Genomic DNA, 70,930 nt, shown 5'->3' with positions numbered 1-70,930 from the left:
ATAGGATATTCCTCAAGAGAGGTCACATACAGGGCCACAAAGTGGACCAAAATAAAAATGATACCATACATAAAGGAACCACTTATGATGATAGAGGCCCTGGTGCACCCATTCTCTATCTGCTTTTCTCTCTCTCTCTCTCTCTCTCTTTCTATTTCTCTCTAATAAATAAGTATATAAAGAGATTTATTTATTTATTTTGGTTTTTGAGGTAGGGTCTCTATCCCAGGCTGACCTGGAATTCATTATGTAGTCTCAGGGTGGCCTTGAACTCATGGCGATCCTCCTACCTCTGCTTCCCAGGTGCTGGGATTAAAGGCATGCACCACCACGCCTGGCTTATAAAGATATTTTTTTAAATAAATAAAAATAAAAACATAACTGGTAGTGGTGGCATACTCCTATAATTCTAGCATTTAGGAAGCTAAGCCAGGAGAATTGCTGTGAGTCTAAGGACAGCTTAGGTTACATGGTGAGACCCAATCTTAAAAAGATAAAAAAGAAAGGAAGGAAGGAAAGAAAATGGGGAAAAAAGAAAGAAGAAAGGAGGGAAAGAAGACAGTATGTTAAAATGAATGGGATGCAATGAAAACAGTGCTAATGGGGTTATTTATAGCTGATGAGGGTTAGATTAAAAAGAAAGTTCTCACATTAATAATGTCATTTACTGCTGGATGTGGTGGCTCACACCTTTAATCCCAGCACTTAGAAGGCTGAGGTAGGAGGATTGCCATGTGTTCAAGGCCATCCTGGGCTACAGAGTGAGTTCCAGGTCAGCCTAAGCTAGAGTGAGACCCTGCCTCTAAAATACAAAAAAAAAAAGTATGGGTCTTCTTTTGTTACTGGAGTCCTAGTACAGGGGAATCCTGACTTCCGGGAATCTCACCTGACCACCCCAACCCCCCAAAATCAACAAAAAACCAAGCATGGTGGTACACAGCAGTAAATATCTGCACTTTGGAAGTAGAGGCGATAGGATCAGGAATTCAAGTGCATCCTTGGGCTGCACAGAGCATTCAAGGTCAGTCTTGAGACCGTACATGAAACTCTATCTCAAAAAACAAGCCAACGAAAATCAAACAGAAGGAGCTGGAGAGATGGCTCAGCAGTTAAAGGCACTTGCTTGTAAAGTCTAATGGCCCAAGTTTGATTCCCCATTAGCTACATAAAGCCATATGCACAAAGCGGTACATGAATCTGGAATTCATTTGCAGTGGCAGGAGGCCCTTGTGTGACCATTCTCATTCTCTCTCTCACTCCCTCCTTGCAAATAAATATTTTAGAAAATCAAACAGAAAAGGTAATGGTAAGAAGCTTGCTGCTGCCTCAAGGAGGGGGAGAGAAATTTCCATTTTTGTCACATATCTTTACCCATTAGAACTGTCCCTGGAATCCAGGGTGACTTCGGGAAAGAATGACAAGTCAGAAAGGTCCACTGGGGTCAGCTCCTTCAGGTTTAGGGCAGCGACTAGACTTTTGGGTGCCTTTCTGGGTCTCGAAGAGGATGCAAAAGCTGGTGTGTGACAATATGCTGATTATCATGTTCCCATGTGTTAGTCAACTTCTTTTTGCTGGGACAAAATACCTGGAAAAAATCAGTTTAAGGGAGGAAGTGTTTATTTCAACATACAGCTCTGGGCTATAATCCACTGCGATGGGGAGGGCACTGCACCAGGAACATGAGGCAGCTGGTGACATTAAGCACAGTGAGGAAGCAGAGAGCAAGAATGCACTGCTCAGGGATGGAGAGATGGCTTAGCGGTTAAGCGCTTGCCTGTGAAGCCTAAGGACCCCGGTTTGAGGCTCGGTTCCCCAGGTCCCACGTTAGCCAGATGCACAAGGGGGCGCACGCGTCTGGAGTTCGTTTGCAGAGGCTGGAAGCCCTGGCGCACCCATTCTCTCTCTCTCCCTCTATCTGTCTTTCTCTCTGTGTCTCTCGCTCTCAAATAAAATAAATTAAAAAAAAATTAAAAAAAAAAAAGAATGCACTGCTCAGACATCTCTCCTCTGTCTATAGTCTAGGATCTCAGCTCATGGAATGGTACCAGAAGGTCATGGAATGGTGAATGTGGCAGTTTGATTCAGGTGTCCTTCATAAACTTATGTGTTGTGACTGGTTGATCCTCCAGCTGGTGGCAAGTTGGCATTGGGCCTTGTTGGAGGTGTGTTGCTGGTAGTGGGCTTATGGATGTGATAGCTGCCAGTTTCCCGTTGCCAGTGTTTGGCACACTCTCCTGCTGCTGTTGTCCAATTGCTGTTGGCCAGGAGGTGATGTCCAGCCTCAGCTCATGCCATGTTTTCCCTGCCATCATGGAGCTTCCCCTTGAGTCTGTAAGCCAAAATAAACCTTTTCCTCCCACAAGCTGCTTTTGGTTGGTAGCTTTCTACCAGCAACTTGAAGCTGATTGCAACAGTAAAATTGGTACTGAAAAGTGGGGTTGTTACTGCTGGAAACCTGATTCTGTGGCTTTGACCTTTTGGAATTGATTTGCAGGAGGACTGTGGATGAACACATTCATCCACAGACTAACAGACTCCTTTTGCAGTGCTGTAAGTAAAGCTTAATGGACCATTCTGGTCAGTGTTGAAAGACCTGAATGCAATAAGAACTATAGACACAGAGGTTTGGGTTATGAAGGTGAGATAGAACTTTGTAGGCACTGGGCTAGAAGCAGTTTGTGCGAGAGGCTTGCTGTGTTCTGATTGCCTGTGTCCTGAGAACTTGTGCAGGGTGGCACTGCATAGAAATGTACTGGTGTGAGCAGAGGGCTATGGCACAGAAAGAAGTGAAATCACTGGGCTGAAGCAGCTGCCCATCCATCTGCAGTTGTTTGAGGGATTACCACCATTGAGATTGAGCCAGGTGGGACAAGAAGAATGAAGACTCTTTTGAAGGGGTGGAACTTCATGAAAATTAATGCCTTCAAACAGCCAAAAGGACAGCTAGCCATAGAAAGAGCTAAACAAGTGGAAGAATTCCTGCAGAGGGAATGAGAAGCCATGCAGAATAAAGCACACGCCCAAGGACTTGTGGCTCCCTCTTTTGACAGTAGCTCCATCATCTTGTTCTCAAGGGCAGAATGAACATTATTACCAAGCCTTTGTTTGTTTGTTTGTGTATTTGTTTTTCAAGGTAAGGTCTCACTGTAGTCCAGGCTGACCTGGAATTCACTATGTCGTGTCAGGGTGGCCTCAAACTCACAGCAATCCTCCTACCTCTGCCTCCAGAGTGCTTGAACTAGAGGCGTGCACCACTGTGCCTAACTTACCATGTCACTTTTGATCAAATGCAAGTGGCTGAGAGCAGAAGATAATGAGGCAAAGTGGAAAGGAGAACTGCATGGGCGAGGGCTTCCAGACAGGTAGGTGGAATTGATATGACACAGAGAAGTAGAGAAGCACTGATTACAGTCCAGTACAAAAGCTGTGTAAGGGGTGGAACTGAAACTCCAGAGATTTGTCACTGGCTAGAATTATTGGACTTGAAGGCTTTTTACTGGTTAGAGCTGTTGGACTTGGACTTGGAGCTACAGAGTTTGGTGTCTGCCCTGTTTTTTTTTTTTTAATTAATTAATTTGCAAGCAGAAAGAAACAGAGAGAAAAGAGGCACACAGACAGAATAGGTAAGCCAAGGCCTCCAGCTGCTGCAGAGGTATGCACCACTTTGTTCATCTGGCTTTACGTGGGTAGTGGGAAATCAAACCCAGCTGGTAACCTAGCATTCAGAACACCCGTTTATAGGGGACACCTGAATCAAACCACCACATTCAGTCCCTGGCCCCCATAAACTGACAACCATACATGATGTAAAATGCAATGCATTCAGTCCAACTTTAAAAGTCCCCATAGTTTTTAATCAATCCTAATGTTGTTCAAACACCTCCATAGTCCAAAGTCTCTTAACTAAGCCATAATACCCCCCCCAAAAAAAAACCCCACAAAATCCATACTGGCACAGAGTAAACATTCATACTGCAAAAGATGGCATTGGGCATAGCAAAGAAATATTCAACCATTACAAGATTTAAACAGGGCAAACATCAATCTCTGTAGCTCCAAGTTCAACAACTTTAATCAATGACAAATCTCCAAGTCCAATAATTTTAACCAGTAACAAGTCTCTGGAATTCCAATTCCACCCCTCCAGCTAGGCTATTCACAGTCCTATAAAACTTCATCTGGGTCAGCAGCTCTCCTTAGCAGCTGTCTTATGGTCCCGGCATCTCCACTGGGTCTCCACTGCAACTCACAGCCCAACCTCATGGCTTGATCATGTCTCCATGCAGGCATCCAGCAAATCTGCTTCATACTGCCCATGGCACTTTCCAAAATACAAGACTGTGTTGCAAATTCAATGACCCTCTCTTTCCTGCATTTCGTATACTCCATAATACCAGGTGGGGTGCCAATTTGTTAATCCAGGGAGGAATTAAGCAGACTTTGAAGAACAGGACACTCCTTGAGCGTCCAGGCTCCTTTAAAAGACCACATTCTTCCTGTTGCCCCAGTACAGGTCACCTGGCCCAATCCCAATGGTTGCAATATCTCATACAGCTGAAGAGGCAGAAGTTTCAGCCCAAAGATTTCTTTCTGTGCCATATCCCTCTGCTCACACCAGTCCATTTCCATACAAAGCAATCCTGCACAAGTTCTCAGGACATGGGCATAACAGCAAGCCTCTCACAAAAACTGCTTCTAGTCCAGTCCAGGCAAAGCTCTTTCTCACCCTCATAAGCCAAACCTCATAGTCCATAGTTCTTACTGCATTCGGCTCTTTCAACTCTGACCAGAATAGTCCATCAAGCTATATTTACAGCACTGTAAGACATCTGTTAGGCCAAGGTTTCAAATCCCCTTGAAAACTCAGCTCTAAAAGGCCAAAGCCACACAGTCAGGTGTCCAGCAGCCGTCCCACCCCACGTCTGATACCAACTTTACTGTTGCAGTCAGGTTCACATTGCTGGCAGAAATCACCTGGCCAATTTCCACTTGTGGGGAAGAAAGGGGGTTAATTTGGTTTACAGACTTGAGGGGATGCTCCATCATGGCAGGAGAAAATGATGGCATGAGCAGAGAGTGGACATCACCCCCTGGCCAACATAAGGTGGACAACAGAAACAGAAGTGTGGCAAACACTGGCAAGGGGAAACTGGATATAACACCCATAAGCCCATCCTCAACAATACACTGCCTCCAGGAGGCTTTAATTCCCAAATCTCCATCAGCTGGGAATTTAGCATTCAGAACACCTAAGTTTATGGGGGGTACACCTGATCAAACCACCACAGCTGGGAACCAAATATTTAAGCACATAAGTCTATGGGGGTCATTCTACATTCAAACCACAAAACAAACAAACAAGCAAACAAACAAAAAAACATTTTATTGGAAATCCTATCCCTAGCTCCCTAGCTATAGACAAGAAACAAAAACAGCAAAACCCCTATGAGTTGTAGAAAAAAAGAGGTTAAACTATCTCTATTTGCAGACAATGTGGATCTCTATACAGAAAACTCACAGAATCCATAAGAAAGATATTTAAGCTTAAAAAGTGACTACTAGGAAAAGCTGGGTGTGGTGGCGCATGCCTTTAATCCCAGCATTTGGGAGGCAGAGGTAGGAGGATCGCCACGAATTCAAGGCCAGCCTGAGATTACATAGTGAAACCCAGGTTAGCCTGAGCTAGAGTGAGACCCTACCTCAAAAAAAGTGATTACTAGGGTTGGAGAGACTGCTCAAAAGTTAATGAACTTGCCTGCAAAGCATAAAGACAAGGGTTTGATTCCCCAGTACTCATGTAAAGCCTGATGCACAAGGTGTCTGGATATCGTTTGCAGTATCTAGAGGCCCTACTGTGCCCATTCTTTCCTTCTTGAACCTGCCTCTTTCACTCTCTCTCTCTGTCTCTCTCACATAAATAAATTAATAAAATATATATTTAAAGTGATTACTAGAGCTAATAAATAAATTCAAGGTCAACATAAAAATCAGTTGCATTCCTGTACATTAGCACTGAAAAATCTAATCAGGGCTGGAGAGATGGGATAGTAGTTAAGATGATTGCCAGCAAAGCCTAAGTATCCAGGTTTAATCCCCCCCCCCCCGCCCTCTCTCTCTTTCTCTCTCTCTCTCTGTTTCTCTCTTTCTCAAATAAAGAAAAGGAAATATCTAAAGCCGGTCGTGGTGGCACATGCCTTTAATCCCAACACTTGCGAGGCAGAAGTAGGAGGATTGCTGTGAGTTTGAGGTCACCCTGAGACTACAAAGTAAATTCCAAGTCAGCCTGAACTTCAGTGAAACCCTGAAGCCAAGAAGAAAAAAAAAAATCTAATCAAGAAATTAATTCCATTTATAGCAGCCTCTAAAAGATTTAAATAATTAGGCTGGGTGTACTGGCACAGCCCTTTAATCCCTGCACTAAGGAAGCTAAAGTAGGAGAAATGCTGAAAGTTTAAGTCCAGCCTGAGACTACATGGTAAATTCCAGATCAGCCTGGGCTATAGCAAGAGGGAGACCCTACCTCAAAAAAAATAATAATAATAATAATAAGGGATGAAGAGATAGCTTAGCAGTTAAGGCACTTGCCTGCAAAGCTTAAGGACCTAGGTTTAACTCTCCAGGTCCCACATAAGCCAGAGGCACATGGTGGCACATGCATCTAGAGTTCGTTTGCAGTGGCTAGAGGCCCTGGCATGCCCATTCTCTCTTTCTGTCTCTAATAACTAAATAAAAATAAATTTTAGGGCTGGATAGATGGCTTAGCAGTTAAGCACTTGCCTGTGAAGCCTAAGGACCTTGGTTCGAGGCTCGATTCCCCAGGACCCACGTTAGCCAGATGTACAAGGGGGTGCACGCATCTGGAGTTCATTTGCAGTGGCTGGAGGCCCTGGCATGCCCATTCTCTCCCTCTCCCTCTCTCTCTCTCTCTCCCTCTCTCTCTCTCTCTCTCTCTCTCTCTCTCTCTCTCTCTCTCTCTCTCTCTCTCACTCTCTTCCTCTCTCTGTATCTTTCTTTCTGTGTCTGTCACTCTCAAATAAATAAATACAAAAAATGAACAAAAATAAATAAATAAATAAATTTTAAAAAGGAATCAAATGATTAGGAATTAATTCAATCAAATAGGTGAGAGACCCAACTATAAGAGTGTTAACAGAAACTAAAATGGAAAGACATCCCATATTCATGGACAGAAAGATGTGCTCTCGCTAAGATCACAATGCTAAAACCTGCAGGTTTCACATGGGCCCATCAGAATCACAGCAGCCTCTTAAGTGAAAGCAGCCACTCAAATTTATGTAGAATTGCAAGGGATGTCATCAGCTAAAAATACCAGGAATTTAAGATATTTTAAACAGAAATATTTGAGATTATCACTAAGTGTCCTCAGAACATCTGGAAATGGAACATTCCAGAGATGCCTAGCATTTATCTGTCTCCAAAGTGTGAGCCTTCCAAATGAGAAGGGAGGTGACCCTTTTTTTCTTACAGTCATTATTGTTAAATTATGTCTGGTCAACATGATAAGACATGCCCAAAAGGCAACTCCATTTAGAATTCTGTGTATACATCATGGAAGCTATTCCTTCATTATGAAGGACATAGTGCAACATCTGGCGGCAGGAGACCTAAAGCAGATCTGCAGGGCCCCATGAACAGCCAAACCCCTTGTGCATAAAATGACAACACATTGAACTGTGTACTGGTTACTACCAAGATTGTTTACATAAAGGAGTTATTTGTTCTGAGAAAATGAAGGGAAATATACACAGAAACACTGACACTAAAATGATCAAAGAGCAGAGGAAAGGATACAAACACCAGTAGTTATGGACTTGGTCTCTTTGGCAAGCATTAGCCCTCCCTCTGCCCACAGTGCCTCCATGAGGACCCACTTAAGGCTCCACTTTCCTCCCTCCCTCCCTCTCTCCATCCAACATCCCTCCCTCCCTCTTCCCCCTCTCTCTTTCCTTCCTGCCTTCTCCCCTCCCTCCCTCCTTCCCTTCTTCTTCACTCTCCTTCCTAAGAAAGACAGACAGATATAGAGTGTAAGGGCACACCAGGGCCTCTTGGAAAAGAACTCCAGATGCACGTACAATTTTGTGCATCTGGCCTTACATGGATTCTGGGGAATTGAACCTCATCTGGAAAGCTTTCCAAGCAAGCACTTTTTTTGTTTGTTTGTTTTCTGAGGTGGGGTATCACTCTAGCCCAGGCTGACCTAGAATTCACTAGTCTCAGGGTGGCCTTGAACTCCAGTGATCCTCCTAACTGTCTCCTAAGTGCTGGGATTAAAGGCATGTGCCACTATGCCTGGCCACAAGCAAGCACCTTTAATGACTGAGCATCTTTCCAGGCCAGGCTCCGCTTTTCAAGGGATTACAAGGATTTGTGGGCTTTTTTTCTTTAAATTTTTTGTTTGTTGTTTTGTTTTTTATTTTTCTGGGTAGGGTCTCACTCTGGCCCAGGCTGACCTGGAATTAACTATGTTTAACTATGAACTCTGGCATTCCTCCTACCTCTGCCTCCCAAGTGCTGGGATTAAAGGTATGCACCACCACGCCTGACTTTCTTTTTCTTTTACAAAATGATCTTACTATAAAAGCTTATTGAGAGCTGGATGTATTGGCATACATCTTTAATACTAGCACTTGGGCGCCAGAGGTAGGAGGATCACTGTGAGTTCAAGGCCAGCCTGAGTGCAGGTCAGCCTGGGCTAGAGTGAGACCCTACCTCAAAAAGTAAACAAAAAGTCAATTGAATCTCTACCTCATACAACTTGTGTTGGTTAGCTTTGAACAGAATGCCTGATACAAATAACTTGAAGGAAGGAAGGAAGGAAGGAAGGAAGGAAGGAAGGAAGGAAGGAAGGGAGGAAGGGAGGAAGGGAGGAAGGGAGGAAGGGAGGAAGGGAGGAAGGGAGGAAGGGAGGAAGGGAGGAAGGGAGGAAGGGAGGAAGGGAGGAAGGGAGGAAGGGAGGAAGGGAGGAAGGAAGAAAGGGGTTTATTTTGCTCACAGTTTCAGAGGTATCAGCTCATCCTGGCAGGGGAGCAGAGCAGCGCAGCTCATGGCAACCATGAAGGGAAAAGGAAAGAGGAGTAAGAGGAGAGAAAGAGAGTTGGAGAGATGGCCTAGCAGTTAAGGCACTTGCCCGCAAAGCCAAAGGACCCTGGTTTGATTCCCCAGGACCCAAGCAGGCCAGATGCATAAGGTGGGGCATGCGTCTGGAGTTCATTTGCAGTGGCTAGAGGCCATTCTCTCTTTTTCTCTCTCTCTCCCCTGTGTATTTTTCTCTCTCAAATAAATAAATAAAAATAAAATATTTTTTCAAAAAAGAGGAGAGTAGGGCTGGAGAGATGGCTAAGCGGTTAAGCACTTGCCTGTGAAGCCTAAGGACCCCGGTTCGAGGCTCAATTCCCCAGGTCCCACGTTAGCCAGATGCACAAGGGGGCGCACACATCTGGAGTTCATTTGCAGAGGCTAGAAGCCCTGGCACGTCCATTCTCTCTCTGTCCCTCTATCTGTCTTTCTCTCTTTGTCTGTTGCTCTCAAATAAATAAATAAAAAATTTAAAAAAAAACAAAACAAACAAACAAAAAAACCCTAAAGTTTTTTTTTTTTTTAAAGAGCAGAGTAGGAGAAAGGGAGAAAGAGAAGGGCTGGCACACTAGATGGCTCCTTTCCTCCTTTATTTCATCTGGGCACCCAGCCTATGGTGATGGTACCACTCACATTCAGGGTGGGTCTTCTTCTTCCTTAGTTAATCTTCCCAGAAGTACCCTCACATATGTGCTTACATGGTGTGCTGCACTAACCTCCTAAATCCTCTCAATCTAATCTAATCAATCTAACCTGCCAATAAAGGTTGACCATAACAATTGCAAGTGAGCAGTGTTATGTTTTGAATATTTTGTAGTAATTTTTTGTTTTGTTTTTGTCTGTCGAGGTAGGGTCTTGCTGTAGCCCAGGCTGACCTGGAATCCACTATGTAGTCTCAGGCTGGCCTCAAACTCACAGTGATCCTCCTACCTCTGCCCTCCTGAGTGCTGGGATTAAAGGCATGTGCCACCATGTCGAGCCGTAGTTATGTTTTAAAATTTTTATTATATGTTAGCAAATTATAGCTGTGGACATGGGAAAGTTCAGGGACAAGAGGCAGCAGGCAGGGCACTGATGATGTACAGCTTTCCATGAAGCACTGAAGGACCTGGGTGGGACAGTGAGGCTTCAAGTCCCGTAGGGCCACACCATGGGTCCACGATAGCTGGCCACTTTGGCCTAGGGGGAACCCTTGTGTGGTCTGGGTGAGCCACCACACTCATTGCTGCTGCAGCTGTAAGCAACAACGTCCCAGGACCAGTACCCCATGTCCTGCAGTCTCTGGCCATGTCAAGTCCCTGTCATGACAATGCCCACCTCTCTGTCCAGCTGAGGCTGCTGGCTCAGGAGCTCCATGAATATTCAGGCTGGTTTTGTCTCAGGATCAGGAATTATTAAAGAATCAAATTTAGCAATGGAAAACAGACTGATACACCTCTAGACATTGAGCATGTGTATGAGGATGTTTCATACACCCTAAAACTCTGAGCATGTGCATGAGGGTGGTCCCATAGACCCCTAGACACTGAGCATGTGTGTGAGGGTGTTTCATACACCCTTAAATTCTAAGCATATGTATGAGGGTGTTTCCATACACACTTAGACTCTGACCATGTGTGTGAGGGTGTTTCCATAGACACTTAGACTATGAGCATGGTTGTGAGGGTATTTCCATAGACTCCTAGACCCTGACCATGTGTGTGAAGGAGGTCTCATTGATGCTTAGACTCAGACCATGTGTGTGAGGGTGTTTCCATAGACTTCTAGACTTTGAGCATATGTGTGAAGGTGTTTCCATAGACCTCTAGACTCTGACCATGTGTATGGGGGTGTTTCCATAGACCTCAACCTTCTGATCATGTGTGCAAGGATGTTTCCATAGACTCTGAGCATGTGTGTGAGGGTGTTTCCATAGACCCCTACACTCTGTCCATGTGTGTGAGAGTGGTTTCATAGACCCTTAGACACAGAGCATGTGTATGAGGGTGCTTCCATTGACCCCTAGACTCTGACCATGTGTGTAAGGGTGGTTTCATAGGCACTTAGACTCAGAGAATGTGAGTGAGAGTGTTCCCATAGACCTCTAGACTCTGATCATGTGTGTATTGGTGTTTCCATTGACCCCTAGACTCTGAGCATGTGTGTAAGGGGTTTCCACAGACCCATAGACTCAGAGCATGTTTGTGAGGGTGTTTCCATGGACCTCTAGACTCTGAGCATGTGTGTGAGGGTGTTTACATAGAACTCAAGATCCTGAGCAAGTGTGTGAGGGTGTTTATATAGACCCCTAGACTCTGAACATGTGTGTGTCAGTGTTTCCATAGACCCATAGACTATGACCATGTGTGTGAGGGTGTTTCCATAGACCCCTACACCCTGACTATGCGTGTGAGGAAGGTTTCATAGACCCTTAGATAAAAAGCATGTGTGTGAGGGTGTTTCATAGACCTCTAGACTCTGAGCATGTGAGTGAGTGTGTTTCATAAACCCTAGAATCTGAGCATGTTTGTGAGAGTGTTTGCATAGACACCTAGACTCTGAGCATGTGTGTAGGATGTTTCCATAGACCACTATAATCTGAGCATGTGTGTGAGGGTTTTTCCATAGACCTGGAGAGTCTGAGCATGTGTGTGATTCCCTAAACCCCTAGAGTCTGAGGTTGTGTGTGAGGGTGTTTCCATAGACCCCTAGGCTCAGACCATGTGTATGAGGGTGTTTCCATAGACCTCAAGATTCTGAGTGTGTGTGTAATGGTGTTTCCATAGACCCCTAGACTCTGAGCATGTGTGAGAGTGTATTTCCACAGACCTCTAGACTCTTAGCATGTGTGTGAGGGCATTTCCATAGTCTGCTATACTCTGACCATGTGTGTGAGGATGTTTCCATAGATACCTAGTCTCTGAGCATGTGCATGAGGGTGTTTCCATAGACCCCTAGACTGTGAGCACATGTGGGAGGGTGTATCCATACACCTCAATATTCTGAGCATGTTTGTGAGGTGTTCCCATAGACCTGTACACTCAGAGCATGTATGTGAGGGTATTTCCATGGACCTCTTGTCTCTGACCATGTGTGAGTGGCAGTTTCCATTGACCCCTAGACTCTCAGCATGTGTCTTGGGGTGTTTCCATTCACCTCTAACTCTCTGCATGTGTGTGAAGGTGTTTCCATATACCCATAGACTCTGACCATGTGTGTGAGTGTGTTTCCAGAGATCTCTAGACTCTCAGCATGTTGTGAGGGTGTTTCCATATACCCCTACACCCTGATCATGTGTGTGAGGAAGGTTTCATAGACCCTTACACTCAGAGCATGTGTCTGATGGTGTTTCCATAGACCACGAGCCTCTGTCCATGTGTGTATGGGTGTTTCCATTGACCCCTAGACTCTGAGCATGTGTGTGAGGATGTTTCTTTCCATAGACCTCTAGACACTGACCATGTGTGTAAGGGTGTTTCCATAGACCTCTAGGCTCTGAGCATATGTTTGAGGGTATTTCCATAGACCTCTAGGCTCTAGACATGTGGGTGAGTGTGTTTACATAGACCCCTAGACTCTGAGCATGTATATGAAGGTATTTCCATAGACCCCTATACCCTGACCATGTGTGTGAGGCAGGTTTCATATACCCTTAGACTCAGAGCATGTGTGTGAGGGTGTTTCCATAGACCCCTAGACTCTGAGCATGTGGGTAAGAGTGTTTCAATAGACCCCTAGATTCTGAGCATGTGTGTGAGGGTGTTTAATAGACCTCCAGACTCCAGACTCTCTAGACATTGAGCATATGTGTGAGGATGTTTGCATAGACCTCTAGACTCTGAGCATGTGAATGAGGGTGTTTCATAAACCCATAGTCTCTGAGCATGTGTGTGAGAGTGTTTCCATAGACCCCTAGATTCTGAGCATGTGTGAGAGAGTGTTTTCATAGTCAGCTAGACTCTCTGCATGTGTGTTTGGGTGTTTCCATTGACCCCTATACTATGAGAATGGGGGGGGATTTCTATACACACCTAGACTCTGACCATGTGTGTGAGGGTGGTTTCATAGACCCTTAGATACCGAGCATGTGTGTGAGGGTGTTTGATAGACCTCTAGACTCCAGACCCTCTAGACATTGAGCATATGTGTGAGGATATTTGCATAGACCTTTATATTCTGACCATAGGTGCGAGGGAGGTTTCATAGACCCTTAGACTCAGAGCATGTGTGTGAAGGTGTTTCCATAGACTCCTAGACTCTGAGCATGTGTGAGAGGGTGTTTCCATAGACCCCTAGACTCTGAGCATGTGTGTAGTTGTTTCTTTTGACCCCTAGACTCTGAGTCTGTGTGTGAGCATGTTTCCATAGACCTCTAGACTCTGAGCATATATGTGAGGGAGGTTTCATAGATCCTTAGACTCAGAGCATTGTATGAGGGTGTTTCCAGTGACCTCTAGACTCTGAGCATGTGTGTGAGGGTGTTTTTCTAGACCCCTGGACTCTGAGCTTGTGTGTGAGGGTGTTTCCATAGACCTCTATACTCTGAGCATATGTGTGAGTGTGTTTCCATAGACTCCTAGACTCTGAGCATGTGTGTGAGGGTGTTTCTATCAACCCCTCGGCTTTCAGCATATGTGTGAGGGTGTTTCCATAGACATCTTGACTCTGACCTTGTGTGAGGATGTTTCTGCAGACCCCTAGACTGTGAGCATGTGTGTGAGGGTGCTTCATAGACCCCCAGACTCTGACCATGTGTATGATTGTGTTTTCTTAGAACCCCAGACTCTGACCATGTGTGTTTGGGAGATTTCATACCCCCTTACACTCTGCGCATGTGTGTGAGGGGGTTTCCATAGACCCGTAGACTCTAAGCATGTGTGTGAGGGGGTTTCCATGGACCTCTAGACTCCGATCATATGTGTGAGGGTGTTTCCATAGATCCCTAGGCTTTTAGCTGTGTGTGAGGGTATTTCCATCGACCCCTAGACTGTGAGCATGTGTGTGAGGGTGCTTCCATAGACCTTTTGACTCTGACCATGTTTGTGAGGATGCTTCCATAGACGTCTAGTGTCTGAGCATATGTGTGAGGGTGGTTTCATAGACCTTTAGCCTCAGAGCATGTATGTGTGAGGGTGTTTCCATAGACCCTTAGACTCTGAGCATGTGTGTGAGGGTGTTTCCATAGACCCCTAGACTCTGAGCATGTGTGTATGGGTGTTTCCATTGACCTGTAGACGCTGAGCATGTGTGGGTGGTTGTTTCCATAGAGCCTTAGACTCAGAGCATGTGTGAGAGGGTGTTTCCATAAACCCCTAGACCTTGAGCATGTTTGTGTGCTTGTTTCCATTGACCCCTATACTCTCAGCTTTTTAGTGAGGGTGTTTCCATAGACCTCTAAAGTCTGTGTTTATGTGTGAGGGTGGTTTCATAGACCCCTAGACTCTGAGCATGGGTTTCAGTGTGTTTCCATTGACCACCTAGACTCTGAGCATGTGTATGAGGGTTGTCTCATAGACCCTTAGACTGAGAGTATGTGTGTGAGGGTGTTTCCCTAGGCCCTTCGAATCTGAACATGTCTGTGAGGGAGTTTTCATAGGCTCTTAGATGTCAAGGCTTCTGATTTAATGAATGGTTTAGTCTATTGATGGATTAATAATCTGAATAAAGCATTAAGGGGTTGTAGAAATATGGAGGTCAGGACCTGTCTGGAGGAAGCCAGGCACTATTGCTATGACTCAGAAGAGCTTGTTTAGTATTGGCCTGCCAACAAGCAAGCAAAGAAAATAAACACACAGAAAACTAGATAGAAAAGGGCAAAATGAACCTTAAACATGCACAGGGATATAAAAAAGGAACAAACATTAATATAATCAAGACAATAACCAATAAAACAGTAATCAATGAATTGATGGACATCTAACAAAAATGATGAAGGAAAGACACAAAATCAGCAGATCTAGAGAATATCAAGTATCAAATCTGGAGAGATAATATTGTAGACTTTGTATACAGCCAAAAAATAAGTAAATAATCATTAAAATATTAGATGTTAAGAAATGTGTATGAGTTCCATAATGGAATTTACATAGGCCTGACCAAAGATCTAAATAAATAGAGAGGTATACTATATTCATGGATTGGAAGACTCAGCATAGTAATGATGTCAATACAATTCCAATCAAAATCTGAGCAAGGTTTTAGTTTATGGACATAGACAAGAATAGTTGGAAGTTGTATAAAAATCTAAAGGAACAGGACAGCTAAAGTTTCTTTATTTATTTGTGTGTGTGTGTGTGTGTGTGTGTGTGTGTGTATGTGTGTGACGAGATGTGTGGTATATTCATATGCAGATGCACACACCTGATGCACCTATATGTGGAGGCCTGAGGTGCCCTTCTTTGTCACTCAATTGATTATTTCCTTGAGATGGGTTCTCTCTTTCGGCCCAGTACTGCTGTCTGTTAGCAAGCTCCAATGATTGATTGGTTTCTGTTTGTCTATGACTAGGGTTGTAGACATGCATGGCCACACCCAGCTTTTTTGTGGGTTCTGAGGAGCCCAGACTGGGAGGCCCACATGTTTAAGTGGTAAGTGCTGTTACCCATGGAGTCATCTCCCCAGCTCCATTTGATGGTTTCTAAAAAGCTCAACATATACTTACTGTATGGCCCAGCAATCACCGCTGTACATCTATCCCACAGGACTGGAACCCATCATCGCACAAAGACCTGCACTCAGATGTGCACAGCAGATTTATTTGAAAGAATAAATAAAAAATAAACCAGAAACCAGCAAAATGTCTCTCAAACTGTCAACAAATCCAACAAGAGTGATAGCCCTAGGGTCCAGCTATGAGAGGTGTAAGGCATCACATGGTGTCTACACTGTCTTCAGACCTTTACCCTCATCTATCCTCAAACTACATTCTCTTGTCTTTATTCCACATGCACTATGACAGTGTGTATTTTATTGCTGGGTGTGCATTATCTGCACTTAGCTCTAGGCTGCTTCTTTCTGAAGGCTGAGATACCTAGAGCCTTTCCCCAACCACTGCCTTCGTGGCAGGGCTTAAATCTACTTGGACCCTGTCCCTCCTGCTCAGCTCCTGCATGTTTCCTAACTTCCCTGGAAGTTATGCTTCCAGCCCAGCTTTCTCTATGAGAGCTTGCCTCAATTGCCACACTCCTTTGCCTCTTGTAGCTTTCTCCACCTGCTCCACCTATTGCTCCCCATCCAGACCCAGGCTGTTTTCCAAGGGCACATCTGTGTCTCTTGGCTCTGGTCTTGTCCCTCATATTTGCTGATCACTGGCCTAGGCCACCTAGGAACATTGACCAGTACATACAGCCATGACCATGTGGTGTCCAGACCTGAGGGAGAAATGGAGTCCACAAGAAGGGGTCTTAAGTGGGCAGAGTTCTGAGCCATTGTCTCTTCATGTTGGCTGGGAGGTCAAAGTGGTAGGTGCTCTGTTTCTGTTCACCTTCCTACTGGAATGGCTTCATTTTAGCAGCCCAGTGAATGGGTGTGCTGGAGCCTCCTGCTATTGTAACAAACTCCAGACATGTGTGCCACTTTGTGCATCTGGCTGTATATGGCTTTTGGGGGAATTGAACCCTGGTTGTCATGCTTTGCAAGCAGTACCTTTTAACTACTGAGCTATCTCTTCAGCCCCCCTTTTATATTTTATATTTATATTTTATATTTATATTAGAGCAGCACCAGGCACAGAGAGATTGAACCTGTCTATGACATGTTCCAACCAACAGCCACATGTTCAGTGTTGGTTCTCTGCACTCAACCAGGAGACAAGCTCTTAGTGTCATGGAGATTCCTACTTTGTGGCACTGTGGAGTGTCACATCAGACAACTTCATGTCAAGACTCATTCAGTCAGCAAGTGAGACAACCCAGACCACCTGTAAACAGGTTCTGGGGGAGGGTGACTATGTGATGTTGGGAGATGTAGCAGTCAATGTGAAACCATGATGAATGAGGTAAGGAAAAGTCTCTAAAGGGGCTGAAGATATGCTCAGTGGTTAGGGCGCTTGCCTGCAAAGCCTAACCACCTGGGTTTGATTCCCACATAAAGCCAAATGCACAAAGAGGCACATGCATCTGGAGTTCATTTGCAGCAGCTGGAGGCCCTGCCACACCCATTCTGCCTCTCTAGTTCTCTCTGTTTGCAAATAAATAAATAAATAATATTTAAAAACAGAAAAGTCCCTAGAAGCTATGTAAAGGCCTGTCTTTATCAACAGACATTATCAACTGCCTCTATTTTCTCAACCCCACTCTCCATAAGAGGAAAGCATTGTACTAGTTTCTCTCTTCAGTCTTCCACCAACCAACAGAGAGTATATCATATTTGCGTTTCCACCAAAGCACTTTGTTCCCTCTAGCCACCCAAAAGGCTTCATTTCCTATATCCCACTTGGCCTACCAATAGCCATGGGAAGATGTTTCATATTCTCCATTTCCTGTTGACTCAGCCTCTCCATGTTCTCCTACCACCTCATTCAGGCCTCCTACCCTCCTAATAGGTCCTTGTCCCTCAGCCTACCCGTACTTGGGAATGTCTAATCCCAGCTACCTGTCAGCCCATTCATTCTGCCTGCATACCCAAGAGTCCTCCACAGACCCATGCCATGCTTCCCCCACAGTGGGGCTAGTGTCATGTCCTTGTCGTCCATCAACCTGCTTGTCTCTGAAGATGGTGTCATAATCTCCTTTCTCCATCAACTGGTTTCACTTGCTAGCTGCCCACAAGGAAAGACCTGCCTTTTCAATTAAAAAAATTATTTAGCATGCATGAGACCAAGCATCCCATGCTGCTACATAGCAGACAGGTATCGTTAAAAAGACAAAGCCAGGGCTGGAGAGATGGATTAATGGTTAAGGTGCTTGCCTGTGAAGACTAAGGACCAAGGTTCTCTTCCCCAGTACCAACATAAGCCAGATACACATGGTGGTGTGTGCATCATTTGCACTGGCTACAGGCCCTGGGCGCCCATTCTTTCTCTCTCTCTCAAATAAGTAAATAAATTAATATATATGTATATATGTCTGTGTATGTACGTATGTGTACACACACACACACACACACACACAACTTTTCAAGGTAGGGTCTCACTAGCTCAGGTTGACCTGGAATTCACCACGTAGTCTCAGGGTGACCTTGAACTCATGGCGATCTTCCTACCTCTGCCTCCCAAGTGCTGGGATTAAAGGTGTGTGCCACCACACTCGGCAGTAAAAACATCAAAAATAAAATAAAGCTAGGAGCAGTGGCACATGCCTTTAATGCAGCACTCAGGAGGCAGAGGTAAGGGGATCATTTGTGAGTTCAAGGCCAGCCTGGAACTACAGAGTGAGTTCTCGGTCAGCCTGGACTAGAGTGAGACTCTACCTCAAACAAACAAACCAAGATTGTTTTGAGCAGGGGGAATGTCAATGCAGCATTTAACAGCTGTAATGTAGTTAAATCCACTTTATCTTTTTTTTTTTTTTTTTTTTGAGGTAGGCTCTTACTCTAGCTCATGCTGACCTGGAATTCACTGTGGAGACTCAGGGTAGCCTCGAACTCACAACAATCCTCCTACCTTTGCCTCTCGAGTGCTGGGATTAAAGGCGTGTGTCACCATGCTAGGCTCTGCTTTATCTTATTTAAATCAACCCATCTGGTCATCTTGAGGCCCATGGTCCACTGTCCTTCTGCTCTCATTTCTCCACCAGCCACAATGGGGAAGGCATATCCTGCCCTCTATTTCCACATAGATGAGATCTTTACCAGAGTGTTGTGCGAAGTTTTTCTGAGATGAACAAATGCCTACTCACCCCAAATAAGGAACCAATGACAAAGAAATGACTCCACTCAAGTATAGTTGGTAAGCCAATAAGGTTAACTGGTTTTACTCACAGGAGCACAGGCAACCGATGGGTGCTACATCACTGAAGAAAAAAAAAATCTCCCAGCAACAAGTAACCATTTATAGAGCCTCAGAGAATGTCATGGCTTCATGTGCACCTCCTTTCTCCATGATGGATTGTTGAAGGACCCAATCTGGTGCAGGTCTCATGCAGATAATCATAGCTGCTGACAGTTCAAGAAGACAAGGGCCACGTCATGCATGGAGGACTGCATTCCACAACACACAGGCACCTAGTGGGCTCATGAAGGGCTCAGAATCAGGCCCAGCACCCTGCCTGAGGGCCCATCCACATCTTCTAATGGCAGAAGAGCTCCTAGGAGGGTGGATGAAGATGGCCTGCAAACAATAGCTAAGAACAATCTGGGGGCAAAGGAGAAATTATCCAGGAATAGTAGAGACAGGCTGAAACAATTTTGGGGACCTCACATCAAAGCAAGACACAAGAACAGGATGCCTTCAGGGGTTCCACTGGACATGAGGGGTCTTGTGCATGGACTTGCTGTGTGTTGAAAGTGACTATCAGAGCCTGATATCCTCATGACATCAAGACACCCAATAGAAGAGCCTTGCCCCACTACTGGCTGGTGAGACAGGCTAGTGTAATCACTAGAAGGAAAGACACTCTCTCAGAGCAGTTAGTAGGTACCTCTGGGCACTCAGAATGGCTCCCACAGGACAGTGTGTCCCTTTCCACATCTCTGTCCAACAGTTTCCTACATCAAATACACAGGGACAGACATCCTCCTGCAGGAAGACAGTTCAAGCAGGATGCAACAGGTTCAGGAGTGAGCAGTCCATGGGAAGAAAGAGGCAGCAAACATCAGGGTGACAGGTGGGAAATAGAGCAAATGGCAGTGATCCAAACCAGTGTGACTGAGAAGCCTGGATTTCATCATGTAATGGGAGGCACAAGGCATTTGGAACAAGACCTGCTACAATCTGATGCATGTTCTAGGTCCCTCACAAGGATGGAGTGACGCCGGTGCTGCTTGTCATACTGTGCCTTGGGGCAGGCTGAGGGAGCCAGGTCAGGACTGCTTTGGGCCTCCCCCCTGGAGCTGACATACTGGGATGCAGGGACTTGGAGGAGATGTGGGTGACCCAGGAGGTCATCTGCAGCCTGGGAACTGGAGCTGCTGTGCATAGATCCGCTCCCTTGCCACCCTTTATTGGTTCTGCCCACAATTCGCAAAGATTTGATTTTCAAAAACGCATAGGATACAAGATGGACGTCAGCATCCTCTACTCTCTGTACCGTTTTCATGATTTATTATTTTTTAAAAATAGGTAAGAGGGCAGGTACTCGCCAGGGCCACCTGCCAGCCCTAGTAACAGACCACCTCCCGCTCAGTGTGTGCAGAGGTTCTATCCCAGTCCGTAAGCTTATGGTTCAGGGCACAAGCCTTCCTCCCGGACTGGGACTTTGGGGCCGGGCACTCAGGCCCAGCGCGGCCCTCCCGCCGTCTGCTCGGAGCTGTAGACTAGCCCTGGCAGCGTCCCACGCCAGCAGGCAGCTCCACCGCGGCACCCACGCGGACCTGGCTGGAATGCAGGGCGTGCAGCCCGGTGGAGCGTAGACTGGGAAAGTGTAAGCCCAACGGATGTGGCCGGGGGCGTGGCAGGGGAGGGGGTATGGCGCGGGAGGCCGGAGTGCGGCAGGCGGGCGGCGCGGTCCCAGAGCCGCCCGAGTGCGTCCAGCGCGCCGCCTCGCTAGCAAACAGCAGATCAACCGAGGCCCCGCCCGCGCGCGCGCCGCGTGTCCCCGCCCGCTCGTCGGTCGGAGCGCGGCTGGCGGCGCGGTGGCGGCTCGGCGCGGCGGCGGCCGGGCGCAGGCGGCCGGGCGGAGCAGCGGACGGCGCCGAAGCCGCCTCAAACGCGGGCCTTGCGGCGGCGGAGAGCGCCAGACTCATTGGAGCCCGCGGCTCCCCGCGCCTTTCAATGGGCAGTTCGCACTTGCTCAACAAGGGCCTGCCGCTTGGTAAGGCCGCGAGCGCGCATTTCCGGCCGCGGGCGGGGGCGGGGGCGGGGCGGCCGGGCGCGCGCGGCGCCGGCTTTGTGTGCGAGTGCGCGTGCGCGCTAGTGGTGCGCGCCGTCCGTGCCGGATGTGCGCATGCGCGAGGTGCTGCGTGCGAATGCGCGTGCGTGTGCGCATCCTTATTTTCCCTAGCCCGCCCGCAACCCGCGCAGGTGACAAAGGAGCCCGCTGTCCTGGGGCCACCTCTCCCATCCCCCGACCCCGGCTTTGGCCACTCCGGACCGGCCACGAGTTCAGCTGAGTTCCATCCACCGCGGAGCTGGGCCGGCCTTCCTGGCGCGCGGTCCCGCGAGGCTCCTTCCCGTGGACACTTGGGGCGGCGCCTGGTTGTTTCTGGAGCTTGAAGCTAGGGGAGCCGGCCTGGGCCTCGGGTCGCCGAGTTCCGTGAGCCCCTCGGGCGGGCTCTGTAGGTGGCACCGAGGGATCAGGGGTGACTGCACGTCTTCACCTATCTTCACGCCTCCCAGGCGGCTTTGGTGGTGCTGTTTAGCCGTTGGCCTGTGTCCATTCGAATTTTTTTACTCAATTGTGAAAGTGCAAATCACAGGGGTCCGGTCGGCCGCTGGCAGCCCTTCCCCAGTGGCCTCGGCGCTCGCGCAGCGGGTTGGTCCCATGTTCGGGCTGGCGGGCGCAAAGCCTGGAGGAGCCGGTGCCACCATAACCTCCCTGCTCAGTGTCTTTCCCTTTGGCTGTTCCACCTTAATAATTCAGGGGCCTAGGTCCAGCTCTGCTCTTACAAGGGCACTGCCTTTCTCCTCTTGGCTTGAAAGTGGCAGAGGCAGCATCCTTGCAGTGTGCGCTACTGCCATGAAATGTGGAGCTGTGGGCAGAGAGGTAGGGAGGCGCCTTGTGGTGGTCTGCTGCGCCTCTTTATGACCCACGTCGTTTTTCAGTTCCTGGCAGCCTGTTGCAGGGTGTGGTGGGGTAGGCCCTCTAGGACTGCACTCTGCCGTGCTGGCGGTGGGTCACCCTTCCTTAGGGCTGCACCACTTTATAGCTGTAACCTCCAGGAGCCCTGTGTATATGTTGGGAGGAGTTAGGGAGCTGCCCTGTACCTGAATCGTCAGAATTTTCCACAGGGTTGTTTAGGACAAACCTGGGCAGGAGATAGTCTAGGGGGTCAGAAAAGTGAGCCTGTGAGCCAGGTTATAAATGGGGCCCAGAGGTGGGACAGCAAGGATATGCAGATTGGTTTGAGTCCCATGAGTGCTCTACATGCGCCACATGTGTCAGTCAATTACGAGCGTAAGGGATACCCAAGTCAGTGCGATTGGCACTCGGGACCACTGCTCCTCAGTGGGGCTGTCATTCCGGAGCTCTGCGACTGCTTGCTCTGTGGATCAATGGCTACAATGGGCATGAATCTGCAACATGCGGTAACAGTGAACAGATGTGGCAAGTCAGGTAGAGCTAGCTCTTTGGGCAGCGCAGGGTGGTGCTATTCTCCAGCATGGTACGTGTTTACGGGTCCTGTTACTACTTAGGGTGACAGCTTTGGTTTGGGGCTGCCCTTTCTCTTCTCTAGAGCTTGGTTAGGCATAGGCCTGCCATGCATATCAGTCTGCTTGTTTGGCATGTCCCTGGGTATGGTAAAGAGAAGTGCTGGTTGTATATGATGGGAGACTGATGCTTGTGGCTTCTTGCTGGGACTTCAGTGATGCACTGTCTTTGCTTTGGCCTCTGGTTTCATTTCCCTGTCTGCTGTCACCTGTGAGCCTGCATCTGGGTCGCAGCTGTGTGCATGCCAATTGTTGTGGAGCACCAGCAGCATCTTGCCTTCCCATTTGTGTACTTTATTGCCCATCTTCGAGCATGAACTGTAACTCTGGGGTCCTCCCTAAGGTTTTGGGAGGGGTGTTTACTTGACCTGCATCTGCCCTTGGCCTCCAAGTACACACCCATATCCTTGCCCTCATGATTTATGGTCTACCTGTCTTCCCAACCTCTTGGAAACTTTCTGTTTCATCCTGTGTTCAGTTATGGCAAGGGTGACTCTTTTTTTTAAATATTTTTTGTTTTATTTATTTATTGGAGAGTGACAGAGAAAGAGGCAGGTAGAGAGGGGCGAGAATGGGCGCACCAGGGACGCCAGTCAGATGTGTGTCGTTCCCCCCCCCACCCCGTGCATCTGGCGTACATGGATCCTGGGGAATTGGGCCTCAAACCAGGGTCCTTAGGCTTCACAGGCAAGCACTTAACTGCTAAGCCATTTCTCTAGCCCCCCTTTTTTTGTTGGTAAGGGTAGGGTCTTACTCTAGCTCAGGCTGACCTGGAATTCACCCTGTAGTCTCAGGGTAGCCTTGAACTCATGGCGATCTTCCTACCTCTGCCTCTCAAGTGCTTGGATTAAAGGCGTGCACCACCACAGCTGGCTTTCTTTGCTTTTCTTGACAGGTGGGATGGGTTCATAAGGACAGCCAGTAGAGCAGGGTTTTGACCTTTAAACCACCCCTTCACCTACCTTTATTTATTTATTTTTTTAGCTTGAGAACGTGGCAGGAGGAGAAATGAGGCTGGTATACACTGGACTGTCACTACTCGTTAAGATTTGAGTTAGGGCATAATAGCATGTGTTCTGTCCAGCTCTATCTGCCCATGACTAGGCTGCAACATTCTCCTCCCCGCCCCCCCCCCACCCCCCCCAGGATATTGGTGTAAAGTTTGAGAATCTGGCCTACAGTCATCTGACACTTATCTCTGGGGACAGAAGTGATTGCCTGTTTACAGACAGGTCCCAGGTTCAGAGATGTACCATGCCACCCTTAGGGTTCCAGGTAGGATTCAGGCAACAAGTTGCCAGCACCCAGCTCCTCAGCATCCAGAAGCTCTGGTTTTTGTCTGCCCACTGTTTCCTACTTGTCCTTTGAACTGTGGCCAGTGCCCTGCAGGGTGTGACCTAGTTGGAGACTACTTGGAACATTCATTCTCAGACCTGGGTGCAACTGAGAACCTCCTGTGAATAGAGCCCTGCTAATGTGGCGTGGATGTCCTGTGGAAACACCTACAGAGACACAGCTTTCACCCTGCTGGTGGCAGGAGAGGACTGGGCCTAGGTGGTGCTGGGCAGCATGGCTTGGCTATAAGCTCCAGGGTGGCTGGGGCATAGGGTGCATATGAGGGAAGCAGCAGCTTGTGCTGTTCAGCCGTGCTTCCTGAAAGCCTGTCATTTCTTCCCTATCTATCCTCATGGACACTGTCAGCAATGACTTGCAGGCAAGAGGTCTGTGCCTCCCCCTCCCCAAATTTCTCAATGTTCCGTAGCAGCTGGACCACTCTTGTCACTTGGGTGAGGATAGACTGGGACTGTGTCCCACATGAAGTACCATCTCCTCCAGAGCCCAGGCTGTGTGGCATCTTGAGGGAAAATGTTCCTTTTTTTTCCCCCCAAGGTAGGGTCTTCCTCTAGTCCAGACTGACCTGGAATTCACTATGTAGTCTCAGTGTGGCCTTGAACTCATGGTGATCCTCCTACCTCTGCCTCCCGAGTGCTGGGATTAAAGGCATGTACCACCATGCCTGGCCCTGAAATGTTCCTTTTTTATGAACTGTAACCTTTTGAGTGTTCACTCACCAACCTCATGCTGACTTAGCTGCTGCTGTGAATCCTCCTCCTTGGTCTCAGATGTTGTCGGACCCTCCCCCACCCCCTTTTACAGTGTAGGAGCTTGAATGCTCAGGGGAAGCAGCAAGGCTGAGCTGGTCAGGGTGGCTCGAGAAAAACTCAGTGAGCACAGGTACTGCAGCTTATAGGGACATACAACTAGAAGGACCCCAGCCCTTTCTGCACCCTGCTCCACATATTTCTGTCTTTTTAAATTTAAACACTCTTAAAAAAAAAAATACCTGGACCAAAAAAAAAAAAAAAAAGAAAAGAAAAGAAAAGAAAAACAGAGCCGGGTGTGGTGGCGCACGCCTTTAATCCCAGCACTCGGGAGGCAGAGGTAGGAGGATTGCCATGAGTTCAAGGTCACCCTGAGATGACAGTTAAATTCCAGGTCAGCCTAGACCAGAGTGAGACCCTATAACCAAAAACAGAAAGAAAGAAAAAGAAAAATACTTGGCTGGGTGTACATGAGTACTGGGGAATTGAACCCAGGGTGGCAGGCTTTCCAAGCAATCTCCTTTAACCACTGAGCTATCTCCCCAGCCCTGCTGTCTCCTTTTTACCAGTCCTGTCACTGTCTCCGATGGGGAGGCTGACAGTTGCTCTCTCTGGAGGCGATTCTCCAGTGACCTTTCTGTCTTCTACAAGGCCTGGTCTGCCTGCAGTATTGGTAAGATATCCTATTTGGAATGGCAAGGAGGCTGGCTTGAGTGCTCTTCCAGTGAGGATGATTCTGCCACTAACTTTGATGGGTAGATGTTCTCAGGTGTCAGGGCTTGTGGCATCTTCTGTAAATAGACACACCATGCAGAACACACCCATGGAAACGAGTCTTGCTGGCTTATTAGTACCTTTTATCACAATTTTTATCCTGTACCTTCTTGGCTGTGAAGTGCTGCTCCTGGTCCACATGGATGTTGTCTCTCAGTGTGGTTCTATATTCCTGCAGTGCCTGCCATCCCACGGTCTCTCAGTGCTGCCCTTCAATGCCATCCCATTGTCCTTAGTGCCTGCCATCTCCTAGTGCGGTATCACTGTCCCGTTGTGCTCCACCCATGCCTTTGGCATAACCTGTACTGGTGGAGGGTCACATGGCAGTTCTCTGTTCAGCCACTTCATGTTGTCCTTGCCCCTCAGGCTCCTGGGACACCCTGGCCCTGGTGCCCACTGTCTGCAGGGGCTCAGCTCCCAGCAGGCACCAGCAGACAGCTGCACAGCTAGCCTATGTCCTGTGTCCTCCAGGGGAGCAGCCAACAGGACAGCATTGTAACCAGAGAGGGCTGTTTGGGATAGAGCTGGCCTTTTAGACCAGAGGAATCTCTGCTAAGAGGGAGGACAGGTGTCCCTAAGTTGTTGGGGAACCCCTTTATAGAGGGGCTCTAAGGATGTGCAGGTGGATGAACAGTGAGAGAGACCTGGTCCTGGCCGAGGAGCTCTGTATTCCCAGGAAGGTCTTAATTAGGGTTTGAGAGGGGAGAGGATGAGGAGGGCCAGGAAAGGGGCTTGTGGATGGCAGGGAGAATGTAGCCAGCCCTTGGAGGCTGGCTGCAAGAAAGTGGGCCAAGTTGGGCACTGATGAGGTGGGTTAGGGAAGAATGGGTTTTTTAGGGAGTGAGTTTGGGGTAGCTGAGTCTGATAGGACTATATCTTGTATGTGGTGGCCTGAATGCCGAAAACCTGTGGAAGGGGCACCATCAGGCTTAAGGGGGCTATGGAGCCTGCAGATGGTGATGGCCTGTTGAAACAGGCTTCTTGGTCTTGGGTACTATGAAAGACCTTGAGGGTGTCAGTACACAATTGGGGCTGCACCACTGGGAGGACCCCTGGGATCTTGATGTCCCTTGCTTGCCCATTTTCCTTAAGGTAAAATTTTAAGTTTAGGATGGGTCTAGATTTATTGAAAACTTATGTACGGAATACTGAGAGGTTTTGTATACTGGTACCTATCCCCTGTGTTGCCATCCTGCCTCATGTGGGTGCATCAGCCTGGGTCCTGGCTGTATTCTGGTGTCTGGTGTCCCTTTTGTCCTGCCCTCTGTTTGGCTCCTTTCTTTCTTGAAGCATTTGGCTAAATACACAGTACTCACAGTTGTCTGTTGTGTTCCATGGAAGGTTTGGGCAGTTTCTGTTGGTCCTGGTGGCCCATGTTCACAGCATAGGGGTCCATGTGTTACTGTACTGGTTACCAGTGCTATGGCCTTGTGCATATCTGGCCCCTAGAAAGAGGCACCAGGTTCTGACACTGCAGAGGCTTCACCTGTTGTGTTTTGAACTGGGGGGGAGGAGGACCCAGGTAGATAGGAGGTCCCTATTGTTCCTTGTACACACTTGGAGCTTCCCCTCCCTACCAACCATGTTCAAATCCCTTCTGTGTACTCATAGCCCTGTCATACTTGTTCAGAGCCATGTGCACATTTGGGATCTCTGCACATTGGGCCACCACTCCTGCCTTGATTACCAAGCACTGCCTGCCCTCTTCAGTTGCCATGAAATGTCACCTCACATGTATTTGGGCTGGTTTCCATGGCTAGCATTGCTTTCTCTGTCTGGTCTTTCTATGAGTACCTGAGTCCCATCTCATGAAACCTGCCACATGTCCTAGGCAGTGCAGGAAAGCATCCTAGGATGCTAGCTTGGGTTGGCAGGCTGTGTGGCAGCTAGTATTGTAGTACCCCACCCCTAGGTTTTCTTCATACATCTTTTTAAAAAAATTTAAAATATTTATTTATGAGGGTGGGGGAAGGAGGGAGAGAGGAGATAGAAAGAATTGGGCGTGCTGGGGTCTCTAGTCACTGCAAACAAACTCCAGACACATGCACCAGGTTTATGTAGGTACTGGGGAATTGAACCTGGGTCTTTTGCCTTTGTAGGTAAATCCCTTAACTGTTAAGCCATCTCTCTCTCTCCAGCCTTTTCACAAATCTTAAGTCTAATCCCTCTGTCCGCCCCCCCCGTCCCTCCCCCTCCCCGCCAAAGCCAACTTTGCAGAAGTCATGAGATGGTCTTCAGCCTGCCCCACTCTGAACAGACCACCCTTTTAGAAAGGGGAAGATAGGCTCACCTGGCATGAATGTGCTATAGGCTAGGGCTCTACAGGTGAGGAGAAGGGCAATGACAGGATGCTGAGGATCTGAGTCCATAGCCATGTGTCCTCAGGTCCTGAGATCCCTTGGGGCTTATGTGTGGCTGACTTGTAGTCAATGCACATCACCTCAGGTTTCTTGATTTTAGTTGGAGTCCAGAATGGCCTGTGTCTCCTGATGCTGGGATGTGGCTTGTACCACCCTGAGTTAAATAACCTCTTCTGCTCAGGGCCTCTTTAAAACTTGTCTGCAAATAAAAAAAAAGTCTAGTTAGACTTCTGACATCCTTGCTCAACCCTCTGCAGCAAGGCTCCTGTCGTTCATTACCACAGGGGGTAGGGCTGAAACTCTTCCTGGCAAAGCACCACTGTGTCCAAAGTAACTTCCAGAGAGGTTCCAGAGAGAGGGAGTACATAGGGCATGGTGCTGGGCTGCCTGTGGACCTGGTTCTGTTGGCCAAGGACATAGTAGGGACCCATGGTCACCTTCCTCTTTGTGCATTGGGGTTGAATGAGCCTCAGCCTTTCTGTCAGGGCAGGTCCTGCCTAGGCAGTGGGCTAGCTTGTGTAGCCTGGGAGGGCTGTGGCCAGAACACTCTTGCCTGCTGGCTTCTCCAGGGTCCTAGAAGATTGAAGTTTATCATGTGTGAGTGCTTCCTGATCCTCCTCCTGTCCACAGACTTGGAGTTGGGGTGGAGTCCCCTGAACAGGTTGCTGCAATTAACCACCCGTTCCAGTGGAATCCTGGGTTGCATGATTTCATCATTCCTCTGCTGGCCACTCCTGTCCTGGGCCTGCTGTTGGGTTACTAACTGCAGGTCAGCAAGGAAATGTGAGGAGATGGTGAAATTAGTCACTGGGGGCAGTGGGTCTAATAATGTTGTTCTCCCAGGTCACTACTGTGAATGGGAGCTGCTGAACTGTCTGTCTCTGGAAGGTGAGAAGGTAGCTGTGTTTCTAAAGATCTGAGTCAAGACTCTCTGTTAGAACCCACCCCTGCTAAGGGACGTATGGCCTGAGGTGGAAGATGCTATCTCCAGAGCCACTTGCCTGCTACCCTCCCTGCCTGCTGTTTTCTGGATATCTGTCCCAACAGAGACAGGCATTAGCTACAAGTATTACCCTGAACTTGTAGTAGCCTTGTTGGGAGGGGTGTGGAGAAAGAGTGTCTTTTAAGTACTTGTGTGCAGGTTGGGCCATTGGTAGCCTTGTTCTGAGGTACCCAGTGTACTGTCAGCAGAGCTCCCTGTGGCCTGGCCTAGACTTCAGTCCTTACCTCCTTAGTGGCACTCTAGTGCCCTCTGCTGGAGAATTCAAGCACAGTACCCACCAAGGTGAGAGGCTGGGGCCTATGGTAGATCACTCCAGGTCTTTGTCCCTGCTTCACTGACTTGTTTTCTGCAGTGAGCTGTGCACTGTCCCCCAAGGCTGATTGTGTCCTGGAAGCCAGTGTTGTACATGTGTGCTGGAAACCTGCAGAGAGAGAGAGCTTAAAAAAATCATTTTGAGCTTTCTGGAAAAGTGATGATTCCAAAGCATACTGGACTTGTGGCCACATGTGGCTTTTCCGGATGAGCTGCTTGAGGCTTGGCTAACAGGAGGTCTTGTCTCTTTACAGCATTGCAGAGTGGGCACACTAGGCAGCCTGATGTCCAGCATAGCCCCTGTGTGGGTTCCTCTTGCCAGGAGCAAGGACCAGGTGGTTGGTTGCACTGTTCAGGGACATGCACAGGCCCATCCTCTGTGCTTCCCTGCAGCACCCTCACCCTGGAGCCTCTGCCATGATGTTTGGCTGTCATGGTCAATACTTTGGATATAGCTGGGCAGCACTTCTGGGAGAACTGAGTGACTGTTGGCCAGTGACTGGGCTGCTTTGAAATGAAAACAGGGAAGGGAGTTGAGAGAATGCTGGAAAGCCAGCACTCATAGTCCTCATCCCCAACCTGTACTCAGCAGCCTCGTTGAAAGACCCATGTCTTAGCTTCACAAAAGTCAGGAATTGTTAAGATAAAATAGAAGCTCCCAGAACCAACTGGCAGACCCTTTTCTGCAGTATCCTGGCCCTATATACTCAGTGCTTGCCTCATATTCTGCCTTCACTTCCCAATTCAAGAACACTGGTGTCTGGGCTGGGCCTGGAGGCCAGTGGGGTGGCTACTGCCAATGAGATATTCTTGGGTCTGTATAGGTAACTTTGGGGGCCAGCCTTGGCCCAGAGACAAGAGCTCAGAGTGAGCTCCTTGCTTGTTTAGGGTGGTCCTCTGATAGCTGTCCCCTGACAAGGTTGAGGGTGCAGCACGAAGCTTCATCTTCATGAAGCTTCCTGGAGTCTGAGTTTCAGCCGGCCTTTGACGGCATTTTAACTTGTCTTTTGTGTTTGATTTTTAGTAAGACTTTGAACCCGACGCAGGCTTCAGTGGCTGCCGTGGAGCGGAAGCCTGAGAGCTTTGGTTGGAGACAATAAGACGTGGGATGAGGCTCCGTGACAGGACGTGGTTCGGCCTGGGGATTCTGAAGACCAAAAGCTTTGGACAGGCGAATTCATGGTCGTGGAAACCCCGCCCCAATTAAGCAATGTCAGGTTGGTAGGGGCCGCCAAGAGAAGCCATCTGTCAGACAAACCACAAGGAGAGAGTGGGCTGCACTGCCCTTAAGTCAGGCAGTTGTTGAACCATGTGGCCTGGGCCTTACTGTGACCGAGTTCTGTGGGGCCCTGAAGTATATGCTTAGTTTCTGCCTTTGTCAGCCATCACCAAGCCTCTGCTAGGGACTGGTTTCTCTCAGAAAGTGTCCCAAGAGTGTGGAGGTGGCCCTGAAGCCAGGCCTTATCTGATATAGAATGAGGGTGGTCCTGGAGCCACAGATGCCCCAGTGCAATCCTGAGAGCCTGAGCACAGTCAGCATTGTTCTTTCCTTTGTGTCTTCCACTTGGGGGATGCTCCGAGTGAGTGTGGTCTGGGGTCATTGTTCTCACTGGGATTACCCTGTTACCATACCTTGCCACCTCGTGTCTGGAGGTGCCTGATGCTATGGGTGAAGGAGAGAAGGAACCATGTACCCACTTGGCTGTGGGGGGTAGGGGGCTTGACCTCTTGTCCCCTGACATGAATTTCAGGGTATCTTTCCTATCCTTTAGATAAGGGGATAGGCTCAGGCCCCAGCCCAGCCATACCTATACTGACCAGGCAGCCAGCCAACTAGGCAGGTCCTCAGTGAGGTGTTGGCTACCTCCCAGGTGACAGGTTCAGACTGTGCTCTGAGGACTTGTTTTATGGTCTTGATTTGTGGATGTGGGCCTTATACAGATATTCAAACTGAAGAATACTAAAAGTAGGTATTTATCAACTTATTTTATATACGATAAGTCCATTACCCACTACAAGTAACATGTTTACACAAGAAAAGCCACTTTCCAAGTCCGTGTTGGAGTACAAGGGGACTGCTGCTGCTGTTCTCCTCTACTATCTGGTGACAGAGACAGCTGATGTGGGTTGGCACTGTGGTGGGCTGTGGTCCGAGGGGTCAAGGCAGGAAGAAGGCAAACTCAAAACCTTTAGCCTTGTAGACTCCTCCCTTGAGAGTTGGGACCTTTACTGTTTGCTAATATGTATAGGGATATGACTGTAACTTCTCACAGGAAGTGTTGTAGACCCTCAACCCTGGAAAGGGCCATATGGACAGTGGTGCCTCCCACCCTGCAGCTGGAGTCCTTGGGCCTAGAATTACCTGGAAGGTAGAAGCTCCATTAGCTTTGAGTGGTCAGTGAGACCTTTTGTAACAGTGCAGGTATCCAGTTCCAGGCCTGGATGAACTCCAAGTGACTTCCCCACAGCCCTGCTGTGCATGAATGTGATAGTTCCTAGGGCATCATCTTTCTGTGACATGGATTCTGAGAGGTATTCCCCTTCCACTGATGGCTTGGGGCAGCCTCTGTATACCTGTACTTCATTGAAGGCAGTGAGGTGAGTGGTAGAGTGTGGTGCAGGGCACAGCTGCACATGACTAGCTGCTTGCCAGCACTGTTGGAGGGCCTCCTTTGTTCTGTGCCCATGTGGTGGCTACTTGGTTCCCCTCACCCACCCCGGTGCCCTTTCTGTGGCCCATTCTTCTAGGAAGGTCTTTGGAAGGCTGTGGGGCTTGAGAAGGCCTCTACCTGGTGCTGCTTCCTCCTAAGGAGCTGCCTTTGTGTCCCCTCCCACTCCGGGTGCTCTCTGCCTAGCCCAGGTGGCCAGATAGTACTTGGTGCTGCTGTGCTCATTTGTGGCCTAAGTGAGTGTAGTGCGTCACATTGGGAAGGAGCTGGTTCAGCACATACACATGCCTTTGGTGGAGCAGTCAGACCAAGGGCCTAGTATACACTAGGTGAGCACTGTACCCTTGAGCAGCACTGTACTTCTGAAATCCTTCCTTACCCTGATCTGGGAGATGGGTTCTGAGGGTGTTTTCTACCTTCACACATTACCTTTTCTGCCTTCACGCTGTTTCTTAGTTTTCTTCTATTTTTATTTTGTTGGTTTTTCGAGGTAGGGTCTCACTCTAGCCCAGGCTGACCTGGAATTCACTATGGAGTGTCAGGGTGGCCTCAAACTCACGGCGATCCTCCTACCTCTGCCTCCTGAGTGCTGGGATTAAAGGCATGCGCCACCACACCCAGCAGTTTTCTTCTTTTTATGTTTTATTTGCTTATTAGAGATGGTGGGAGGGAGAGAGAAAGAGAGAGAATGGGCACACCAGGGCCTCTAGTTACTACAAAGAAACTCCGGATGTATGCGCCTCCTTGTGCATCTGGCTTATGTGGGACCTGGAGAATCAAACCTGGGTCCTTAGACTTTGTAAGCAAGCACCTTAACCGTCAAGCCATCTCCAGCCCTGTTTCTTAGTTTTTGTTTTGTTTTGTGTTTGTTTTTGTTTTTGAGGTAGGGTCTCACTGTAGTCCAGGCTTATCTGGAATTCACTGTGTAGTCTTAGGGTGGCCTCAAACTCACAGCGATCCTCCTAACTCTACCTCCCCAGTGCTGGTATTAAAGGCGTGTGCTACTATGCCCAGCCTGTTTCTTAGTTTTGAAATCTGTGAATGGAGATGATATCAGGCAGGACACGTGCTAAAGTCATTAATTTCTGTAGGGTTTCAGGCAGCCACAAAGTGACTATAGGCAGAAGAGTGACTGGGGCACTTTTCTAAGTTATATCTGCCTGAATGGTCCTGTGTGAGTAGGGTTCCCTGCAGCTGAACAGAGCCTGGGTTGAGGCATCTTCCTTCTACTCTGTGTCCAGCTGCCCTGGGGCCTCCAGAGTCTGTGGTCCTGTGTCCTCAAAAAGACTAGTGATCTGGATCCACTCAGGCATGAGTGAACTATAGCAAACCCCAGTCTCTTTCTCAGTTTTAATTTTTTTTTTTTTTATTACAAAGCCCCACATTAAGTGGATGCTGAGTACATAGTCCCTAGGGTTGGTCTCTCCAGCCCTCATAGGTGGTGTTGGGCCTTAGGTCATAGACCTAAGCTGCTAAGGACACTGAATAACCTGTCTGCTCTTCTGTTGCAGGCGTCCGACCTCCCATCATGAACGGGCCCATGCACCCTAGGCCCCTGGTGGCGCTGCTAGATGGCCGGGATTGCACGGTGGAGATGCCCATCCTGAAGGACGTGGCCACGGTGGCCTTCTGTGATGCACAGTCCACACAGGAGATCCACGAGAAGGTAGTGCCATGCATACCTGCTTAGGGTTTGCCAATCTTCACATTGGGGGGGGGGTCCAGACCAAGGGTCACTCGACTTCAGGCCATAGCCCAAGTCAGCATAGGACACAAGGTCTTGTTCCCTGGCCTCTGGCCACAATGGGTCTGAGCACTACCTAGTCTCGTGGGATTCCTATTACTGTACCCTGGCCCTGTTAGAACCTAAAGATGGGCTTACTTTCTGGCTTCTTGGTTCACTTGACATCACAGCCTCAAGTGGAATTGTGAGTGTTGCAAGGATGCTGGATGCTGCCCGGATGCTAGAGGCTGCAACAAGCTGCTTCCTTGGGAATTCAGCATGGTTTACATTGCCTCTCCAGGGTTTGCTGTCAAGACTTGGACAGATTTTGTAATTCATACTTGTTCAGAATTATGGGGTCTCTATACAGTGTAAAGTGTGTTCACCTGGTCTTTCCTCATGTGGTAGCCAGTTCAGGACTCCACTGAAACAGTGGAGAAACTTCAGAACATTCTTCAAATATTTTTTTAATTAATTAATTAATTTATTTATTTATTTATTTATTTGAGAGCGACAGACACAGAGAGAAAGACAGATAGAGGGAGAGAGAGAGAATGGGCGCGCCAGGGCTTCCAGCCTCTGCAAACGAACTCCATACACGTGCGCCCCCTTGTGCATCTGGCTAACGTGGGACCTGGGGAACCGAGCCTCGAACCGGGGTCCTTAGGCTTCACAGGCAAGCGCTTAACCACTAAGCCATCTCTCCAGCCCTCTTCAAATATTTTTAAAATATTTTATTTATTTATTTATTTGAGAGTCGGGGTGGGGAGGGGAGAGAGAGGGGTGAGAGAGGCAGATACATAATGTGCATGCCAGGGCCTCTAGTCACTGCAAACAAATTCTAGACCTGTGTACCACCTTGTACATCTGGCTTTATGTGGGTACTGGGGAATTGAACCTGGGTCCTTTGGCTTTGCAGGCAAGTGTCTTAACCATTAAGCCATCTCTCTTGCCCAGAGCATCCTTTAAAACAAACCTAAAAAAACCTCTAGGAGTTAATGGGACAAGACCATTCACAGACTGCAAGCAGGAGCCTTTCCCCTGCTAATGTAGATGTCCTAGCCAGCTGGACTTGGGGGCTGACTCCTCTGGGAGGAGTAGTGAGCTCTGCTTTTAAGTAGCAACATGGCTGCTGAGGGTAGGTTTGCAGCACATTGGGGCAATTCCCATAGACCCAGAGGGCAATGACACGAGATTTGAATATGCCTTCACACAACCTGCCATAAAACCTGCTACAACTCTCAGGCCTGGAATTCAGCACACAGCAGATACATAGTTGTGCACCTTGCGCCATATGGGACAGTCCTCTGCCGAGGAACATGTTATTTATATCAGCCTGGTTTGTGTGTGTCTATAGAACTTAGACATGTGCCCCTTCCATGTGATCAGAGATAGCCCTGAAAGAAGGAGGTGAAGTTTTGCGAGTAAAACAGAATGGAATAGAGCTGCTGGCCTCTGGGACCACACTCCCGCTTGCCCCTAGTCTGGCTGCAGGATATATTGTCCCAGAGAGAGAAACTGTGCTTGTAGTGCAGAATCTTGTAGTAGAAGTGGAGGGGCAAGGTGAAGACACAGCTGTAAGATGCCTAAGCTGAAAGTAAGAATTACTGTGAGGCACAGGGGGCAGTCCTGGGTCTGGGTGCCACATGGGAAGAATGGGGTGTGGACACACTAATAGACTCCATGACCCAGAGGGAAAAGGCCAGAACTTTCCAAACAGTAGAAAACAATATGTTGGTAAGTGCCTAGAGTCTGTGATGTGGCAGACAATGTTTGGTGGCACCATACCATGTGACATAACATGCCAATGACCATATTTGGGACATTTGTCTGAGACAGAACAATTTGTGTTCACATACAGTCTTCATGTGAAGGTGGGGACAGCTTGATTCACAGGATTGCAAAGTGGGGGACTGCCTGGTGTCCCTTGATGATATGGCCCCACAGGCTGAAATATTCTGCCAAGGATCCTGGAGCAAGGAAGAACTGATCTGATGATGCATGTAGCACCTCTGGCAGTCTTGGTGCCATGGCACTGTGTGGACAGTCATTTCCAAAGGCTCCATACTTAAGGGAAGCTTCATGGTGGTGGAAGGCTGGCCTGGCCTGGATCAGTGTGTGGCTTGGAGATCCAACTGTGGTGTGGCTTGTTGGTGATCAACAGGTCTGGGTCCCAGTACAGTGATGACAGAAGAGTTGACAGAAGAGGCCATTGTGTGAACTTGTACACACGGGTATGCACACATGAGAAATACCCAAAGGAAAAGTAATACTAGGATTTATACTAATGAGTATGTTTTCTCACTGAGATTATAAAAAGGGGACAGGGATAAGAGACAGTGCAGAGTTCTCCAATGAGGCAGCCAGGGCTGTGGCATCAGGCTGTGCCCAGAAGAAACAGTCCCAGAAGCAGCATCTTACTCTGTCAGGAACTGTGAGTTAATGCCTCAGATCTGAAGTGGCACCAAAAGCAGGGTGACAAGAAGGAGCCATTGGGAGCTCAGTACCAACAAGAAGTTTGACTGCTACACAAAGCCAGAAGCCAGGAGGGAGGTGAGATATGGAGGCCTGCTTGGGAGCTCTGTGCTAGTGCTTACTCTCCCCTTCCTCAGTCCTTTTGCTCCCTAGGATACATGTGTCCTCAGTAAGGATTTTGCTTCACAAGTGATACCCCCTCCTTGCTAAATGTTATCAAATGATGAGGCTTCATGAGAGAAGTCTTTGGAAGTTCTTGTGTTCTTTCTGGTTGTTAGAAACCAGATACGGTGGCTGGAGCCTGGGTAGACACCTGTACCACACGGCGGAAGACATATGCTGGATGGTAGATGGGGAGCTATAGGACAGGAGCCTGGGACCCTAATAACTGAGGATGCAGCAGAGTCCATGGGCACTTAATCTCTAGGTATGAGAAGAAAATAAATTCCTGTGTCCTTATTATGTGGTAATTAACACACTTTAGAGCAGTAAATCTTCACAGCTACAGTGTACGTCCAATGAAGAATACCTTCCAGAGCTAAAGAGAGACCTTTATCTCTTCTGCCAGGGACTCAGAGAAGCCAGAAAACATATTGTTGGGTGTGGAGCTGTCACGCTGGGGCAGGACTCAGCAGCCCTGTGCTGAGGCAAAGGGTCTTCAGCATAAGGCTACATTTCTAAGCAAACTGCCAAGTAACCATGAGTGGTGAGGGGACCCAGGGCAGTTAGAGATCCCTAGAGAGATCATGTGGAGGTGAGAGGGACGGATTCCAGGCTCTGTGAGAAGCACAGCACATGGGCACAGAGAACATTCTGGGTCAGGAAAGTGTCTTTGCACTGAGGATATGTAAGAAATATCCAAAGCGAAATACTAGGAGAAGCAGAAACCAAAGCACGATAGGGCATATGGGCAGAGAGGTACCCTGTCATAGGCAGGCTGTTGAAGCACTGACTTCAGAGCCAAGTTAAGTCACGTTTGGGGCCAGGGCAAAGGTTGAGAGAACAAAGGCCTCACCACATGCAGGTATCCTTTACTATGGGATTCATCCACCACCCCTTCCCAGGGCGTGCCTAGACCGCCAAGGTCTACTGTCCTTGCTATGAGTGGACAGGGCAGGGGACCCAGGGACATAGATGTTGTCTTTGTGGGCAAAGTGCTGGTGAACCAAGTTCCAGGGCTATGTGATGGTGTTCAGGTAGTGAGCCCAGCTCTAGGGCCATGTGATGGTATTCAGGTTAATTGCCAGCTGTGGTGCCTCACACAGTACCTCATTATGTGAAATGTCCTGAGTGTAGGAATAGGGGAGGAAGGTGCTTTTCCTACACATCCTACACAGAAAACATAGTGACATGCAGGAAAGGCAGCATCAGAAAGGATCAGACAGTTGCACAGCTAAATAAGCAGCAGTAAAGCTTGGTGGGTATGTTGCCCAGGGATCATGTCTAAGACCTTTAGTCCCTCCTAATTAGCAGGTAAAGGAAAGTCCCAGCAGAAAATGGGCCAGGGATGTGTAGCTTATGTCAGCCACTCTGTAAGCCTTTCCCTGGTCCCTGGACACACTCACTACTGGGTCAGTAGGTGATTGCTTACAGTAGAAACCCCAGTATCATAATTCCTCTTATGGGGCCATCACTGCCTCAGCTTCTGTGGTGTCACATGGGGAATATACAGAGGCCTCAGCCATTGTCTCCATATCACTGTCCCAAAGTAAGTTCTGGAATAATGGAGAAGTGAGGAGAACAGCAGTTCCATGGGATAGCCACGCCTGCGCATAAGTATCTGCGAGTTATACACCATGTGACAAAGTCATCCAATGAAGTGTGGAGCTTTGGTATTCTCCCGGCAGGAGGTTAGCATGATGAACCCAATGTTGCCCTTGTCATAGAAACCCACTGTGGTTTGGGATATGTGCCCAGTGAGCCCTGTGCAGAACCTGCTGCCACCAAGCGCCCCCAGCGGCCCATTTTCAGCTTAGGGCATTTGTGGATGTTTGCATACTAGGATCCATGTCACCTCCATTCAAGTGCTGAAGACACCAAGTGGAGTAGAGATAAGTTGCTAACCTGATCACACAGCTAGTAGAGGGCACATGTGCATAGAGGCTTATGGATGGTGACTTCTGGGAAACCTAACCTCAAGGGACAGACTCAGTTCCATCTGCCTTCAGCAGACTTCCTCCCTGGAAGGTTAATGCAACACCAAGAAGCAGAGCAGCCACTTTGCAATCACTGTAGAGAATAGAATATAGGAGATCTGAGGCCAACAGAACAGTCATAGTACCCTGAGCTGTAGTTCTCTGGCCTACTGCTTTCACTTCCTGCCTCACCACACAGCAGAGCATACCCCTAGCTTTTACTACATAGTTAGGCATAAACCTACCTGGTGTTTGTAGGGTACTTGCTGCAAACAGCTTCATTAATGCTGCGTTACTAAAAATGTACTAGGTAGTAAAAAAAAAAACAACATGAAAAAATTCATGGAGAAATTTTAGATGGGTAAGTTATACCCAGAAAGGCAAGTGAAAGCTCTGGCAGTAGATGCCAGCTTACATTTTAGAGTTGTGGAAAGTCTCAGGTATCTTGACTGGCTGGGCAGCAGTGCCCAGAGCCTCAGAGAAGGTTCTCCAATGGACACACTGGATTCTATTTCTATGAAATTAGCTTGAGGAAATAAATACAGGTACTTGGTTAATCATGGATGAGCCAGTGCTATAAGCCATCTGAGGGCCTAGCAGTAGGACAGTCTGATCCCCTTCCCCACTGGGATCTTCAGTGGTATAATTAGATGTCACTGCCACAGTTAAGTGCTCAGAATAAAAAGCAGCTAGTCTTGCCTGGGCAAATACAACCTTGGCCTCTGAGGTGTCGGTCTGTTTGTCAATCTGTCCTGTCTTTAGCCAACCTGGGTCCCTTGTTAACATAGTGAGGGCTCACATTATGGAATTGTTGAGTCAGATCTACCCCTAGTTCCAGTGCCATCATAATGCTTCCTAGGATCTGCCCCTTTCTCCCATTTCTGGTTTGTACTGCTTTGCCTGTGGGTACCAGCAAACTATCATCTGTGTGGGGCTAGCCATGCTGCTCCCTCCTGAGTGCTGCCCCAGGCCGTCTCCAGTCCACTCAAAACAAAGGCAGTTGAGACTTTCCAGCCTACCCTCACTCCTGTCTCCTGTGCCTCAGTCGCTCATTTCCCATTCATTCAACCCTATGGGCTCTCAGCACCACTCCGTTGACACATAGGTCCTTGCCTATCCATACTACATGCAACTAGCACATCCTTGTGGCCCTGATTACCTTCCCAAGGCCAGGGGCAGCTATCAGCCCTACCCCTGAACTGATATACTTTGGATACACAATCACATGGTCATCTCATAGAGACCCCTGCCTTAGCCTCTTACCTCAATACCCATCTGCCTCTTGCTCATGCAGAAGTCTAGGTGGTCTCTTACCTCCAGGATGATGGTCAGGCCACTTCTGGCTTGATCCTTGTGGACCTCTATGGTGGTGAGGTGAAGGCCACTTTAAAGAGAATTGTCTACAGTCTAGGCCATGTGTCTGGCCAAAGAGGTCCTGTCCCTGTAGAAGGAAGGCTGTGCCTAGCCTCCCACATGGAGCAGCCACTCTGCTCCTGGGCAGTGTCCAAGCTGCCCATGCCCATTATGTGAGCTCCTCAGCTGACCAGATCAGCAGAAAATACCAGTTCTGGAGAGCACAAGTGGTAGAGTTGGCTTGTTACTGTATATGGTGTACTCATATAGGCCCTGACTAACAGATCTGCTAGCCCGGGTGTCTTACTTGCTTATCCAAGGACATGGGTATAGACCTGGCCCTGTGATTTCATTGATGTGGGACATGACTGACTGTTATTCCTCTCCCTTGGGTGCCACCTATAGCCTTTCCCTAGAGGCTCCAGTAACTGTGTCTTGCCTGTGTTCCCTCCAGTGTCCCTACTTTGGGGATACCTTGGGCAGCTTGGGTAGTAGTTTGTCCTCCCTCATGCAGGTGCTGAATGAGGCCGTAGGTGCCCTCATGTATCACACCATCACACTGACCAGAGAAGACCTGGAGAAGTTCAAGGCTCTCCGCATCATCGTGCGAATTGGCAGTGGCTTTGACAACATCGATATCAAGTCAGCCGGGGATCTAGGTAAGAGCTTGGCAGGCCTGCTTTTTGCTGATGATGGTGTCTTACTGTTCCCCAGGCTCTGGTTAACAGTCAGGAGAGGTCTGCTGGGACTGCCCACTGAGTTGGAGGGGATTTGAGGTTGTTTGCAGGGCAGGTTGAATTGGCAGCATGCTTTCCCTGAAGTTTGGTGTGAGAGCACAGTTGTGGGTAACAGCTTTGCCCACTGCTGTTACCCATCTACCAGGTACCTTCCAGATGCCAGAACCTGGGATGAGGAAGGGGAAAGTCCAGGATGTTATTGTCCCCGCTCCTTAAGGTAGTGAGGAAGGGAGTATACATTGCAGCCATGCATGCATGCACACATATGCACATGTGAAATAGCACAATTATACTCAGCCACTCTGTGGTGTGGCCTTGTTTTATGTGCCGGTGGTAGACTGGCCAAACAACGTCTTATCTCATCATGTCTACTGTTGACATCATTCCCTTTAGGTATGTGGAGGGAGGGCGGATGGGGCTGATCATGTCTGGCAAGCTGCAGAGTCTGAAACCTCAGCTGGCCTGCCTCCCTCTGGGACTTGTAGCTTTAATCCAGGGGCAGGGCCTGATGAGCTTCAGGCAAGGGCCCCCACCATTTTCTTTTTTCTTTTTTTTTTTTTTTAAATATTTTAATTTTTATTTATTTGAGAGTGCCAGTGAGAGAGAAAGAGAGAGAATGGGCATGCCAGGGTCTCCAGCCGCTGCAAACGAACTCCAGACGCATGTGCCCCCTTGTGCATCTGGCTAACGTGGGTCCTGGGGAATTGAGCCTTGAACCAGGGTCCTTAGGCTTCACAGGCAAGTGCTTAACTGCTGAGCCATCTCTCCAGCCCGGCCCCCACCATTTTCATGTCCACTGTGCTTGGGATCACAGGCTGGAGTTCTGCCTGTGAAGGAGAGGTCCAAGTGCCTGTCTCTTCAAGTAGCAGTTTTATTTATGATCCTCAGAGTGCCTGCTGTCCCTGTTTCTGTTTTTCTCATGAAGTGAGACGTTTCTACAAGGGCATGTACTATTCTGAGCCCTTCCTGTATCAGGTGCCTTTAGTTCTTGGGACAGTCCTGTCCCAGTACCTCAGAGGTCCAAGAGAACAAACAAAGGCATCTGGCATAGAGGATGGAGATAGAGGGAGGTGGTGGCAAGGCAACTGGGGAGTATGGGCTGGGAGGTTAATGATAGCCTGATGATCATTGAGAATGTATTTGAGGCAGGGGAAAAGGGTCAGCCTCTTTCTTATATTCAAGCTTAGGAGCAGCAAGAGGCAGGAGGGTCCAAATTAGCTCATAGTACCTGGTCCTGGCCCATCTGGAATTAGGACACCATGGCCCCATCTGAATGTTGTCAGGGCTTGCTTGGCCTGGGGAGCCGAAAGCTATGTTGTCTTTTAGTGTGGGGGCCAGCCCCCCAGATGCCCTTGGCTATGGCCCTTTCTGAGTGTGGCTATGGCTTCTCAGGAAGTTTGGTGACAGGAAGGACTACTGGTCCAGATGGGCAGGAATCAGGTATTGGTGAAGTTGGCTTCTGTTCAACCTCCTTCACATGCACCTGACCCAGGCTCTTCAGAAGGATTGGAGCAGCTTCTGCCTGTCCTGCACCCCATCTACTTGCTGCCTGTCATATATGTGCTGCAAAGAAGGAGGTGCACAGGCTGAAGTGTACTCAAGAATGGAGACATGTGTCCTTCTAGGGTAACTTTGGGGATGTGTCCTCTGGCATGTTGCCTGTGAGGAACCATGCTAAGGGTATGTTCGGGCAGTATCAGCTATGGCTGCATGTCCCAGGAGGCTGCCGAGCCTAGTACATGTGTCCCCATGTATTTTATCCATCCCACAGGTATCGCTGTGTGCAACGTGCCTGCAGCATCTGTGGAAGAGACAGCGGACTCCACCCTGTGTCACATCCTAAACCTGTACCGGCGTACTACCTGGCTGCACCAGGCACTCCGGGAAGGCACTCGGGTCCAGAGTGTTGAGCAGATCCGTGAAGTAGCTTCGGGAGCTGCCAGGATTCGTGGGGAGACCTTGGGCATCATTGGACTAGGTGCGTTGGCCACCACACAGCCCAGCCCCATCTGCTGCTGCCCTTCAGCTTGCCGAAGATGAAGCCCAGGGCTTGCTCTGTGGCTGTGTTGCTATCACCAGCTCAGAATATGACTGGGGTAGACAGCCCAGGGGCAGGGCCAGGGGCACCAGGCTGTGTGCTTCACATAGGCACCACCCATGTAGGTTATTGCATGGGCACATGTGGACATCACCCATGGAACGTCACCCACAAATGTCATGTACAGACATGTGGGCATCACAAATGGACATGACAGGAATCATCTATAAATGACACATGGACAACATAGACATTGGTGTACATGTGGACACACTTGTCCTCTCAAGTGCATGCAGTCCACACACACTCCTTTTAGCTCTGAATTGGCTGAGTAGATGTGGCCCTAGAGTGCTGTCCAGGTGGCTTCTCCTTCCTTGTTTGCACCTGAAGCAGTCTCTTGTTGGTACCCATCTCTTACATACCCACAGAGGTGGTACAGTAACTCAAACCTGACTCAGCTTTGATGGTGGTCCCCTTGTCAGCAAGCAACCTACCTCTGTCAACCCAGCCTCACTGCCAGCAGTGAGAGATGGGAGGAGTGCATGGGTCACCTAGGTAACAGGGAAGAGGCATGCCCAAGCCATGGTTAACCCTACCAAAAACAGCTTTTGCTCTCTTATTTAACATTCCCATGGACAACAGAGCTACAGCCCTGAGTATGCCCTCCCCTGTCCGTGTCAGACAGGATGGTACCTTCTACCTTAGGATTGCATTCTGAGGTTTGTCAAAGGGTGGAAAGAAGACAGGTATGTGTGGGATGAGTTGCTGTGCACACCATCCAGAGATGTTACTGGGCAGGTCTGGGTGGCCCTGCCCAAGGGTCTTTTCCTCCAACAGCCTGCCTGGTCTTTCCTCCCCTGGCAGCTTAGCTTCTCCTTTTATTAGCAGTGTCTGTGGAGGCTGAGTGTGATGTCTTTTCATGTTTCCTGCCTGTAATTGAGGCTTGGCTGGCTTCCTTGTCTCCCATGACTGCTCCTCTTGGCTTATAGTGCTATTCTCTTTTCTCTGTGTCACAATGGCCCACTGTAGCCAGTCTAGAACTCTGGGGCTTGGGACTTCCATGAAGCTGAGGAGAGTGAATTCTGCCCTCAGTGGCAGAGCCAAAGCTCCTGAATTACAGTCCCTACCACAGACATCCCTTGCTGTCTACCTGCAACTCCCCACTGCACAGCAGTTCTGAGGTCACCTCTAGACCTTCGTTGACCTTCTCTGAAGTCCTTCCCTGCACTCTGGCTTCCCTCTAGAGGAGAGTTGGGTACCTGTCTCTACCTTGCTCAATGTCCTCATATCTCCAGGACTTATTTGCTGTACCCCATTAGGCTGCCTTTGGTATGGATTGCATTGGTAAAGTCCTTGAGTTCTAAGGTGAGGGTGGAGAGGTATGGCTTCCATAATTTGGGTGCACCAGCTTCTTTCCTCTGATCGTTAGCCTGCACACCCTCAGCTCTTCTCTCGTTCTAGTCCATTCACTTTTTGCTTCCCTCCTTTGCCTTTCTTTTGCACAATGCCCTGCCATAATTGCACACAGAACACTTTTGCTGCTTTTCCTGGGTCAACCCTTGGGTTGACCAGCACATTCCTGTCTGGAACAACGCTGCACCTTTTCTGTCAAGCCCTACCCTAGGCCACAATCTCAGGCTCTGTCTGATACAGCAGGTTATGTTCCATCGTTCTTGAAATGTAACAGGGACCCAGGTCTGTGTTCTGTAAGCATTGTAAAGTTTCAGGTATTATCCACATCTCTACCTTGCTCAGGAGCTGTTTCTGACAAACAGGAATCTATTCTGTTTAGCCAGGCCCTTGACAAGTGAAGCCACTGTAAACTATTTTGCCAGTCTGCCATCCTGGCAGGATTTGGTGCCATCTCCACTGTTTTTTAATCTGCAGCTTCCCAGCAGCTTTGGAGGCTAAGTGCTGTTCCCATGTCTCCTGGTCATTGCAGCACTTTGTTCCTCTGCTGTGAGATGTGGAGCTTGTCCAGTGTTCTCTTGATTCTTAGTGTGGATCTGCAAGACCCCTATGTCAGCTTCAAGGCCTTGCTGGATGTTTGTGTGCCAGGGACCCTCACTGTCCCATTTTTGTCTCCATGAAGAGAGTAGGTTCCGGGCTGAATGGCTTAGCAGTCAAGGCACTTGCAGTGGCTGAAGACCATAGTGCACCCATTCTCTATCTGCCGCTCTCTCTCTTTCAAATAAATAAAATACTTTTTAAAATGGGCCGGAGAGTTTACTCAGTGGTTAAGGCATTTGCCTGCAAAAGGTTAGGGCCCTGGGTTTGATTCCCCAGTATCCACATAAAGCCAGATGCACAAAGAAGCGCATGTATCTGGAGTTCATTTGCAGTGGCTAGAGGCCCTGTGCCCATTCTTTCTGTCTCTTTCTCTCTGCTTGCAAATAAATAAATAAAATATTTAAACAGCTTTAAAAAAAAAAATAGCAGGTTCTGCTTCTCACTCCAGGTTGTTGCCTTTTGTGTCTTAAGCACTCTGTCTTCCTGCAGGGTCATGAAGGTGCTGCTTTCACCTAGGAAACTGTAGCCTTGGTTTTGAGGTCTTAGGGTATCTAGATCACTCACACTCATGCCTGGTGTGGGGCTGAGACTTGATTCGCTATTTTTGGATAGGCACACAAGCAAGCTATTCTGTCATGCTGTTTGGAGGTGGTCCTGTCTTGGCACTTTTGTCAGAAACCAGCTGCCACATACAAGGGTCTATCTTGGGCTTTGCTGCTCACTGGCCCATTTGTCTCCTCTCACTAGATAGGCAACATCTTTTCAGATTATGTGTTTCCAAAAGCTCCACTTTAGAACCAGCAGTCAGTTTATGAGTCCTTAGGCATTTGGGGAGCACTGGCCTGTGAACAGCAAGTCTTCCAGGATGTGGCTTATTTCAAGTTTTGATTTCTTGAGCTGTGTTTTATAATTATCAGAACAAAAGATTTCCACATAGCCTGTTAAACTTGTTACATAGTTTATCCACTGCTGATGAGGGACTCCAGGCTTCCCTACCACTGAGTTACTCTGAAGCTAAATATTTGGTATTTATTTATTTGCAAGCAGAGAATCCTAGATGCATGTGCCACTCTGCATCTGGTTTTATGTGGGTACTAGGAAATCGAACCTGGGTAATTAGGCTTTGTAGGCAAGTGCCTTAGCCATTGAGCTATCTCTCCAGTCCACTATTTGGTATTTTTAATATTACAGTTTATGTGTTTTACTTTTCAGTGGTTGGTTACTAGTGTTCAGTAATGCCCTGGTCTTTGTATACTATCCTGTGGTCTTGCTAGATTCAAGCTTGTTGATTCTCTTAGCTTACCTACTTACCCTGCTGGGTCACCTGCAGAAACCCATGATGCTTTTTTCCTCTTTTTTTTTAAATTTTTTTTATTTTTTAAATTTTTTTTATTTTTTTGATTTTTCAAGGTACAGTCTTGCTGTAGCTCAGGCTGACCTAGAGTTCACTATGTAGTGTCAGGGTAACCTCAAACTCACAGCAATCCTCCTACCTCTCCCTCCCAAGTGCTAGAATTAACAATGGACACCATCACACCTGGCTCTTCATTTCTTTGTTATTAGCTGTGATGGCAAGTGCCATGTTGAATAGAAGCTGCAGTGGTCAGTTTTGTCTTGTTGCAGACCTGGATGGAAGAGCTTCCATGGACAGCTATATTAGTTACACTACTTGTTGACAGGACAAAACATCTGACCAGAGCAGCTTGAGAAAGGAAAGCATTGATTCTGGCTCATAGTTTCAAGGGGATACATTCCATATTGGAGGGAAAGCAGGTCAGCAGGAGCAGGAGGCTGGCTTATCCCATTGTAGCCACAGTCAGGAAGCAGGGGACAAATAGGAAGTGGGGCTCGGTCTCTGAAACCTCAAGGCCCACTTTCCTCCTGCAAGGCAGATCCTTCCTGCCATTTTGAGCTCAAGTATTCAAACACATGAGTCTATGGGAGACATTTCATATTGGAACTAGTACAACCATTTTGTTTGCTTTGATCTTTTCTTGTTCTCTTGGTCTGTTATGTAGCTGTCTGGCTGTTTTTGCATCTATTGATGGGGCACATTTTTTTATCCTTTCCTACTCTACATGTCTTGTTCTTTAAATTTTTTTTTAAGTGAGTTTTCTCTCTGCTTTAGTTTGGATCATTTTTGTTGGTTGTGGTCCTGTCTGAGTTTTCTGGTCTTTTTTTTTTTTGGCATTAGACCAACATGGGTTCTTCATTTGTGATATAGCTTTTTCAGCTATAGAACTGTCTGGGTCTTTGGTAGAGGGCCATTTCTCTGCTGGAGGTCACCATCCTTGTACTAATTTCATGCACACTTGCCTGTGTTTGCAGTCACATGTTAATAGTAGCTGTTTAAAAGTCCTTGTCAGCTGATTCCACCATCTGGGCCATCTGTGGATCTGCTTGTGTTTTTGTTTCTCTGTTAATTAGAGGCCACGTTTTTCTATTTCATATGCCATAACTTTTGTGGTGTGCCAGACCTTATCCAGAAAGTAAAAGTATTGCATCTTAGCCTCTTGGCTAATACTAAGTGTAGGAAGGAAAAGGCACCAAAGTAAATAGCATTTATGCTTAGAGTGGTCACTTTTGTCCCTTTAGGCAGCCAGGGGTGTCAGAGGAGAGTCAACTAGGCTTGTGTTGGCCAACAGTGTTAGTACTTCAGGAACCAGCTCTTCATGTGAGCATCTTGTCCACATTCTGCATAGCCCCACTTCTCATACTGGGGAAGTCTTTCCCCTTGTCTCTTACCATCCACTTTCTTAGCAGCAGTCTTGGGGTGTCTTGTGCTGGACAGCTCCTCCAGAGTTTGTCCCTATCCCAGTCTCAGATTTTGCAGTGATCAGCTGGTGGCTATGCAGAGTCTCTCTGGCACGTGACTGGTGTGCACCTGGCCTTGGTCCCTTGACATCCCTCACAGTTATGAAATCCAAGGCCTCAGCTGTCTTGATTGGCATCCCTTGTCTCTGTGGCCACTCCCTGCAGAGATCTGGGGACAGTCCTTGAGCTTCAGTGGGCCTTACCCTTCCTGTTGGGTCTGCTGTCCTGATAGAGCCTTTACACAGGTTGTTTCACTGGCTGGATCTCTTGGATCACCCTCATGTCCTTCATGACCTTCTTGGGGAGGCCTGCCCTGGCTACCTTCTTAACTGAGCCTATGTCCTACTAGCATGCTTAATCCTTTCTAGCTTCCATCTCCTTTCCTGGTGAGCATCGCCTTGCCTGATGGACAATGCAGGAGAGACTGTGTCCCAGCAGTCTCCTTCTAGTGGCCTGTAGTGTCTGTGTCCCCCATGATGTGTGTAGGCCAGTCCCACATCATGATCTACAGCCAGCTGCTCCCATGTCAGGCCTGCCTTCAGAGAGCACATGTGGGGTAAGGTGTGGATCCCTGTGGGGCCAAGCCAGGAGAGTGTTAGGTACATGCACTGTTGTTGGGTGACTGAAATTAAGCAAGAAATTCTGATGAGTGGACCCAGTGAGAGGCCAGGGAAGGGGCTGAGCTGATAGAGAACCTGCCATGTGACTAGTCAGTGTGATGCCTGGACAGTTTAGGTTACACCCAGAGACAGACTGCAGGGTGGTGGGAACTAACACTGCCCCTTCCTACCTCTTGATGGCGGTGCCTCAGCGCCAGGGAGCAGATGCCTTGGCCAAGCATATGTGACTGTTGCTCTGTTATACTGCCAGGGATCTGGTGTACCCTTGGCAGGCAGGCAGATTGAGGCATGGGAGGTCCCTTGGGTCCTGGCTATGGGGCCAGCCTCAAGTCCTGATGATAGACGTCTCATGTCATCTTGAACCTGCCAGGTCGTGTGGGCCAGGCAGTGGCACTGCGGGCAAAGGCTTTTGGCTTCAACGTCCTCTTCTATGACCCATACCTGTCCGACGGCATTGAGCGGGCCCTGGGTCTGCAGCGTGTGAGCACACTGCAGGACCTACTCTTCCACAGCGACTGCGTGACACTGCACTGCGGCCTCAATGAGCACAACCACCACCTCATCAACGACTTCACCGTCAAGCAGGTGTGTGTGGTGTGTCCTGCCCATAGCCATTCTGTTTCCTGTGGCTGCCCCCTCTTCTCTCCTTCCTCAGGGTGTGGCTGCTCCCCAACCCTTGGTTCCTCAGAAGCAGTGGACCTGGCCTGGACAGAAGGTCAATGCTACTGCCCATCCTGGCTCAGAGTTCTCAGAACCTAGCATATTGGCCAAGCCCCAGTCCTCGTGCAGCTTGGTGGAGGCTGCTGCCCAGTTCCGGGAGGCCCTTAGAAATGCCATTTTTCTTTTCTTTTCTTTTTTTTAGCCTTCCTAGAACTCTCAAGATTTGTCCTCTCCCAGGACAGAAACTCTTACCTTGCCTTGTCATCCATGCAAGGGACTGAAATCATTTTGGGTCACTTGCCCCACCCACCTGTGCTGTCTGTCAGTGCCATGTTGCAGCAGAGGGTTTAAATCTGAGCTTGCCTTTTCTGTAACTGGGAGTTTAGGTTTCACATCTGGCATTGCCCCTTTAGGCACCAGAACCAGGGTGGCCTTCCTGCAGCTTCAGGCCTTCCAGGCAGCTGTGTGTGCATGCACACATATACATAGGTGTATATGCATTTCATGCCTGTGCCTAAGTGTGCACCCATACACACGTGTCCCAGACCCCTGCAGCCTCCTAGAACACAAGGCTGGTCAGTCATGAAACCTTTTAGTGTACAAGACTTAGCACATGTACACTGGACAGAACTGTGGGTGTTGTGAGCTTTTGATGGTTAGGAATTGACTAATTGGCCATTGTGACCTGGAGAGATGGCACTGGAACAACAGAGCTGGTGGGCTTACTGAGGATGAAATTGTGGATCATAAGATACCTGTTCATGTGCAGCAGGACAGAGCCAGTGCCAAAGAAAAGAAATGAATATGTTCTGGAAAAACAGGCACCTCAGCCATGCTCAAATTTGAGCTCATTATATCAAAGATTACCCTTGGTGTTACCATGCTGTTTGGTTGGGCAGTGGAGTGTGTTGAGAAGACCTGTGTTACATTGATGGCAGGGCCTGTTCCAGAAGGCTGGGGCTGCAGAGCACCTGTAACAAGCATGGTGTGTGGGCTCAGATGCCAGGTATCCTAAAAGGAGGAAACCAAATCCATGTGTTTGTTTGGCCACAGCCCTTGGCGCTGCTGTCCTGGAGCTCTAGCCCTGCCCATGTGGGAAGTGGGATTTGCTTGTGGCTATCCCACTTATGGGTGAAATGAGACACTTCATTGTCAACACTTATGTGACCCTTATGTGTTCTCAGATGAGACAAGGAGCCTTCCTGGTGAACACAGCCCGCGGTGGGCTGGTGGACGAGAAGGCACTGGCTCAGGCCCTAAAGGAGGGGCGGATCCGTGGCGCAGCCCTGGATGTGCACGAGTCGGAGCCCTTCAGGTATCCCATGTGTCCGAGCCTGCTGTTCTCACCAACCTGCTGGTTGTAACCTAGAGACCATGCCTCTCAGTTCTGGCCTCTTCCCAGCTGGGTTCATTGTCTGCTGTATGGTGGGGACAGGAGCCTCCAGGTGCAAGCCTGGGCCACAGCCTCAATGGCCACCCAACCAGGGCACACACAAACATGGCTTTCCTCGCAGCCCTCTGGTCCTACCTGAGCTGACCTCCCAGGACTTGAGCAGCCAAGAATCTCATCTTGTGACTAGCAGATCAGCCCTGGGTTGGGTGTTCAGCCACTGACAGATATAGTGACAGAATCTGTTTCTGAGAGCCCAAGCTTCTGGGTTTAATGATACTGGGGCTCCACTTGCAAGGATGTCGGGATAGAACAGGTTCCCTCAGATCCCAGGGCCTGGCTTGCCTCCTGCCATTCCCCAGGCATGGTGCTTGGACCACTCTGACTGGGTCATGTGCTATTCTCAGCTTTAGCCAGGGCCCCTTGAAGGATGCACCCAATCTCATCTGCACCCCTCATGCCGCATGGTACAGCGAACAGGCGTCCATTGAGATGCGTGAGGAGGCAGCCCGGGAGATTCGACGAGCCATTACAGGTGAGTGGCCCTGCCTGTTCTGTCATGCTGACAAGTCTGTTTTATGCCAGCTCAGGAGAGGTAACACTTTGTTGTGCTCCCTTGGAGTGAAGTCAGGAGGAACACATGCATCATTTTCATTTGTGAGGACCCACCTGGCTACATGTGCTGAGCTGCTCTGTGAGCCAAGGGTGCATGCTTGGGGCTGGGGTATTCAGTCTGAGGTGACTGTACCCAGATGTACAGGGCCCTGTGTGGAGTAGAAGAGTTGCTATGGCCTGCATCCTGCCTGTACAGGCCATGATCCTGATGTCTACAGGGGCAGCAGTTTTAACTCACATGCTACTGTCCTCTCATACCCCCCTAGGCCGGATCCCAGACAGCCTGAAAAACTGTGTCAACAAGGACCACCTGACAGCTGCCACCCACTGGGCCAGCATGGACCCTGCTGTGGTGCACCCTGAGCTCAATGGGGCCGCCTACAGGTGAGCAGATGAGGGGGTTTCATTCTGGACCTGGACCAGCAGGTGGTGCAACGGCCCATGATGTGGTTGGGAAACACATCCTCACACCAGCCCCCATGGATGTAGATGATGGGGTGTGGTGCTGCAATCTACTTCAGAGCTTTTCAGAAGGAAACTAAGGGGACGGCTTCTAGGAGATCCTAGACCAGAATGCTGGGCAGAGGATACCACTGGAGCAGAGCATGTGAGGATTCTGGGACAGTAGTGTCTTGGATAGGTAAGGGCCTCCTGAGTGAGAAGTTGGGCAGAGCCTGCACAGATGAAGTGCCCACAGGGACCAGGCCTACTGCTAGGAATCACTGCTGCCCCCACAGGAAGGGCTGTGTGCAGCCAGTAGGACTCTCCACAAGTGACCTCATATGTCCACTCTCTTTCCAGCAGGTACCCACCAGGTGTTGTGGGTGTGGCCCCCACTGGCATCCCAGCTGCTGTGGAAGGTATCGTCCCCAGCGCCATGTCCCTGTCCCATGGCCTGCCGCCTGTGGCCCACCCACCCCACGCCCCTTCTCCTGGCCAAACTGTCAAGCCCGAGGCGGATAGAGACCACGCAAGTGACCAGTTGTAGCCCGGGAGGAGCTCTCTAGCCTCAGCGCCTGGCGAAGGGTGCTGCACACCCTTGGACCCGAGTGTGTAGAGGTGGCGCCCTGGCGCTCCAGAGACTGGCCCGGGTGTGCGCGAGGCGGGGCCAGAGGCAGCGCTCCCCCATGTCGGTTGTAGTTGTCCCGTCCTGTGGGCTGGCTCACTGTCCTGTGTCCCTTGCGTTCCTCGTTAAGCAAAAGAAGTTAGTAGCTAATTCTATCACGAATGTTCTTGTCTGTGTACAGTTTTTAGAACATTACAAAGGATTTGTTTGCTTAGCTGTCAACAAAAAGAAAACCTGAGGGAGCATTCAGCAAGTCAGTTTGAGATTATTTTTCCTTTTCTACGTTGGAACGTGCCCCGGAATGAGGCCGTTGGCACACTTCTCAGGACAATGAATCCTTCCCGTTTTTCTTTTAACGCCACACAGTGCATTGTTTTTTCTACCTGCTTGTCTTATTTTTAGAATAATTTAGAAAAACAAAACAAAGGCTGTTTTTCCTGATTTTGGCATGAACCCCCTTGTTCCAAATAAAGACGGCACCTCAAGAGGCTCAGGAGCATTGGTAGCGCCCAGAGTGCTCAGGATCATTGGCATCTGTCCTGGGGGAGGTGGAGGGTTGGCAGCACCCCCACCTGTGTGGTGCCGTTCTGCTGATGTGGTAGGCTAGCAATATTTTGGTTAAAATCATGTTTGTGACTGTAACCATTTGTATGAATTATTTTAAAGAAATAAAAATCCCAGAAAGAGCTGGCATGCCTAGCAGCAGTTTTAGTGGCCTGGCCTCATGGGAGTACTGATGGGTGCTGGACCTGGCTTCAAGGGAGCATTGATGAATGCTGGGCTCGGTTTCACAGGAGCACTGGTGGCTGCTGGGGCCTGTCTGGCATGACCTCCAGACCTGACTCAGCCTCTATGGAACAGCAGCCCTGGGGAGATCCAGATGTGGGGCTGTGCTCCCCGTGTACCCCCACACCTTCAGGGGATTCAGGACCCCCAGGTGGGGTAGCTGGCCTCGTACAGGGGAAGCTGTGAGCTGCCTACTACAGCTCAGGCCACCACCTTTGCCTGGATGACAGCCCATGTGATACCTGGACTGGCCAGTCCCACAGCCCACCTTGTCCTTCTCAACAAGGATCACTAGAGGAAGGAAAGCAGGCATTAAGACCCCAAGATGCAGCTGCCACACCCACTGGTCATGGCCTACAGAAATGCCCTGCCCCCCCAGCTCAGATTAAACTAATTTCCCTTTTATTGTTTGTTTTGTTTTTGTTTTTTGAGGTTTTGTCTAGTGCAGGCTGACCTGGAATTCACTATGTAGTCTCAGGGTGGCCTTGAACTCACAGCAGTCCTCCACCTCTGCCTCCCAAGTGCTAGGATTAAATGCATGTGCCACCACGCCTGGCTAAACTAATTTCTTTGATGAAACCCCAGCCTCCTGGCTTCCCTCAGATTCCTGGGAAGCCCTGTCAGGGCCCATCAGTGGGGCCCTTAGTCTCCTGACTCCATGCCCTTGGTATAGGGTTCAACTGCTTGGCCAGGCCACCCCTCTTGGAATGGTGGGTGCCAGCTAGAGCTGGCAAGACCTGTGTCACGGAACTTGCTACTATGTCTGGGACTCTCTGTATCCTGGATCCCCCCTCCAGTCTATACTTTGTGTCATGAACACTTAACCGGTGGTGATCTGTGATCTTGCTAGGGGTACACAGCCTGTCATGTGAGGCGGTGAAAGCTCCTTTACTGGGTCTATGAACTGAGTAAGTGTCGGCTGACAGTCCCAGGTAGCAGTTGTCCTACCCACTGCCCACATCATCCATCCCTTAGCCTCTGACCTTGAGCCAGCAGCCCTTCCCACCTGCCCAGGAGCATTGCTGTCCCGGTGCCTAGCCTGGTGTGATCTTTGCTGCAGGCTGTGCCTATGCCTGTGACTGTTGTTTTGAACTCTAAACATGTGCTTTCTGAAGTGGCAAACTGGTGTCTTTTTTTTTTTTTAACTTTACTGACAACCTCCATACATGTAGACAATTGACCATGATCATAATCCTCTCCTACCACCCTCCCTTTTCCCCTTCCATTGAATCTCTTATTCCCAACTAGTCTCTCTTCTATTTTGATGTCATCATTTTCCCCCTCCCTCCTTTTATGCATGCCTTGAGTAGATAATGTCAGTCCTTGTGAAGTTATGGATACCATGACCATTTTTTATCTGGAAGATAGCATTGCAAACCACTCCTCCCCTTCTTTTGGCTCTTATTTTCTTTCCACCACCTCTTCTATGAGTCTTGGAGAGTGATAGAAATGTCCCAGTGCTGAACACACCACTCTCATTTTCTCTCAGCACTTTTAAGTATATAGAGGGCAATTTGGTAAGCATAATTATCCATTTAGCCAGACAACAGTAGTAGTTTCTCCCCTAGGGTTTATGACCTATGTTTTCAATATCTGTCATGAATTTTCTCCCACAGAGTGGGCAGCAAGTCCAATCAGAGAGCATTTGGCTTCCCCATAACATAAGACATGCCACCATTGCACTACTTGGTACATTTGACCTGGCTGTCCAGCCATAAAGCTTGCAGGGTTCACTGCTGGTTAAAGCCATTGATGACTTTTCTCCCCCAACAGGCTGCATGGATCTTTCCATTATCCTGCAGCTAGTCAACAAGGAGGAGGCTTCCCACTCAGCTCCAGCTTGATCTCTCAGTGATATGTAGCCCAAGGATGTGGAATCTTAAGCAATAGGGTCTTTCCATCTAGTTCTTGTGGACAACCAAGAGTCATAGCAATAGCCTTTAATGTTTTGGGGGCCTCAGGGGCCTTCCTGACCAATAACTCACCAGAAGATATCCCTTCCCAAGCATTGAGATTTTCTTGTAACAATCTATGGAATCTATGGCTTCTGGACATGGCATTATCTACTCCCACAGGGTTCTTCTGCCCAAACTCCTTTTTAAAAAGAAATATATATATATATACACACACACACACATATACATACATACATACATACATACATATGTATATATATATTTGGGAGAGAGAATGGGCACACCAGGGCCTCCAGCCACTGTAAATGAACTCCAAGTGAATGTGCCATCTTGTGCATCTTGTTTTACATGGATATTGGGGAATCAAACCTGGCTCCTTTGGCTTTACAGGCAAGCACCTTAATCAGTAAGCCATCTCTCCAGCCCCCAAACTCCTTTTTAACATATATAATTAGTTATCAATGAAGTTTCCATATGGCTTGTTCATATTCTTTTCTTTATCTCTCTCTCTTATTTTTTGATTTTTTTGAGGTAAGATTTCACTCTAGCCTAAGCTGACCGGGATGGAACTCGCTCTGTAGCCCCAGGCTGGCCTCAAACTCACAGCAAGTGCTGAAATAAAAGGCGTTCGCCACTACCCCCAGCTCCCTTTTAAAAATTTTACTAGCTTCCCTCCCACCTTCTTTTCTCCTTCACCTCCTCCCCTATCCTACCAAACTTCTATCTTTTCAGTTCACAGCCAGGCTAAGGCTGTGGCCGGAGATGTGTGCCATCAGTAGGGTAGGGCTGCAGAGGTCTGTGAGTGGGTGTCCCCATTGCCTGATGAGGTGGTAGGGGAGAGGCATTGCTGGTCTTAACTGCTCTAGATGCCCTGGAGTCCATCAAGTGTTCTGAAAACAGCCCTGTGGTAAACATTCTGACCCTCAACTTAGAAAAATCCTCACAGCCGTAAGTACAAGTGCTAGACAAGAATAAAGTCTGAAATTAAGATTTTATTTTCGTTACCTGAAATACATATATGTGTATATATGTGTATATGTGTGTCTGGGTGCATGTACAAGGTATAGCATGTGCATGAAGGTCAGAGAACAACCTCATGGTCTTTTCTGCTATCTTCTTTGAGACAGGGTCTCTTGTTTTGCCTCTAGTGTAGCTGTCTGAACTTCTAGGTTTTTCTGGCTTTTGCCTTCCATTGCTGTATCCTCATTGGGATCACAGGTATGTGTGGCATTTTGCTTCTGGCTTTATGTGAGTGCTGGGATTGAACTCTGGTCAGTGGGCTTTTGGAACAATGAAAATCACTGAGCTATCTCCTCAGCCCCTAAGGCAGATTTTTAAAAAATATCTTACTTTTATTTATTTATTTGAGAGAGAGAGACAGAGAGGCCGAGAGGGAAAGGGGGGAGAGAATGAGCACACCAGAGGATCCAGCCACTGCAAGCGAACTCCAGACACATGTGCTACCTTGTGCATCTGGCTTATATGGGTTCTGGGGAATTGAACCTGGGTCCTTAGGTTTTACAGGCAAGTGCCTTAACCACTAAGCCACCTCTCCAGCCCAGATTGTCATTATTATTGTTATTATTGTTATTTTGGTTTTTCTTGGTAAAGATTCACTCTAGCTCAGACTGACCTGGAATTTACTATTTAGTCTCAGGGTGGCCTTGAACTCACACTGATCTTCCTACCTGCCTCTGAAGTGCTGGGACTAAAGATGTGCACCACTATGTCTGGCTTCTAAGCCAGATTTTATATATGCCTGCTTAACAAATAAAGACTAGCAAAATAAAATTAAAAAGCAAAGGTGGACCAAAAAAACCAGTATAAATACAAACTTGAAAGTGAATCAAATGAGAACACAATAGTCTCAAGGTGGCCTTGAACTCATGATGATTCTCCTATCTTTACATCCTGAGTACTGGTATTAAAGGTGTGTGCCACCAGAGCCAGCACTCAGGAGGCAGGAAGTAGGATCGCAGTGAGTTCTAAGCCAGCCTGGGACTACAGAGTTTCAGGTCAGGCTGGGCTACAGTGAGACCCTCGAAACCTATTCCCCCCCAAAAAAAGAAAATGAAATTAAATAGTTAATTCTTTGAAAATTAATAAGTTGATAAAGCTGTCCAAATGGATGAGAAAAATAAATGTACAGACAACCAGTATTGGTAATAAAGAGAACATTTATTCCTTCTGCAATCATCTGAAACTTTTCTGTTGAAAAACTTGAAAGTCAGAAAAAGGAAATAGTGGCACCTGAAGTGTGAATTATTCAAGTGTGATTTCACTGGCTCACCTTAAGAAACAAGTTTTTCTATACAGACCCTCAGAGCAGATAGAGTCTTGCTCTAGTCCAGGCTGACTTAGAATTCAGTATGTAGCCACAGGGTGACCAATTCATAGCAATCCTACCTCTGCCTTCCTAGCATCGGGATTAGAAGTGTGCGCCACCACACCTGGCTAGCAAATTCAATTTTTAAAAAAATTTTTATGGGAGTGAAAGAGAATTGGCACACCATGGTCTCCAGCCACTGCAGTCGAATTCCAAATGCATGCATGCACCATCTTGTGTGCATGTGGACCTTGTGCACTTGCATCACCTTATGTGTCTGACTTACATGGGACCTGGAGAGTTGAACATGAGTCCTTAGGCTTCACAATCAAGTGCCTTAACCACTAAGGCTATCTCTCCAGCCCTAGCAAACTCAATTTTAATAAAACACCTGAGTCTATGTGGGGGGGGGGGTTGTAAATTTAAACTACCACAGTTCCTTCATCTGTGAAATGGCAGCCATTGCCTGATAGCCTACTATTGTGTGGGACACGTTTGACTATTGGGAGGAAGAGATAACCTGCCAGTACTTCCTGAAAGTAACCTGAGTAGGAAGTTTCTCAAAGGCAGCTACTGACTAGAAGAAACTGGAGTGGAAGGTTAATGGAGTTGCATCACACAAGCCCAAGATCCTGTGCTGGCAACTCTCAGTCAGACTTTCTGGACTGAAGGAAATACTAACAAAAACAAAGCCTTACTGAAAAAACAGAAGTTGCCCCACACATGCAGTGTGCCAGGCAATTTTCTTGTCTGTTTCATAATCCCAAGATGCAGGTTTGATTCACTGAACTGATTCCATAAATGAACTCATTAGGGTCTTAGCCTAGCACCACCATGCAGCAAGGGAACTAACTAAGGAGGACTCCATGTGTGGTGGATGCTGAGATAATCAGAACAACTGGAGATGACCCTTGCGTGTAGAAATGTAGAGCACACATGCTCCTCAAATTAAGACAGCAGGTGATGGAAATCCCAAAGAGCAGCTGCCTGTCTTTAATGGAACCAGTAATTTTACCACCAAATTTTCATAGAATAGTGAAGGTATTTGGGATTAAAAGGCTAAGGCCTATTAAAAAGCAATTATGGGGCTGGAGAGATGGCTTAGCAGTTAAGGCACTTGCCTGTGAAGCCTAACGACCCATTTTCAATTCCCCAGTATCCATGTAAGCCAGATGCACAAGTGGCACATGCGTCTGGAGTCATTTTCAGTAGCTAGAGCCCCTGGCATGCCCATTCTTTTTCATTCTCTTTCTCAAATATATACAATATTAAAAAAGAAATCATGGTGTCAACCATCTGGTTCTGAAACAGAGGTCAGTGTGTTAAATGAACAAGAAACTCTGGGAAACCAGCTTAGGGGTGTGAGTATATGCGTGCGGATGTGCACATCTGCATGTGTTTTGCACATGTGAGAACCTGGGATTTAAGGAAGTAGAACAGATCTATAGCCTCTGTCCTTCAGTGGGTGAGACTGTAGCACTCACTGTAGTGAGTGTGGCTTGTTCAGATGGTGGGAAAGCCCAAATCTTGAAGTGAAAGATTGACCACGAGAGCCAAGAGACCTGAATGGCAGGGCCAGCAAGAACCCTGTGGTTGGGCAGGCTGACCACAGAGTGGACTGGAGTCAGGGGCCTACGCACCCATCCACTGTGCATCTCTATGTACACTTTTCTACAGTTTCTGCCCTTCTACCTGGGCAGGAGGAGTTCTGGGTCGGGTGTTAGGAAGAGTAGACATTCCGAGATGGCTGGAGCATGGGACAGGACACAGGACCAGACTCTTCCCTTGTAGCTTCTGAGTCCCCAATACAAGCTGGCCACACACTGATTCCAGAACATGTCCAAGGAGGCCAGGAAGCACCCTGCACCCCCAGCTGCTCTGGGGCAGAGCCCAGGGGGACATACAAATTGAGTTTCCAGCAAAAAAAAAAACCAACTATCAAAGTGGAAGAGTGGAGGAAGGCCAGCTGCCCAGTCCCTCCTCTGGTCATTGGCCTTTTCTGAATAAAGAAAACCATCTGTTCTGCTGGGCTGATGCCCTGGACCTGGAGGAGGACCTCTGGCCCCTCTGACCAGTGTTGCTCACTCCTCAGCTGGCCCTGCAGCCCTCTTCCTGCCTGGACTGCTCTGCTTGGCCCTGAGCCTTGGCCATCACAGGGTCCAGGCTCAGTGGCCAGATGGGGATGGCCTGACCCAATAGAGTACTATCGAAGCCAGGGACCTGGACTCTTCCCCACACCAAGACCAGGTGAGTCCACACCTGCTTCCTAGCTTCCACTGCCACACAGGCCTCAGCACTGATCACTTGCCCAGATGGCTGTAGTTACTTCCTGCTCCTCAGGCTACACCCTCTGCCAACAGCCAGAGAAGCTTCACGTATAAGGATTTAGAAATCTCTGAAAGGCCACTTGTGGGCAACCTTGAACACAGTATGCCAGAAGGGCAGAAAGTCACAGGCCCAGGCTGGTTTTGTCTTCCTGGGAAAAGTTTATAAACAAGGGGCTTACTCCCAGCTTGTCTCCTCCCATAGACAGTGTCTCTCTCCTACTTCACTAGTTATCTTGGTGATGTCAGCACTGGGATGTCTGCGTGAGGTTCCACAGTGGAAACAAAGCACAGTTTAGTCACACAGCTTCCACTTACTCCAGTGGCTGGTCTCTCTTTCAGCCAGCTGTCCCCGAGTGAACAGATGTGTGGTGTGGATTCCTAGGGGTGGAGTTGCTAACCCAAGATATGTCTGAGTAATTCAGGGGATAGTCCCATGCTGCATTCCCTCAGTGTGTGACAGTGCCTGTTCCCACAGTCCAACAATGTATGCAAGGCATCAAATTCCATGATCCAGGTCAGTGTGGAAGGGGAGACATGGCATCTGCTAGTGGATTTGCTCAGCTTCAGTTCTTCTGCCCTGGGAACTCTCTTTTAAAAACATATTTTATTTATTTATTTGCAAGCAGAGAGAATATGTGCATGTGCCAGGGCCTCCAGCTGCTACAAAGGAACTCCAGGTACAGGCGCCAGTTTGTGCATCTGGCTTTATGTGGGTACTGGGAAATCGAAATCAGGTCATTAGGCTTTGCAGGCAAATACCTTAACCACTGAGCCATTTCTCCCCTTGTGAACTTTTTACTTTTAGCAGATATTCATTGCACAAAGTAAAGGGCTTCATTATGACATTTTCATTCATATTTATAACAAATTTTGATCCTAGTCACCGTCCTGTTACCTTCTGTCCCTTCCCTCTCTTTATTTTCTGCTTGGGGAATTCTGCCTGTTCTTTTTCTTTATTGATTAGTAAGAGTTCTTTGTATAGTAAGGAAAGTAGACTTTTGTCCCCTGTTCCTCATTTATCATTACTCGCATGTACCTGGCGCTGGGTGGCTAGGGTAAGGAGTGTCTATCCCTCATTCACAGTGGGCTTTCTACTCCTATACAAGGTCCTCTTCACGAAAGAGGTGAATGAGTTCCATCTTCCCTTGAGCACCCCAAGTATGCCAAGGTGGAAGCTGGGGTGTGTCACAGAGGAAGATGCTGGGGTATCCCTTGGGTGTCAGGCAGAGGAACCCAGAAGGCCCAGTAGTAGGGCTGAGCAGGAGTAGCTGTGGCTGGGTGGACAGAATCCTTGCTCTTTGAAGAATGAAGGGCTTTGATCTAAGGCTGTTATTAGCTGGATTATTGGGTCCAGAAGTGAAGGTTTCTCACAGTTGAGGGCCTGGCATTTGGTGCCCATATACATCTGTTCCCAAAAAGGAGAGCCCAGGGCATTCATGGTTGGGGCTTCAACCCTGGGAGACCTGCTCCTCAATGTCCCATGCTGGTCAGCATCCAAGGTACAGGCTGTTCTTTCTGCCTTGGCGTATACTGGCTGAGGGCCACTTTGGTTCCTAGGACCACATGGCAGGTGCACATGCCAGTCCCTCCCCCAAAAGTCCTGTGTCAGTAGTCCTTGGGCCCAGCTGCCAGCCCAATGGGGTTGTACTCAAACCCAGCCTTGGACCTACATCTTGAGGGGCCTCACCTATGCAACCTCCATGGGTGTTAGCCAGAAGGCTACCAGACTGCAGACCTACACCTGCAGGTAGAAATTAGGGTGGGAGAGATTCATCTAACATCTGGCCTCTATTTTTCAACCCCAAGGCTCCTTTCCCAGCTCAAGATGTGGGCAGGAAAACAGAGGAGGGCCTGTATCTTCAGGAGGAAGGGCAGCTGAGGCTGGCTGTGAGCAGATATCATGGTGGATGAACGGTGGACAGCGCTAGAGGAGGTACTCGGACTCAAGGACCAGCTCTTCCTGTTCCTATCTAGACTTTACTCTCGGTGCAGAGTGTTCTTTAGCTGTCTGCATGGAGACCAGGTCTCCCACCTTCCTGCTGTCCCCTTACCTCTGTTCTTCACCTATCACCTATAATCCATTCTGCCACTGCAAAAGACCCTGCTTGAGGTCCCTGTCAGACAATGGGGATTCCATGGCTCAGGCCCTCAGGAGAGGGCATTCATCCTGACTAGCATAGTCAGTGTCCCACAGAACAAGGGGATGCCCTGGAAGAGGCAAGGCTGGCTCCCCAGTGCTGTTCATTGTCAGCCTACCGGGATAATGCTGTGTTCCTGACATCAGCCCCCAGGAGACAGGACAGTGTAGCCCAATCCTTACCTGCCATCTGCCTTCTGAGCTCCCAGAGACCTTAAGCAGTGTCTCAGCTTCTCAGAGCAGCCTTCAGGTTCTCCCCAAGGTCTCAGCTGTCTGCTCACCTGCACAGCCCCTCCAAAGACCACTCCGGGGAAGAGAAAAAAGCTGCTGTTTAGGACCTTGGCAGCACCCAGCACTTCCGTGTTCCTGTCCTTACCCGTGCCCTGCCTGACTCTGACCTGTGATGCATCTGGTGTGAGCTGAGCCTCTGACCTTTGGGTGCTGCTTGATGATGGAATAGGCTGGAGCTGGGCTTCACAGGTCCAGGGAGAATGGCCAGGGTGAGGGGAGTGTAAGAATGGGCCAGACCAGGTCACAGGGCTCTGTGCCAATGACTTAGAGCATGTGGGGCCAGGAGCTGGGCAAGGAACTAGGGCTGGGCAGGGGAGGCCCAGGCTTGGGGCCAGGGTGGGCCAAGGTCAAGCTCAGTTGGGGTTCAAGCTGGGATAGTCAAGGTCAAGGCTAGAGTCAAACATGTCCACCCTGTTGAGGTACAGGAGGACCTTTGAGGAGCCAGGCTGGCCACATCCCCTCTGCTTTTTGTTAGTGTCCAGGTTTTGAACCTCAGGTTTGTGTCTGTGAATGAGTATGGGATGGGAGAGGAAGGGACACCCCTCCTAGGCCTGGCTGTTGGTAGGGAGGTCTGAGCAGCAGCCCTAGGGCCTGGTAACCATGGGGTGGATAGCCAGGGCCAGGGCAGCCAAGGTGCAGGGCCAGAAGCCAGCTTTCCAATAAAAGTGGTGAGTGTTTTAGCAAATGCAGACTCCTGGAAATTGCATAGGAAAAAAAAACATCTATCCTTGGGCCCAGCCAGCTTGGCTAAGAAGGATGTGGTAGATGCAGCAGTGTGGAGCTCCTAGACTTGCAGGATCAATGGCTGCTGGGCCAAGGTAAATTCAGAGAGGTACCCCACTCTGTGATGACTCCACTTCTGCTCCCCTGTAGTAGCTGATACTCAGGGGAACTGGCCCCATCTCTGCCCAGCTGGTCATGACCACCAGTAAGATGAACCTCTCCCACCCTCATCTCTGCCAGCAATGACCTTTCTCTTCTAGTGGCTGAGGCTGCCCACAAGCACACTAACCCCATGCCAGAGTCCAGCCTGGGCATGGGTCTGCTCTCTGTTCTCAGACCACAGCCCTTCAAGGGTACTCGCTCTCTAGCCTGGCCAGCCTCACAAAGGGTCTACCCACCTTCAGGGAGCCCATCTTCCTCCTCACTCATCTTCTGCAGAGCCAACTGCTGCTGAGCCTTCTTTGCTCTGGGCCTGCCTGACCACCGTGAAGCCATGGCACCAGCCTCCACAGCATCTGTGGTATTGAAGGACACACCCCTCCATCCTGGGCATTCAGAATGCTTGATGCTGACCATAGGGTGGGCTACCTCACCCTCACTCCTAACCCTTTACCTGTTAGACTCTTTCCCCCAGGACATGGTCCCCACAGGGGCTCACAGGTGTGCCCTCCCACTCCCAGGTAGCAAAAGTGATAGATAAATGGACAAGGTAGGGTCAGGGGCTGGCCATATGGTCAGTTCACTCACAGCCAGGTGAATCTGGCTGTTGCAGGGATGTGTTTGGGGCAAGGGCAAGGTTTGGCAGTACCCTGTTCCATCAGCTCTGCAGACCCAGGGGTCAGCCCAGGGGAGCAGTGGCCTGAGTAGGATTGATACTACCCATGGGAATGAATGACCCCAATAGGCCCCTTTCTAGTCCTTGGAGCAATAGCAGATCAGCCTTATCCGAGAGGTGGCCAGAGCCTGGTCACTGATCACTGGCTCCCTTGAGGGGAATGCAGAGACCTAGGAGGGGCAAGTTAGGATGACTTCCTGTTCATGGTCTGTGCTGGCTGTAGGAAGGGCAGGGTCACCATGGAAGCCCCTCGTCCACCATGTGGGAGGAATCCTGGCAGGAGTCAGTCACACCCGAAATGAAAACCACATGCTGGGCCTGGCTCTCCCACGGGCCATAGGCCCATGGCTCCCTCTCCCTCTCCTGCTCTCCAGCCGCTCCCTGCCAGGGTGCTGGGCCTGGGGGAGGCAGAAGCCAGGGGACATCACCAGGAAAGGTCAAGAAACAGATGTGACTTTCTGGTGGCTGCCAAACCCTGAGCCTCCCATCCCCATCAAAAGTTGGGCGTCCCCAGCTGTCCCTCTAAGGGGTACTGGCTGTGTGGGCCTATGTAGCTCTGACACAGGAGATGCCCATGGCAAGCTGCCGGGTGGGGCACTGCGTGGAGCCCTGGCGTGCTTGTGGGTGGGGTGTTGGGGTGAATGAGGACAGGCATGAGAGAGGGCCTGGTGCTGGCAGAGTCGATAGCATGTCTCAAATCAACACCAGATGGCTTGGAGCCCCCCTCGGCTATCCCACCCTGTATGAAGCCACCATCCCAATGGCAACGCAGGCTGGGCTGTGAAGGGACACTAGGATGCCCTGATTGGGCATCAGGGTGGTGGGTGCTAGGGGTTGGGCTCCTTGCTTGTGACACAAAATCCCAACACTCACTGTGTATCCCCAGTGCCAGGCACCACACCTTCATCAAGCCTTAGCCCTAAAGCACCAGCTGCAGTCTGGCAAATGAGAAACAGGCCTGAAGGCATGGCCTGGGCATAGCTGCTCAGAGGCCCCAGCTGAGACATCTCGCCACTGCACCAACAGGCTCAGGCCTCACCCAGGCAGACCTTCTGTGTCCAGATGCCTGGAGCATGGCCTCTTCTTTAGGACCTTGACCAGGTGTGCCCTGTCCACTCATGGATAGTCCACTGTCCATGGGCCCCAGAGGTTCATGCCCAGAACCCTCTTGGGGTGGTATTGGGGTTGAGGGCCACTGACTGGTGGCCAGGCCTCACCTGGCCAGTGCTCAGAGGGGGTCAGCACACACACCTGGACACACCTCAGTACACATGTGCACCCCACTGAGACTTTGGGCAGGTCTCACAAAAGCTACAAGAAAACAAGTGAATTTAAGAAAGCAGCTGTGAGCTTGGCATGGTGGTACACACCTTTAATCCCAGCACTTGGGCGACAGAGGTAGGAGGATCACTGAGAGTACGGGGCCACCTTGAGACTACATAGTGAATTCCAAGTCAGTCTGAGTTAGAGTGAGACCCTACCTCAAAAAAACCAAAACAACAAAACAAACAAACAACAACAACAAAAAAAAACCGCTTTCAGATCCAAGTACCTCTAGTTCAGAGAGGCCATGAGGAAAAGGTGCCATTGACAATAGAGATAGAAATTATAAACTAGGAAGAAACAAAACATACAAGCTCTATAGGGCACGCCCCGCTCCCAGGTTGCTGAGGGACATGAGTCCCAGTGATAGAAGAGCAATTTGTCACTGGGCATAGTGGTGCACTCCTTTAATCCCAGCACTTGGGAGGCAGAGAAAGGAGATTCGACATGAATTCAAGGCCACACTGAGACTACATAGTGAATTCCAGGTCAGCGCTGAGCTAGAGAAAGATCCTACCTTGAACCCCCCCCCCTCAAAAAAAGAGCAACTTGTCTAGGTTCAAGATGGGTCACAGTGATACCATGCCATCTGAAGGGAGTGTATCAGTCTGACACAGTTGACTTTTTTTTTTTTGAGGTAGAGTCTCACTCTAGCCTCAGCTGACCTGGAACTCACTCTATAGTACCAGGCTGTCCTTGAACTCAGAGATCCTCCTACCTTTGCCTCCTGAATGCTGAGAGATTAAAAGGTGTGCACCACAATGCCCAACTGATTTTTTTTTTTTTTTTTGGTTGTTTCGAGGTAGGGTCTCACTTTAGTCCAGGCTGCCCTGGAATTCACTATGTAGTCTCAGGGTGGCTTCAGTCTCATGGTGATCCTCCTACCTCTGCCTCCTGAGTGCTGAGATTAAAGGCGTGCTCCACCATGCCCGACTCCAGCTGATTTTTGTTTGAAAAATAATTTCTCTATAAGTACATAATAAAATAAGTAAATATATAAATGTGTGTTTATATAAATAAGTAAAATAAGTTTCTCTATGGATTAATAACTGCAAAATTAATGTGAAAAGTCAGCAAGTGAGAGAAGCTATCAAAATTCTGTAATGAACCAGGCGGTCTGATGCATGCCTTTTAATTCCAGCAGTTGGGAGGCAGAGGTAGGAGATCACCATGAATTTGAGGACACCCTGAGACTCCAGAGTGAATTCCAAATCAGCCTGGGCTAGAGTGAGACCCTACCTTGGAAAAAAAAAAGTTCTGTAATGGGGCTAGAGAGATAGCTTGGCAGTTAAAGTGCTTGCCTGCAAAGCCTAACGACCTGGGTTCAATTTCCCAGTACCCATGTAAAGCCAGATGTACAAAGTGGAGCATGCAGCGGGAGTTCATATGCAGCAGCTAGAGGACCTAGCGCACTCATTCTCTTTCTGTCTCTCTTTGCTATGTCTCTCTGCATGTAAATAAATACATTTTTAAAAATTAAAAAAGGACATGGTGGCATTAATTCCAGCACATGGGAGACAGAGGTAAGAGGATCACTGTGAATTTGAGGCCACCCTGAGATTACATAATGAATTCCAGGTCAGCCTGAGCTAGAGTGATACTCACTTAAAAAAAAAAAAAAGCACCTGTAATAAAGGACCAACAACGATGTCTATCTCTGGCATGAGTAGGTAAGTCACCATGATAAGCTGGGAAGCAGAGCCAAAGCCAGTCCTCAAGGGGCTAAGTTTATGGGGGAAGTAATATTTCAGGCCAGTTTAGGGGTAAATAGGATCATGATCCACATCAGCAGATATAACATGAGCCCCTTCAAGGCCCCAGGGTGCAGGGAAAGTACATCGCTAGCCAAGAACCACAAGTGGAAGTGGTGAATAGCACCTCTGGGCTGAGGCATTTAAAAACCATGTGCTAAAGGACTATCACAACTCAACAATAAATAGCTAAACTGCTAACAGGCAAAGGACTAGACTGAGCATTCTTCCTCTCTCTCCATCTCTCTCTGGTGGGGCGGGGGGGGCGGTGTTTGCGGTAGAGTCTCACTCTAGCCCAGGCTGACCTGGAATTCACTAGGTAGTCTCAGGCTGGCCTCAAACTCACAGTGATCCTTCTACCTCTGCCTTCCGAGTGCTGAGATTAAAGGTGTGCACCACCATGCCTGGCAGAATGGACTTTCTTTTCAAGAATATAGACAATTCACCAAAGCACCATTCACTGTCAAAGAAACTCAACAAGAGACCATAGTGATACCCACTTCACACTCCTTGGGAGTGGATGGGGAGGAAGCAAACAGGAACAGGCGCATGCACATTGCTGGTGGGATGTGAACAGCACCATTAATATTCCAAACATCAAGCAGAACTGCTACATGACAATTCTCATTCAACCCAAGAAAGGTGAAAATGTCCTCTTGCACAAATGTTGATGGAAATATGTATGGCAGAAGCATCCCCAAAAGTGGACACAGACTCAGTGTCCCTCAGCTGATGGACAAATATATCAGTGTAGTCTGTATAGTGGAATAGCATTCACTCATCAAAAGGAATGTTACAAAGCAAATGTGCCTTAAAGGCATTATGAGGAAAAGAAGTCAGGCCCAGGGCCATGTACCACATGACCACATTGATATCAAACTTCCAGAATAAGCAGATCCAGAGGACAAGAAGATAAAAGCTAGCCTGGGGCTAGGGAGATGTGGCAAGTGGGAAAACCTCAGCCCCTCCCCAGACTGAGTTAGACACAGTAGATTCTACCTCTGGAGGTTGGAAGTCCAAGATTACAGTGCAGCAGGCTGTCTGGGGAGGGCTGCTCCATCCATGTCTCTCACTGAGGAGTCTTCATGTGGTGGAAGGCAGGACAGATACCTCATTAGACGTTTGGCCAGGGCAGAAAGGCTCCAAGGCATGGGCCTGGGGCACCTGAGAGACCTGAGGACTCACTTCTCGGGTCTTTGCTTCCTGTGTTCTGGTACAACGTTCATTGGCTACACCAGCTGTGGCTTGAGAAGTCCCAGGTGAGGATGCAAATAGGGAGAGGGGACAAACAGGGTGGCCTTCCCAGAGTGCTGGGAGCCTTTGAGTCATCATGATTTTAAGGTGCAGGCAGAGACTTACCACAGAGTGAGAGCCTCCACAGATCGCCTTCACCATGGCTTTGTGGAACCTTGAGGGTTACCTGAGGTCCAAGCTGTGGAGCCCCCAGTGGGGAGTTCTCAGCCTAATAGAGCAGAGCCATGGAGTAGGGCTGCCCTGGGCCAACTGCCAGCCCTAACCACAGTGCTCAGGACTCAGGACTGGAAGTCAAAAGAGGAAATTCCCCAGCTTCTGGATGGACTGTACATTTTGGAGTGGGAGCATCAATCATATTCCTGCCCTGCTGCTGGATTTGGGGATGAGAGAGGTGGTGGGATGTGCATCAGCACATGCTCATGTCATGAGACTCCAGACCTGAGTGGTGCTGGACTAAGTCATGCTTTCTAGGGTGGAAAGAATGTGTTCTGTATGTGACAAGGACCTGAGTTTGGGGAGCCAAGTGTGGCTTGCTGTGGTCCTAGAAATTTGTGTTGAAAGGTGGCTGGGCTTGGCCTTTCTGGAGGAATTAATGGCCATACAGCAGGGTCTGTGGGGCTGGGAGGGTGACTCAGTGGGACTGTGCTATATAGCATGTTCAAGACCTGGCTTTATCTCCAGCATTGAAAGGCAGGGTTGGGTAGAGGCTTTTGGAGCCACTGGCTCCCCTGTCACATGAGAATGCAGCCTGTAGGCAACCATCTTGAAAACTGTCCTCTCCAGATGTAGCACCCGTGAGTGCCTTGACCTGGGGCATCTAGCCTGATGTCCTGGGAGACACAATTGTCTGTTTATAAGTTGTCCAGTCTGTGGCATTCTGCTTTAGCATACCTCCTGGGGGATGCAAAGAAACGTATGTTCACCCCTGATAGGGAGGGAATCAACAGACTACAGGAAGGATCCTGTTCAAGTCCAGCTTGGTGAACCAGAGGTGACTCACAGGCAGCTGTGGGATTGCAGGTTCCACCTCTGTCAATTGTTTACCTATTACATAGTGGTGGCTGGAATGTTGGGGAGTGGAGAGGCCTTGTGAGGGGCTTATGAGTCCTGTGAGTCTCATGAGCCTCCCTCTCCCTCCAGGAGGGAAACATCAGGATCTTGTGAGGGTCACATGCTGGTGATCACAGCTCCAACATGGAGCTGGGTACTGTTCATGTCCAACCCAGAAACAACCATTCTGCACAGCAACACAAACAAATTGAGACACACATTCTCGCTACAGAGGGAGCAGATGTTCAGGGACACAGGCTGTCTTCTGGAGCATAGAGAAGACTCCATGATGTTCTTTCCTGGAGGTGGGGGTGGCAGCCCATGCTGTGAGGGCATGGACATCCTGAGTTGTCCACAATGAAAGTGAACTTTTTTTTTAATGTGGTGAATTACCTGTCAACACAGCTTGTTTTAGCAAGGGTAACATGTGCCCTCCATGTCTGGTGACACTACAGAGGCCACACTAGGCAGAGGCTGTACAAGAGTGGGGAACACAATCCTTCCAGCACTGCTGAGCCTGTTTCAGAGGGTGAGCTTGGGGCCGGGGAGCGCCAGTCCCTCTCTGACCTTGGAGGGGACATTCTTGGCAGGGAAGGCCTGATCTCCACTGTGGTTAGCAGAGCAAAGCCCGCATCCCACAGATCCAGGCCCAGCCCAACATTCCATGGTGAGAAATGAGGATCCATTGCTCCCAGCGTGAGTTGTAAACTCAGTCACTTACAGGGCAGGAACCCACCCTCTATGACAAAGACCTCGTCCTGAGTGGCATGGAGCTAAGGTCTCTGCTCTCAGCCTGAGGGCAGCTGGGGCCCAGTTAATGGGGTGGGAGAGGCAAGCAGGCTACCCCAGGCAGGATGCAAGCGCAGACTTCACAAGATGACAGCTACCAAACCAGGGACTGAATGGCTAAGAATAGGTCATGCAGAGGGATGGGAACTCCCCAGAATGCTTGGGCTTATAGTTCCATGAGTGTGTGTGGTGGAAGCTCTAGGCTGGGGCAGAAGCACCACTTCGGAGTTTCAGGGCAGTGGTGGAAAGAGGGCATTCCTGGCGAGGCTATAGGCACTCAACCAGGCACAGGGTTCATCCTGCCTTGAGGCAATGAGGGTCTCAGATACCTCACCACAATGGTAGACGTGAGAGGAGCCAAGACCCTTTGGATCAAAGGCACCCCAGTACCCCCACACTTCCCAGAGGTGCTGCAACCCCGGACTTCCCACTGGAAGACTGGGAACAGCCACAGAGGTGAAGGTCAGGGCTGTGCTGATGGGGACCGGCTGGCGCTCCAGGGGCCGCCAGCGGAAAGTGCATTCCCACGCAATTAGCTCATGGTTTACACATCCCAGCAGGCTGATAAGGTCACAAAAGGAGAGAAGCTCAGAGCTGGATGGATTCTTGGGTTGAGGAGCCAAGGCCTGCTCATGCCAGAACTCTGTCTGGGGATACTTGAGGGCTGTCCAGCTCTGTAAACCCAAACTTTGTATTCCGAGCTGGCCTCCTAAGAGTGCCACAGTCTGTCCTCTCATGGCAGAGCTTGTCCAGCTCAGTCTCCAGCTCCTTTAGTACCCTGCCTCAGCACCAGGTCTCCAGACAGGAAACCCACCCAGGGCCTTCCATTGCTCCATCCCTCTGTGTGTGTGTGTGCGTGTGTGTGTGTGTGTGTGTGTGAAACCCAATACTATTTGAGAGGTTAGAGAAAAGAAGAGAGAGAGAGAGAGAGAATAGGCACACCAGAGCCTCTTACCTCTACAAACAGACACATACTCCGCTTGGTGCCTTTTGGTTTTACATGGGTACTAGGGAATTGAACCTGGGCCATTATGCTTTACAAGCAGGTGCCTTAACCACTGAGAAATCTCTCCAGTCTCCCAACACCATTTTTGTGGATGCTGGTTTAAGATGGATGGCTATGCTGAGCCATTTCTGACTCAAAGTAAGACTGGCATTGTCTCAAGGCCCTCAAGCTATGTTAATGACAAGTCCCAACTGCTATCATTCTAGCTGGTTGATACCCTGGGACTCCACTTCCACCCCTATAAAAGCAGGCCTTTAGAATGACTGTGCAGTTTCTCCCCATTGTTGCAGCTACACTGCCATGCATCTCAGCAACGCTCTATGTCTGTTTTTTTCTGTCTTGGTGAATTCTTTGACTGCCCATGGCACTGGCCTATCACTGACTTCCCGCAAGGCATGTTTAGTAGCCTGTATCGGGATCCCATCCTCTCATCTTCCCTGTATCTCCTAACTCAGGACCCTCAGTGGGCAGGCAGCAGCGGTGCTCCATCCCACTCTGTCCCAACTGATGGTCTCTGACTGGGGCTACTCCCCAGTGGAACTTGAAGGCACCCTCACCACAACCCTTAGAGGTGAGGGACTAGAGTTCCTCTGGGTTCTAGCTCTCTGTGTCTCTGGGATTCTGCTAAGTATTAAAGACAACTGATGGTCCCCAGACAGAGCTGTTTTCTTGTGGAAGCTGAAGGTTTCCCTGTGGACAACTCTATAGCCCTCAGGGATGAGTGATCCAGCCTCTAATAGACCTTTCAGTAAGAGGGCTCTCCTGCCCTGGCAACTGATGACCCCTGGAAAGGCAGCTTTGGTGGGACTTGAATGCCTGGGACATGTGTCCAATAAGAGATCGAGGGAGTTGTCTGTCGACTGTCTGAAATCCCTACTCCCAGCACGAAGTGCAGTGGCAGCTCATCCTGGCTGAGTCCGCACATGCTCTGATAGGTCCTCATCAGTCTCTCCCTTCTCTGGCTACAGCTCCTGAGGCTCTCTGGAGACTCTGACACTCTATTCTTTCTTCATGTTTCTG

General features: G+C 48.9%; 1 protein-coding gene across 3 annotated transcripts; it reads left to right on the top strand.

Annotated features, from left to right (window-relative positions):
• Positions 1–20,848: 20,848 nt before the first annotated feature.
• Ctbp1 (C-terminal binding protein 1) lies at positions 20,849–52,083 on the top strand. Of its 3 annotated transcripts, XM_004656047.2 has the most exons (10): positions 20,850–20,984; positions 30,116–30,308; positions 33,272–33,426; positions 39,961–40,105; positions 41,955–42,161; positions 48,036–48,250; positions 49,510–49,640; positions 50,123–50,250; positions 50,597–50,714; positions 51,132–52,083. In XM_004656047.2, the coding sequence occupies exons 2-10, from the start codon at positions 30,302–30,304 to the stop codon at positions 51,316–51,318; spliced, it is 1,293 nt and encodes a 430-aa protein (XP_004656104.1). In that variant the 5' UTR covers positions 20,850–20,984; positions 30,116–30,301; the 3' UTR covers positions 51,319–52,083. The 3 variants fall into 3 exon arrangements, with proteins under 3 accessions (XP_004656103.1, XP_004656102.1, XP_004656104.1); XM_004656046.3 differs by lacking the exon at positions 30,116–30,308 and having other exon boundaries at positions 20,849–20,984; positions 51,135–52,083; XM_004656045.2 differs by lacking the exon at positions 30,116–30,308 and having other exon boundaries at positions 20,849–20,984.
• Positions 52,084–70,930: the final 18,847 nt, after the last annotated feature.

Source organism: Jaculus jaculus, chromosome 11 (assembly GCF_020740685.1).
Source record: "Jaculus jaculus isolate mJacJac1 chromosome 11, mJacJac1.mat.Y.cur, whole genome shotgun sequence".
Classification (NCBI taxonomy): domain Eukaryota; kingdom Metazoa; phylum Chordata; class Mammalia; order Rodentia; family Dipodidae; genus Jaculus; species Jaculus jaculus.
This window is presented reverse-complemented; position numbering and strand designations above follow the sequence as displayed.

Excerpts from the sequence above, each read along its gene's own strand:
- Ctbp1 (XM_004656045.2), top strand. The coding sequence starts at position 20,945 with ATGGGCAGTTCGCACTTGCTCAACAAGGGCCTGCCGCTTG. Across the intron at positions 33,427-39,960 it reads CACAGGAGATCCACGAGAAG|GTGCTGAATGAGGCCGTAGG; the intron begins GTAGTGCCATGC and ends TCCCTCATGCAG. Across the intron at positions 42,162-48,035 it reads CTTGGGCATCATTGGACTAG|GTCGTGTGGGCCAGGCAGTG; the intron begins GTGCGTTGGCCA and ends TGAACCTGCCAG.